At 39.9% G+C, this 72,089-nt stretch overlaps 1 long non-coding RNA gene across 1 annotated transcript; it reads left to right on the top strand.

Moving 5' to 3' along the window:
* The first annotated feature begins 43,663 nt into the window (after nt 1–43,663).
* Nucleotides 43,664–69,848, top strand: LOC131710727 (uncharacterized). The gene is made up of 3 exons (XR_009312613.1): nt 43,664–43,723; nt 68,554–68,687; nt 69,336–69,848. It is a non-coding gene; the product is annotated as an uncharacterized LOC131710727 (long non-coding RNA).
* The last annotated feature ends 2,241 nt before the right edge of the window (nt 69,849–72,089 follow it).

The following is a 72,089-nucleotide window of genomic DNA, read 5'->3' as shown; positions in this document are numbered from 1 at the left end:
CTTAAAACTCTGTGTCGCTTTTTAATGATTTTTATTACACAAGAGTAGCTGCCACATACTTTATGCTAATATTGGACTCGGATTTGCCAAGATAAAATGATATAGTAGTGGTGGGGATCAACCAAGATGTTGCTTCACCACGTAACCCTTGGTTTGCCCCCATTAACCACTTCAACACCATGACGTGCGCATGCACATCAATTGAAAACCCACTTACAGTACCATGCCATACCTGCGTACGTCAAGTTTCTCATTATATTCTATGATCGGTTTCTCAGTCTAGCGTTTCAGGTCTAATTCTCTAAAGCAGTGCTAGTACTGTGGAATGTGCAATAAAAGTTGGGGTAGGGTCAGGTGACATTTTTATCCAATTGCGTGTCATGTAGCGATTCCAATCTAACTATAGGCGTTTAGAAGGCTGAGATATATTGCAGGAAGCCATTCAGCTTTTACAAGTATATATATAGTGTTTTAAATTATTATTTTTTTATTTATTATTAGTTTTACTTCTTTAGTTATAGTTTATATAGTTTTTAGCGAAAGCTAAACATGGCAACGTACGTGGTCTTTCTATAATTAGCAACGGGAGTGAAGTTGGTTCGGAGGATTTCGATATCAGCAACAGTGATGCTGACCTATCACTCAGCGATTGTGATGAAGAGGATGTGGAGCCAAGAACAATACAAACTGTACAAACAGAAAAGCATGCAGCTACTTTACAGGTAAGCCGGCTGCAAACGGGAAGCTGTTTGGTTTGAAATGGCAGTGCTGTGACGAAATACTATCAAAACACAGCACTGGGTACAGGCAATGTGGCAGCCAGATCCATCACAATTCCTGTGCAAAGTAGCTGTGTACACGCATTTGTGGCTATCCCTTCAACGCAAGCGAAGCAGACACTGTAAAAAACGTACAGGGTCTGCTACGAAAATGAAAACAAAAGAAAACATGCAAGAAAAATGTGCAGTGGTTGCGAAGGCAACCCTGGATTCTGTTGTATTGAACATTTCAATAAATGGCACAGAGCAAGTCGATACTGGCACATGTTTTGATGTTGTTTGATTTTTATTTGATAATTACTGTTTATTGATTATTATTGGTATTATCGTCATTAGCAGTGTTTTTGTTTTCATTGTTAAAAAAAACAAAAACATTTTTATCTCTATATTGAATATGGGTATGTAGTACACAGCAGCATAAAGGGTTAATGAAAAACACAGTCATTTATTTGTGTTTTATTCATCATATGTTAACATTTTATAGCAATTACAGGTTTGAAAACATTATTATTATTATTATTTTCAAAATCTGGTACCTGGGAAGGGGATTCATTTTTACATCTGGAGTTGAAGTGGTTAAGGTTCCTTTCTCTCCTGAGCTGATTCAAAGGACTTGGCCCATCAGGATCATTGGTTTCATCACTATCTGTGCTCCTGTTGGAACTACTCATTTATAACAGGGTGTGGCGGAGTGTCCCACACCTATTTATTATTATTTGTATTATTGTTTGCGGCACGGATAACAGCGCAGCGTATTTCTTATTATTTATAATTTAAAACCCATGAGTATGCGTGACTGATCAGCTACTAATTATTTAACTAGCTGACAGTCACGCATCCTTACCAAACGTGTGCAGACTGTGGCCGAGGGGTAATAAGATAATTAACAGCTAGTTAACCCCTCGGCCAGAGTATAAGAACCTGCAGCTGTCCGTGCTGCAGGGTTGGGTGTACAGAGAGGAGGTACAGGAAGATAGAGAGGAGACAGAAATTAACAATTGTTAAAACGTGCTGGATTAGCCAGCACGACACTTACTTGTTTGTCTGTCTGATTCATTTGGACCTTGTGCCCTTTGGTTTCTGTTTTGTTGTTTGTTTAAATCTTTTATTTTTGTTTTGTTTATTAATAAATCAGCTGAATGCCGTTGCATTCAGTTTCACCCGCCCATCCATTGTTTTGGTTCAGTTACTTCCTGGTCCATGACGTCACCACACCTCACCACTGCGAGCCATTCTGCCGCACAGGGGTTCTGATATCCTGATATCACTTTTAAGTGCCACAGTTACAGGTGATAGATCCAACTCTAATAGACTGACATTTACAGCACAGGTTACAGCAGACGGACACCAAGAGGTTTACAATCTTGCCACAGACATACATAATCAATTCAGTGCCTCCAATGAATAATTGTACCGCCGAGACTTGTTTTGCAGCAGAAACCTCCCCACAAACTCTAACAGCTCCCCCGGGGAACCCAATGGCATTGTGTTGAAGGCATTTTTATTTATTTATTCACTTCCCCAACACTAACAGCCTACAGTACTTGATGGTTCACAGAGAGGACTGCCCTGAACTGGTGGCTGTGTGGAAATGTAATGTCTTTTTCTCCAGTGTAATACAACAGAAGCAGCGGGTGTTTAAGAGTGCAGCACTAAATTGACAATTCTTCTAATTCTTCTGTGCTTTCAGTCACGCTCTGACAATTGTTGAAACCGTTTACTGTATTTTTTCATAATTTAGTCAAGGGACATACCGACACAATGCTTTCTAATGCTGATGTTGTGCAAATTGTCTTATTGAGCGCTGCCAGTAATATTGGATGTTATCTTTTTTTATGAATAGCACTAAAGTGTGTATTACAGCAGGCGCCATGCAAGCCCACTGTGCATTTATTGATCTGCTTATTTATAGTTTGGCAGTAAAAATCACAGTGCAATAAACATCTAATTTTCAAGCTAGTCTTGCTGGCAAATGAGTACAAATTCTTAATCATTTTTGTATCTCAATGTAAAGATACCTGTTTTCTTAAACATATCAATGCTGGTGGAGTAAATCAGAGAGCAACGATGAAGCTGTATTTAAAGATCAAATTGTACACAACCCAGTTAAAATGTGCACATTTCATTTCATCAGAATATGTAGTTAATCTAGATGAGAAAATACATGTTCCCATAATCCACTTTTGGAAGAAATATATAATGGAGAAACATACATACTGTACAGTTTGTAACACTTTACAATGCTGGATACCTTATACAGTACATTAGGGTTGCCACCTTTTCCACAGACCAAACCCGGACATATTTCTCAGTCAGCCTAGGCTTATCAAAACTGTGCTGGATACTGTAATAAAGTTCAACACAATACCACCAGATCTTGGTACAAATCAATAATCATGCAGTGTACACAGTATTGTGCTGTTGCTATTTCTAGCAATCGAACTTGCAAGCCGCACAGTTGATACAGTAAAGTAATACATGACCATGAAATTGAATAGTCCATTATCATGTACATTTACCATGTACGTTAGAGTCTAATCTTACCTGAGACAAGATGCTGTGGTGATGAGTAACGTGTGGTAAATCAATGCAATTTCTAAAACAATGATGTCCTCTACCTCTGTTTTTCTCACAAACAAATTTTCCAGACGGTCACTGGATTTACATTTATCAATGTCGAGCAACTCATCCCTGAAAGAACAAACATTTTTAACTTTCTTCAATGTAGAGTATGTTTTTTTCGTCCAGCGCCGGTGTCATGGCAAATTCCCACCCCCCCACTGCAGTCGTAAACAAATAATGTGATAATTCCGTTTTGCAATTAAGGGTCAACAGGGTAAAAACAAAAACATATTTTTATGTTTTTATATTGGTATTTAATCGTAATGTTTATACTTGTATTGCTCTTGTTTTTTATCATCTCTGGATGCGTTGCATTACATTGATCTGTGATTAAATACATAACCTTTACAGTGAATAAAAAATGCATTACATATGGTTTAATTGTGATATATAAATGGTAATTAAACCATATATATCATACTCTCCAACTGTACCGATTTAGCCTGTACAATACCTAATTTATAACCCCCCAAATTGATTGTGTGTACCAAATCTTGAGCTTCATCTGAAGCCTTTTGTTTCTGGCCCACCAGGCCACTAGAAGAATGCGGGCGCTAGCATCACATCCCCATGGTACTGTCTGAGAGACAGATAGGTAGACAGCAAAGATATTGATAGAGACAGTCCATTCAAAGATATTCTGTTATTATAGAATTTGTTTGGTTCATTTCTGAGCAGGAGCAGTAACACTCAGAATCACTTCATGGCTTGTTCCATTACTGCTAGGAAGAATGTGTAAGGTAAGAATTCTTAACATTATTACACGCGGGGTTGGGTGCTAGAGATTAAAATCTGAAGAGATTTTAAAAAGAAAAATATTTGTAGGTTGTTTTTGTGAGGCTGAAACTCTTGCTGGTGACTGGAAACTTCTAGATTTCTTAACCTTAACCCATCTCATTTACCCCTTATCCCTAAGGGAACTGTGACAGGATAGCGTCACAGCCCAAGCTGTTACCGGCAGGAAAGACCCAGAGACAGAAAGCTGCAGTTTAAACACTGGTGCGCACGTTTATTAACAAAATAAACACAAGGAAAAAATAAATCACTTGTAGGCTGGGCATTAGCCTTCACTGCAGACCCCAGACCCCAGACCCCAGACCCCAGACCCCAGACCCCCAGACCCCAGACCCCAGACCCCAGACCCCCAGACCCCAGACTCCAAACCCCAAACCCCAAACCCCAAACCCCAAACCTCAAACCTCAAACCTCAAACCTCAACCCCCCCCCCCCCCCCAACAAAGGCTTTCTAGCTCCTTTTATACATGTAGCACTAATTACCTAATTGGGGAATGGTCACACCTGTGATTGCTGGCATGGACAGATTTACCCCATCGCTGCCAACCTTACATTCCCCCACACACACTATTTACAGCAGCAGGGCTTCTATCCTGCCACAGGAACACGATTGTAATAATACTAATGCTATATTTCTACTTTCGACATTCATGGGAATGTGGTGCTTATTTAGCACCTTATGTTAATTGGTTTGTATTTAATAAAAATGGCCTGATTTACTAAGCTGCTGTAATTTGGCCAGAATTGTGGCAGGAAAATTGAGATGACGGCGCATGGTATTTCCCAAAGTGTCATGCCCGATTTATAACTAATTAGAAGCAAAAATACTGGTCTGAAAAATTCTAATTAGTATACAAATTGTGGGTGGCAACAGGGAAGGCTCGTCAGCACAATGGGATTTCAGGACAGGGCACTGAGCTCAGGGTTAAGAAGACAGGGAAGGCTCTTCAGCACGATGAGATTTCAGGACAGGGCACTGAGCTCAGGGTTAAGATGACAGGGAAGGCTCTTCAGCACGATGGGAATTCAGGACAGGGCACTGAGCACAGGGTTAAAAAGACAGGGCAGGCTCTTCAGCATAATGGGATTTGTTAGTGTGATTTTGTGATATAATAGTTAAATATATGTGTGTCTATGTATAATATGCTTTACATATTTACCTGTAGCTCAGTTATTATTTGTAACATTAAAAAACCTGAACAACATTTGAGTCCATTTTGGCTAATTTTGTTTCTTTTTACTGACACACAACCAACAGTGCCATTGTTTTGTAGTGTAACATGTGTTAATAACATCTGTTATTGTCATATTCACTTGGATTTTCAAGTTCAAGATGAAGGTCTCAAACCTAAAATCCCGCGAGTCCTGAATCACACATCAGCTCAGTACTATTTGATCATTTACTAATTCACGTGGATATGTTTGTTGTTCCCAGCATTATTCAAAACTTAAGAAATTATAAAAAAATAACACAAAGTAGAATGTACATATCAGTATTAAAACATACGTTTCTAAACCGTGGTAAAGTTGGTTTGAAATTCGATATTCATTTGATATTTACAACCATATCACCTATACTTTCCAAACCAACTTTATTATGAAGCGGACCAGTTGTGAATATGTTCACAACCTTTCCTTTGACTATGAATCCTATAAATAATATAAAGCTTAATCATTCACACATGTTTACTATACATGCATATGGGATATTGATTTTCACAAATAGGTCTGCTTCACAGTTGGTTTGGAAAGTATATGAATATAAAATTAATATTGAACATCAAACCAACCAATAATTTCTAATAAGGTAGTAAAAATCACTTAATCAACTAATGTATGTCAAAGAAAATATTAAAGGAAGGTTGGTGTTTCTTATGCGTTTCACTTAAACCCAGACATTAGGGCCTCTGGGCTTGTTATTTCCTGCCACCTGGATGCAGATGCCAATTCCCAGACTGTCCGGGTCAAACCTGGACAGCTGGCAACCCTACTGTACATAGAGAACCGTTTGACCTATTGTAATGAAACTTGCAAAGAATCTTCTTAAGATCTGTCTATCTGATCAACTTTCTATATGTCAAACTTACTTATTTTCATAAACCTAAAGAATTGCTTACCAAATGTGACAGCACTTGGTAAGGACATTCTTTAGCACAAGTTATTGATAGTATCTGAATATGGGGGTAAAAAGAGACAGCCTTTCTGTCAGTATGTCACACAAACATTTTAACATATATCTAGGCCCGGACCAAATCAAAGTTAGCACTTAGCGAACGAGGACGCGAAAGCATTCGCGGTAACAAAGCACAAGAAAAATTCCAAACGAAATCTCGCGAAACCAAAACAAGCCCTTTTCGCCCTTCAAAAAGCAGCCGTCGCTTGTTGACTACAAGTGGGTTGAGAAGGGGGAGTGGTTTGCTGTCGCCTGACCAAATCTACTCAATTCCAGCTATACTCAATTCTTGTTGAAAGCTATTGTGTATTAAGCAAATAGTAAAAAAATAACACTAAACATAATGATATTTAAAAAAAACACAAAAAAACAGTACATGCCTCAAGACGCTCCACTGACCTTATATATCGAACACTTGCACACAACATTGAATAATTTAAAATGAATAATTTACAGTATCAAATATTAGTGTATGTATTATTCCTATTATGATCATAATATATGTTGTGTTTGTTGCACCCTTAAATGAAACACGCACAAGACTTCTTTAGCCTACTTTTTTTCTTTTATTTCTTATCTTTGTACGGACAGTACACTTTTTTAAGTCCATGGACATATTCACACGTCATCTGTGACGTCACCTACCTCTGTTCAAATTATTCATTTCTTAAAGGCACAGTGCTCCATTACATTGAACTTCAATCAAACTCAAGGCTAGCAAATGTAAACAAACTAGAATACTACTAAAGAATGTATGAATGTTTTAACCACTTTAAAGATATTAACTTTTAGTTTTAAACATTTGGTTACTCTCGTAAAGTACTAAAGTACAATATGTTGGCCTACACAGAAACGTTATGAAGCCCAAATTCTCAGCATGTAAGAACAAGCCCACCATTCCTCTACAAGGGAGCACATTTTGGCAATACCGTGTCAGCATGCCAAGCGGTCCCCTTGAAACGTATAAATCCATGTAGTGAACAAAATTACGTAATACCTATAAAGGTCATCTCAGAAGCATATAATAATAATAATAATAATAATAATAATAATAACAACAACTACCCGACTCTGCCCGTTTAAAAAAAAAAAGAAATCTGCTATCAACTTTTTTTTTTTTTTTTACGGCACTGGATAGCTTTTCATTCGACTTCTTATTGTATATAATATGTACCGGTACTGATCCTGGCGACAGTGTTACGTTTGTTTTTTGGATGTTCTATTCACCCCAAGTTTTTTTTTTTTTTTAATCTTCGTTCTTGTGCAGTGACAGAACAATGCAGCACGATGCTACAGACGTCGTGGAAACCAGGTAATTGCCAAGTGTGTGTGTGCGTGCGTGCGTGTTTTCTTTCAAACTCACGTCCGTATTTTTCAATATTTTACACAATAAAAATAAAAGCAGATAATTGTTATTATTATTTTTCTACATATTTTTATTATTATTACTATTATTAGTTGTACGTAATAGCATTCACTCACTGATATTCAAACGAAACAGTAGTACAACACAGACTTTTTTATTTTATTTTGTTTCTGCCCTGGCTGTCTTCGCCTGCCTTTTTGCATGTTACTGCCTTGTTTCCGCCCCTTCAAAATGTCACATACCGGCTGGGGATTGGTCAACAGCTGTTTTCATGTTGCTTTAGGCAGTCCGTCCTACTCCTGCGAAACTTCTCTCTGCCCATTTCGCGGATTAAAAATGGCTAGTTTTGGTTTCGGGATAAAGAAAATGCGATATGGAAACTAACAATATTATCGCATAAACACTCTTTCGCAAGAGCGATCGGGGTTTGATCTGGTCCGGCCCCTAGAGGACATAAAGTAAATATAGATTATGGTATCTACTTTTTCATGTTATTGATAGCTGTAATGTCACTGACCTTGTTGTTATTTAATCTTGTGGATTAAGATAACTAATCAAGAGATTTATAGTGTATTTTATAAAAGGTATAAATTGTCCTATCCCCTCCCCCCCCCCCACAGACATTCCCCCCCCCCGCAGTACCAACACATAAGCAACATATTCTTGTTTTTTTTAAGGGCTCTGACTTCATTGTCAATGAGGCAATTAAGATAAAGTGAGCGTGTAAATTGGCAAGGTAAAGCAGTATAGAGTGTGTCAGGGAGAATGCAAAAGAACCGGGATACAGAGGTTTGTTTACTTCTGTTTAACATCATTAATGTTTCATTTGCGATGGTGAACTTGGTCAGTCTCGCTGAAATCACTTGCGCGCCTCCTTGATTGTGGTGTTCGTGACAGTGCCAAGGGGCATCTGCATTATTTATCCCAGCCTGTGCCACCTTTGCTGTTTTCTGAGAATATTTTCAGACAGAATTGCTAATTAGCGTGTATGTGGAATCTTTTCAAAGCAGCTGGGAACTATGCTCATTACTTGTTTCTTCTTCCAGTGTGTCTACCTTGAGCATTTCTCTGATAGAAAAATTCTAAATAATTGGTTGAGAAACAAAACAACAATACCTCTTCTAGCAAAATTATGCATCTCAGTTGCATCACCATTCCATTCACAATAGGTGTAAACAAGGTCTGTATTGTTTTTTTAAGTAAATCTTTGAAACAAAGTAAGTCCTGACTGCCATCAAAAAAGGCCCATCATTTCTTTTCAATCATTAATCTGTTCTGCCTGTTCCCAATGTGATATGAGAAAAAACATTCTCATTTAGATACAATGTAGTACAATTACATAGTGTACCGCAGATACTTTGATGATGTTGTCAGTGTAAGTTAATGACTGCAGTGACAAGAATATGTGATTCTAGCTGAATAAGTGTACCTTACATATGATGTTTTAGTGGAGAGAAAATGTCGGGTGTTTGTTTTCTGTGCAGCAAAAACATGAACATGAGAAAAAGTATGCAAAGGAAATCTACATCAGTCATTAATACTTACATAATAAGTGTTAGTAATTTAAATCTACTACATTTGATATTCAGGCATCTTAAGTTTTGTTTAAAAGCCCAGGCTGAGATTCAGGAAGGGATCATGGGGATCTACCTCTCCTACCAACCCCTCTGACTAACTTATTTAAATCTCAGAGCTGTTGCTGATGCGATCAAGTTGCAACTTCATCCTACCCATCCTCCAGTTTATTTGCAGGCAGTCTCCTTGATGGGGTGAAGAGTATGGCTTTGTCGTGGCCCACCCTGCTGAGCTGGCCTCGTCAGATCCGTTCCTCTTGCTTCCTTCTGCTCTTGAGATGTGGCATCGCCTTAACAAGCAACATTTCCTTTGAAGTCATGTGCATCAATGTATAACACATTTACCATGCAATATCAAGTCCTAACCTTGACATTGATTCACCATGAACAAAACCATTGCTTAAAAAGATGACCAGAAAATATTGGTCTATCAGAAAGATTTTAAATAGAAACATCATTTTTCATTCCTCCTTGTTTAAAACCTAAAATAATAAGTCCTAGAAGAAGTCATTAAAACCACCCTCCTCCCATCCAAAATGTACTTGCAAATGTTAATAGTAAGAAAAAATCTAGAGCGCTGCAGATCCCCATAAACTACTGACAGTGTTTAATTTATCCTGTTGGTCATCATAAGATGCTCTAGATACAGAACGTGCCATTTTACTGATCATTGTAACTACGTTTGATCCCTTTTAGCATTTCAAAGTAAAATGTTAAAGGATTTACAGCACAGTGACCCATGTTGCCATTACATCAAATATTAAGATACTAAACAAATTGAAGCTACATACTGCATTGCTGAGTGACTTGGGTTTTAATTAAACAATGCCACAATACCAACATGTATGGTATCTGAAGGGAAAGGGAGCTGTGTGGAAGGAACTCGGTTTGGCAGATAAAGCTGCAAGCCAAGTATTACTTTTGGAAAGGTAGTTTGAGGTGAATTAGTAAGTTTTCTTTGGCTGGAACTTTATTTAGAGCAATGGCAGCGAGGGAATTCGATGCGTGGTGAATTCCAATGAAATAAGATTTAAGTATCGCTGAATAACTGTTGTCTAAACATTTTTAAGGTTATCTTTTAGAAGTGCTCTTGCAGGAATCAAAGTGGCTAATTGCGTCCCCCTCATTCCCAAACCTAGAAGTGTTAGCAGGTTCACAGATTTTTATTTTCTTTCCACAGTTGAACTGTAATGCCTAATTCCGGAACTGAAAATTCTCATTTTCTGCAGATTTTTCACCCACGGGTATGAACAGATGTTTACATGTACCAATGTTGTACTTGCATCGTACAGTTTCTGAGCTCATTCACCTTGTTAATATACTTGACAGCATCAAGCTTTTGTACTCAGCTTGACACAGAGAGACAGGTCAATGCTATGAAACTTTGGTCACAAAGGGATTTTCTTTAATTGGCTTGGCTCTTCTAATGAAAGTACTTGGAGACCAATCTGACTTCAAAGTGATGCAAGAACAACTTCCAAATCAATAACACCCTGACAACCAGCCTTAACTCTTGTTCTTAAGTAAAATAAAGCAATTAGCCTTTGAAACCACACAGTCTATAATCTATATCATGCATGACTGTGACAGAGATCCAATGATTCTTGGTGTTAGATCTCCCTCCCGACCTGTGAGGTTGCTGTGTAAAGGGAACAGAGTACCCTGGACTGGATGGCCTGACAGTTCATTCCCAGGGTTAGGTGGAAGTCGGCCATGTTACAGTAAATCATTAACCCGGACGGGAAGCAATGTGGCATCCTTGGATAGGAGGAGCGGGTGCACTAGTTAACCAAGGGGTCATGGTTGAAGGTATTTAAGGGGACGTAGCGATGTGATCTGTTCCTTGGTGAATGGCTGAAAACTGGTAACTAAAAGGAGAACTGTGCTGTGATGATCGTGAGTGTTTGTTTATTAAATACTGTTTGTTATTGTTTAGACGGCTAACACGATCCAGAGCTGTCGCCAAAGGCCAGCACCAACCCAGACAACATCACTGCAGTTTGTTTCATTAAGGACTGTACATTCACTCACAGCACTCACCGTGGACTTGTGTTTGTGTTTGTGTTACGTGTGGGTGAATAAGAAAGGGACTCTTTATTATTTGGGAACCAACCATGGATTTAAACAGAGCAATACATGCCGCTGTATTGCCTGTTAGCATTGTTTATTATTTACTGCTGTTACGCCATCAGGCAATTGGATTACAAACCATGAAACACCATTACACCTGGATTATCGTTGTCTGTCTCATTATTGATCACCTGCACCTGCTCACTGTTAACCACTTTGCGACAATAACAAATAAAGATATTACATTGGGAAAAGATTTAAATATGTACCCGTTGTTTATCTAAATTTTGACATTATCTTTTTTATTAAAGAACTACATTTTTCCTACATATTTAAAAATGATTCTCAAGAAATGATTTTGTTAGTATTTGCAAATGTATTATTCTTTTTTAATTTAGTGTGTCCAATTACATTTACAATTATTACTATCTATCCATCAGTATAGCTATGTGTATTATTTACTGTGCATTTCAACAAATACATCTGGTACATTAAACATGCTGTTGCTATTGACTTGAAGAGAATCTTATTGTCTACCAACTATTATACAGTCGTGCAAATTAACAGCTGTAGCCCTGAGTGCCTTTTGGAATGAGTCTCTTTTTTTTCCTGCAAAGCACATCAACTGGATTTTCAATTAGATAAATATTAGAGATGTGTGATGTTGTGGATAAAATCACATTCCATATTTTTTTTATAATTTTCAAATAGCACACATGCTTCAAAGCAGACCACATTTTTTTGCACATCTCAAACAAAATGATGGGACACCTGGTGATGCCTCAGCACTAAAGGCAAAGTATTAGTGATACCATGTTTGAATAAATGCAGCTCTCAGTCACAGTAATCATCAGCAAATATGTAATATTGGACTGTGACAAAAGAGAGCTGTGATAATGTGTGCAGCGGTATGCAAAGAAAGCTTGAAAGATCAGTGACTGTGAAATCATTCATACAGAACTGAGAAGGGGAAAGGGAGAGGAGGGTTGGAGGGCGTCAATGAATTTGCATCAGTCTACATCAGCATTTACTGCAACAAGCATAATGAAGCAATTGGTTTCGCTCCTAGGTAATGGCTTGTCATGAATGCTGAGTGAGCCGATAGGGGTGGGGGACCATTAGAACCACAACAGGGTGACAAGGCCTAAACACTCCCAAGAGTTCAGAATGCCTTCATTTCAGCCCTCTGGCAAGGGCCTGGCCTAGCTGGTGACCAGCTGTGGGTTGGCAGTGTTGTTTACACTTTGTACAGGCGGACATTAGGCAACCCACCAAGATGAACACAAGGCTACTGGGCTACTACAAAAGCAGCACCTGCTAGGAATTAACCACTTACCAAAACCAGGTCCTTATTCAGCTGGCTTGAATAGGCAGTTACAAGTTAATTGAAAAGCCACATTCGATTGACGATGGTGATGATTTGTAATGCATGAATAGAAACAGCCCTAGTCCTCTTTGAATAGAAACAGTTAGAGGGTGACATAAAGGAGTGACTATTGATTTATTGATTGGATGATGAAGTTCTCAAGCACAGGAAGCTTTCATGGTAATCAACCAGATAATGTTTATACAAGTGTCCCGACTGAGGCCCAAATTTATGAAGGGGAAAAACCGACTGCAAAAAGCCAAGTAATGTGCGTGTTCAGTACGGCCGCACTCAGCGTCAAAATAATGACCTATTTTATAAGACTAATTAGGTAAAGCAGGCGATTCCGCAATCAAACAATTTAAATACCCCTCATCGCAATTAGCGGTGGAGAATTACACACTCTCACAATAAATAGCAGGTTTGGGTCAACCCTGCTTGTGTAGGATACACATTCCAAAAGAAAATGGATGGCACACAAAGACCTCAGCCTGGTACTAGCCATGGTGATGAGGATGCTCAGAAGCCAAAACTGAAATTTACCAATATGGAAGTGGAGATTTTGGTACAAGCAGTACTTGCAACACATGAAGATGTGTTACAAGCTCGAAATACATCACCAGGACAAAGGAATAAAATATGGAATGTGTGATGGCTTCTTAATAAACAAATGTACCACTTCAGAGTTTGCAGTGTAGGTTGCTTATACATTACGACGCATCATCCAGTTACTGTGCTTCGCATATTAGTTCAACTTCTTATTTCGTATAGAATAATTCCTGGCATATAGACTTTTCAAACTTCACAAACAGTAAGTTTTATTTACTTACATCCATGGCAGTCAAATGGGTGGATAATCCTTCCATTGTTGTACAGCAATATGTTCAGCAGCAATACAGCTGCATACGAACAGTCTTCAGTTTAACTACAACTTATATCTTCTTAAATTCTTATGCAGTTACAACTCTCCTATTTCTTATGTATGTCTGTATTTCTGACTCTATGTATGATTTTTAAAGCATATCTGTATGGTCTATAATATAGCTACATTAATCAGATGTGCCTAGAACCAGCTGTACTGTATTTCCTCTAGCTACAAACTAACTGCGTTATCTGTCCCTCAGTCCTTTTTTTTTTTTTTTTTTTTTTTTACTGTTTTCTGCCAAACTTGAATTTAACAATACTGCCTGAATCAGTATTGTTAAATATCAGAATGCCATATTACAAAACATAAATTCTGTAGGCATTACTAAAATAATTCCATCTTTTCTTAATCTCCTCCACCGTTCTTATAATAATGCCTACACTCTAGAAGTAAAGGCTCTCGTTAGAACCTTGCTTTGTCACTGTGGGGAAACCTTTTTAGGTTCTTCTAAGAACCTTTTTTTACATGGATTCTATATTCTCTATTTGCAGACTTTCTTTTTTGTCATGTAAGCTATGAAACATATATTGAAAATTAGAGTCTGCAAAACAATACAGTATTATAAACCACAATTTACAAACTGACTTGATCAGAAGGGTTAAAAAATGTGCTCTTTGCAAAATGTTATTAAATGTTTCTTTGTCTCTTTTTTGCTGCAGACAAGTCTCCTACATCACCTTGTCTTTTATATAGCCTACTGTCTGACTGCGGCAAATTAACACCTGCTTTTCTGAATTCTTAAAATAATCACGCAAATACGAGGCCCGCAATTACCGGCAGCTTTAATATTTTAGACGGAATATTAAATAGACCTCATTTGCAAATTCCCCTCCCTATTTCAATGGATTTGTTCGGAAACCCCCAGAATTACATATGCATATACAGAATTACATATGCATCAAGGGCAAAAGTACACAGAGACATTGCCCCTGCATTTTCACGTATTAATTGCGTGTTTATGCCATTGTGTGTGCTTTATAAATCCCATCCAAGAATTCAGAACCCTCAGTGCCCGTTTTACGATCATAAAACATGCGCAATCCTTTATAAATATGGGCCTGAGTTTTCAAATTACAAAGTAAACGGTAAAAGCTTTTTTTTGGTTGCAGAGAGTAATTTTTTTTACTTTAAAATTGTTGTTCTGAGCTTCGGTACATTAACTCATCGACCCAGAAGGGAAATGATGTGGCAGCCGCAGATTGGAGGAGCGGCTGCAATCGTTTACCAAGAGTGACGGTATAAGTAGGGAACGAAGCGACGTAATCTGTTCCTTCGTTTTGGTTAGAGAAAAGAACCTGCAAGGACCTGTGTTTTGTGTATCCGTATCATGAGTGTTTGTTTGTTTGTCTTTAATTGTGTCTTGTTATCAATTAGACAGCTAACACATTCCGGAGCTGTCGCCAAGGGCCAGCACAAACCCGGAACAGCACTGCACTTGTATCACAAATAACTGTATTTGCACCACGAGCAGTAATTCACTCACTAATGGACTTGTGTATTTTGTGTGGGTGTATAAAGAACGGGACTATTATTTCGGGACAAACCCGGGGATTACAATATAAGTAATACACGCTGTTGTATTACTTAGCATCATTTATTGTTTACTGTTTGTTTTGCTGTCAGGCACTGGACATACAAACACTGGACATATGATCACCTGCATCTGCACACATCAATTTTGTTGGTTCCTCAAAAAGGCACTTGTCGTTAACAAGTTCTACCAGCCTACCAAAGGAGGTAGTTATTTGAGCGCATACAATTCTCTGAATAATTTGTAAAAACTAATTTTTACTCCATTCTGTAACTTTAAAACTACAGATTTTCACATTTTATACCAAAAAAAATTATCCGTAACACTGACACCAAGCGTGCCAAATGGTGTCCCGATCAGTTTTGAAACGGCCAAGAAAACATACCCCTCAAAATCAGGTTTAAGCAATAAACTGTCAGCCACTCTTACTATCGCTGCTCTATAATATATATATATATATATAAATAATAGGAATGCACTGAATCCAAGTTTTGGGGATTTGGCCGAATATCGAATCCATCTCAAAAGATTCGGCCGAATACAAAACCGAATACCGAATCTACAAAAACTGTCAAGAAAACTGAAGGAAACTGTTGAATGAAAATCAGACTTGCAGCTATTTGCAAGGGATGCTCACAAGCTATAGTTTTGAGCCTTTTAGTTAATAGTGTTTTTATTACCGAATGGAAATATATCCCTGAATAAGATTTCAGTTTGAAATTTACACAATTTACCGCTAGCCCCCTCCCCCCACAACTGAAACATCAAAATACAGAACCATTTACTTTACCTTTACAAGAAAGCAGAGCTGCATCTTTGCCATAACCCACTATTTTCTTTAATGAAGTTTCAACCTGTGTTACCTGATCTGAGAGTAGGGTTGCCAACAGGCTCCAGAATCTCGGGACACTTTAAGGCAGGTCAGGTTTTGTAACTCACCTCTCTAAACTGCAATGTATTCAACATGTAAAGTGAGTGTGAATTGTGCAAACTGTCGCTAAATTAATTGAATTGTTTTACCAAAAGCACACACCTCCCTGCGAGGATCGTTTCCATCAGTCAGACCTGTACAGCAGCTGATTGGCTTTCTGAGTCTCTGCCTGGGCGGGACTGTGTGTAGCAAGAAATATTAAACAAATAGAAACTTTACCTGCTGTCACAAGGCTACATCAAAGAGTGCAGGTGAGTGCAAAGTTATCTATAATAATGGTGTTGCACTATTTTGATAGATATTGTTTACTGTATAAAAAAATTCAAGCAATACGAATAATCTCTGTTACGAGGCTCTCCGGATAGAATTCCCACCACAATTAAACAATTAAATACATTTACTAAACTGATGAAGCAATTCACACTCACTTTACATGTTGAATACATTGCAGTTTAGAGAGGTGAGTTAAAAAAAACCTGACCTGCCTTAAAGTGCCTTAAAGATTCTGGAGCCTGTTGACAACCCTATCTGAGAGCTATGAGGAAAACATTACCGTGATGAGTGACCTGAATCTCTCTACGAAATAAAACCCACGTTGATTTAAATGCACCGTGTGTGTAACACATATCAAATAGGCTACGAAATAATCCTGGATTCGATGCGATGACTATAATATAATATCTGTATATTAGGTAATCATGCAGTGTGACCATAAAATGTCTCTTAAGGTGTATTGAAGCTCAAGAGCACTGCATCCTAGCTCAGCAGGAAATATTTTATTGGGGGGGGGGGTTAATGACTTTCTTTTCTCTTTTATAGTGACTTAATGATGCTGTTGGCTAGCATTTAATAGGTAAGGTGTTTTCTGTTCTGAAATGCATTGTGTATGACAGCAACGTGCTTGTAATAATTCCTCATTACAAACACATAGAGCATTTAACTGGTGCTGTTCTCGTTGTTATTAAAATAGCCTGCAGACAAGGTGTAATTGTTATAGGTTCACAGCATGAACTTGTTAAGCTTGTACTTCAGTGAAGAGTTCTGCCAACCAAAACACATCAAACCACTGCATATGCACTGCTAGATTAACAATTCTCATCTTTATATCATCTTTATATCACAACCTCTGAGGTAGAATATATCATCCGCCAGGGCTGTACAGTACAGACATTTGCTATGGGCCCTTATCACCCTAGGCTAGGGGGTAGATTCAATCAAACAATAAGAAGTTATTATAGAAACATGTATCTATAATAAACAATCAGTAATGGACACCCAGTCTTAATTAATACAATATGCATGGCTTTACACATCTTCTGTTTATTGGGAATAAGGGAAATGTAGTCCATCACAAGGAAGAAAAAGACCTTTGCATACAGCAGCCCAAGATATAACCCAGTTCACTGAAAAATGTGATTGTCAGCTTTTTTTACAAAGCAGACAGTACTCCAAATAGAAACTCGTTCACAAAACTATTGGAGAAAATGTGATAAAGGGATTTACCATCCTAGTACTCATGCAATTTAAGTTGGCATTACAATACTCAAAGTTTTGCTAATTGACAATGAGAATTAAATTAAGCTGCCTTTATAAATCTCTTGGATGAAAGCCTTTAAGATCATCTGTCTAATGCTTTTATTCATCTCTGCACTATAGCAACTTGTCAGGAGGAACGCATTTCCATTCTCAGATTTCTTTAGGAAAAACTGTGGATTTCCATTACATGAGAGTAGATGTTAAAACTTCGTGCTGATTTGAACTCGGCTCTCACCAAGATAAGCACCAACTAAGATGTAGCTTTATAGTAAACTAATGTGATCCATCTACGTCTCCATCCATTTGCATTTCCTTCCTTCTGAATATGTAGATATCATTCTGCCTGGTGATGATGGCTGAAGTGTAATGCTGGCTCCAGAGATCAGCTTATTTTGCCTACTGAGCGCATCAGCACACACAACGGCTGTGATGTTGGCTCCGGAGATCAACCACAGTGCGGTTGCCCCAGCGCATCAGCATGACAACCGTCTGGATTGAGCTAAGTAGGGTACATCTCTGGGGTCTTCAAGTGGGCACGTTCCATCCTCTGTGTTTCGTTGACTAGCCCACTACACTCAGCCCAGCTTACTTACCCGTACATCAGTGTTTCTTTCTATTGTGCTCGAGATCCCCAACCAGAATCTTTCCGTCTCAACCACAGCCAGTTGTTGCTCCTCTCTGCTGCTACAGATAACTCCTTCACTGTGCGACACCACTGAATCGACATCGCTGAGAAACCAGATTGTAGAGTGTGCTTCAAATCCTCGACAACCCACCTCCACAGAGTAAACCCAGACTCTCCATCCTCGCTGTTCCACTTCAGCAACTAGTTGAGCATACCACAGTTTCTTCCTCTCATACGCCTCATTTACAGCATCCTCCCATGGCACTGTTAACTCTACCAGGTGAACAAGCATTGCTGATCCAGACCACAAGGCAATATCTGGTTGAAGATTAGTGGTGGCAATCTCAGGTGGAAAAATAAGCTGTTAACCAACCATTTTCCAATCTCTAGCAGCTTCCAGTTGTCCTGGGTGAGGCTTGGTTTTAACACCTTTTCTTGGTGGTTGCTCTCCTGGGCGGAGGAATATTGTCTTTTATGTGCAATGTTTTGATGGAACTAATTGGTCATGTTACGCTTGTCTTCCAATGCTAAGGCCAAACATCGCAGCACCTGGTCATAATGCTAAGTAAACCGTCCTTGGCCAAGACCCACCTTACATCCTGTCAAAATGTGCCTTAATGTTGCAGGTGATGAACACAAAGGACAAGAGGGATCCTCTCCTACCCAGAGGTTTAGGTTCTGTGGTGATGGGAGAACATCATATGTTGACCTGACGAGGAAACGGATCCTGCTCTGTTCCATTTTCCATAGGTCTTGCCAGCCGATCTTGCATTGTTCCACACTCTCCCATCTCATTCATTCTCCCTGCTTGGCCTGGGAAATGGCCTTTACGCACCTCATCCTCTCCTCCTGCTTTTGCATCTCGTTGACTACCAGCTTCCTTCATTGAGCATCGGCTGCCTTGTGCCATGTAGGAGGAGCTGAACTGAGACCAAGACCCCCTCTTCCATTCTGAACTTGTCCCTTGATATCACCGATTCGAAAGGCAGCCTTGGCATCTTCCATGGCTTTCTTTGCCCCCCACTTTCTTCCAGTTATCAACACAGGTGCTGCCTCCCTTATGTATTTTGTAATTTCCAGTCGGACCTTGGCGCACTTAAACTCCTCGGTTAGAGTGGAGACTGGTAGCTGCAGTATTCATTTACCATAAAGTCCCACTCTGCTGAGGCAGCATGGAACTCCCAACCATTTCCTGACGTATGAACTGATTAAAGCTTCCAGCTTCTCTACTGTTGTCAAAGAAACCTCGTACACAGTCATTGGCCACAGCAACCTCGGCAGTAGACCAAACAGAAAGCACCAGAGTTTTAGTTTGCTTGGTAAAGCACTGTTGCCTATGCTCTTCAACCCTTCCACTGCTTGTTGTCTAACTTCTCCCATATGAACTGTGTCCTTTAGATCCCTGTCGTACCATCTCAGACACTGATGGTATTGCCTCACCATTAATGTAGAACCTTTTATCTACTACTTTACCTTTAATTATAGAGATGCTCCTTGATTTAGTGGGCTTGAATTGCATTTCTGTCCATTCAGTGTTATTGGTTAATTTGCCCAATAACCGATTAGTGCAGGCTTCTTATTGATTGTCATGTCATCCATGTATGCTTGAATTGGTGGTAGTCGCATTCCAGTGCTCTCTTTGAATGGGTCTTTATAAAAGTTAGTTGTCACACACTCCTTCTTTTTGTAGCGTTTCTGTAGGTGTTCAGCTCTGCGCAGTGTTGCAAGCTTATCTTTTATGATCCTTTGTAACAGACTGAGTCCCTCCATCTGACTTTGTTCTGCTCTTCTCCATTGCTTCCTTAGTTGTCTCCTTTCTCTAACTAAGCGTTCAATCTCCTGCTGCCGTCTAGACTTTCCAGGAATAGTTTGTACTTTTTCCTTCCTTTTTTCAACTCCAAACCTCTCGCTTCCATATGCGTAGATGATGTCCCCAAATTTATCCAGCTTCTTTTCAACTGTTCCACTTAACCTTTCCAACACAAAACAGAGATCCGTGTTTACTGTGTCTCACGCAGTTTTCTCATAAGCTCTTGGCCATGTAACTCCAGGCTTGTGCCCGTTGAGGTTCTTTTCTCTCTTATGCTGGTTTGTCTGACCGGGTTCACTAACTGTGTCCATGCAAGTCCTCCTCATGTCTATGACAGGGGTGCTGATATCCTGCGAACGGTGGTTTGCTTCCTGTCGCTGGATTTCATTCAACTGACTTGACTGACTTCGTAAGAAGTACTGATCAATGCGAGGCCCTTGTCCCTTCTCCCTCAAGCATTTCATTCTCCCTTGATGAATCTTCAAACCCCTGACCGTTGTCGCCTTGCTCCAGCCGCAGACACAAACCTGGAGTTCCATGTCTTTGCTAACTGCAGATCCTGAACTAGTCTTTTGTGAAGTACTCGCCATACTCATATCCGTTTCCGTTCCTAAGTCGTTAACCGTGTTGTCCAACGTTGTCATCTTCCGCCCCCGCTCTCGCAGACTCTAAGGGTATTTTTCTCTTTAATTTCATAGAAGCCTTGGGCGGGTGTTTCCAGCATCCCGTAAACACAGTACAATAACACATTAAACCCTTTAGAACATTGTTTTAGTGAAAAACTAAAAAGAGGGTCTTCAAACCCTTTCTAAATCATTATCAAAGCTTTCTTTAATTTTTTTTATTTACTTAGATTTTCATGCTTAATGGTTCAAAGTAATTGCACTCCAAGTTGTAAGAACGGTGTGGCAGGGAACACCCGTCCCCAGTGCGTATTTTGTGTTTTGTGTCATGTGTTATTATTGTTTAAAATGTATGTTTGTTGTTCTCGGGTGTTTTAAGTCGGCAGGGAAGGATTAATTACCTTCCCTGCCAAATCACTTCATATGCAGAATGTGCCTGAGCCTGATTGAATGATTAACAAGCAATCGAGCCCAGGCACATAAAAGAGGCAGAAATCTCTTACTCTGGATTGAGTTTTGTTCAGATGAGGAACGTAAATTAAAGGTACAAACATATAAAAAATTGCTACTCGTGCTGGGGTTAGACCAGCACGATACTTGTTTTTTCAGTGTTCGTTGTTCACTTATTTTCTGTTTTAACCGATAAAACCCAATAAAACACCCCCATTACAAAAAAAAAATTTAATCGGTGGATAGCCAATAAACACCGGAAAACACCGGAAAAAACTGTGGAAATGGTTAATCTATTCACATTGCCCTTTTCACATTTAAAAAGATAAAACCTACTACAAAAATAATAATAAATACATTTCCCTGTGCTGCTGGGCAATGTCCCGCCTTCCTGACTTGTATCTATCATTGATTAGTTCTGAATACTTTAAACCCGCCCCAACTACTGAGTGACAGCACATTCCTACATTTCTATTGGAGACTCCGCTTGCAAAATTTAAAAAACGAGATTACGATCAGGATGGAGGCTTGTTAGTGGGATTTAAAGCTGTATTACAGAATTTAAAACAGAATTGTGGCGAAATGTACAAAAATGCCTCCACACAAAAACCCCAGAAGAATGTGCCCGTGACCATAGAGAGTTTGTTGTGGAAAGAAGGTACAACTTAAGTGTGCAAGTACTGTCGAGTTACTATACATATTTTGACACGCACACACAAAAAAAATGCTCAAGCATTTTGGAAAGTAACCGAAAACACTAATTTCATACAGTATATAAAAAATGAAAGTCCAGGAAAAAACTATTTACATAAAACTCGAAAATAGCTAAAAAATAAGCACCGAAAAATACAATTAATAAAACCCAAAAAACAGAAGCACTAACTATAATATATACTGCTTTTTAGATGACATGTTGAACCAAGGCCCAGTCTAACTATAATATATACTGCTTTTTAGATGAAATGTTGAACCAAAGCCCAGTCTAACTATAATATATACTGCTTTTTAGATTAAATGTTGAACCAAGGCCCTGTCTAATGTAGTTATTAAAGATCCAACAACACTGTTTTGAGAAAGAACAAGGATGTGTTGGCAAAGTGTCAGAACAAAATAATACAATGGATCTGAAGCAAATATTATTCATGGTCCTGATTCATATTGGTACTGATATGAAAGACAATGAAAAGATAATGCCATTAGTATTGAAGCATCACATTGCCATTGTAAAGCCACTTGTGCACTGCTGAAGATCATTTAATAAAGGAGCTTACCCCCCTCCTCCCACTCTACACAGTAGCCTATAAAAATACTATATATCATCCTCTTTAAATTCAATTATAAAATCTGAATAAGACACTTGGGTGTCTTATTCAGAATAGATGGGTGTCACATATGGTTGTGCCCCAAGCTGAAATTGCTATGTGGTTTACAATAGTGTTCGATTTTACAAATAAAAAGAAAAAATGAACCCAAACAATTTTGGAAAAGTAAGAGATTAAATTTTTCTTTTCTGAAGTTGTGTTTTTTTGTATTATTGTATTCAAAACCTGCCAAGGCTAATTTGTTTCTAGTTTGCATCAAAACAAAAAGAAAGGAACCAAACAGGCAGCAGATGCAATTACATCTCCAGTCAGATGCAGGGGGTGTAAAGAGCTTTGATAACTATCAAAGGAGGGGAAAACAAAAAAAGTAAAAAGAAAACCAATTTATTATAAAGTACACTGCTCTGTTATTCTGTGACAGATTCCAGAGTCAGCGTCTGCAGCAGAAGAACTGACGGCAGATGTTTCATCACCAGCATGGAAGGCAAAGTAATAACGCAGGAAAGAAAAGGGAGGAAAATAGAAATTGCTTTGAACTGCACCCGTGCTTTAAATACCTCAAATCGATAAGGTCACAAAGCCCTTTAATAGTAGGATGAGGTCCTGCCCCGGCACATCTTCAGACTGACATGTTGATGAGTTTCGAAAGAGCAGGTCATAAAATTTCAGTCCCCTTCATCAAAGGGGCCCTTTGTGTCTGAGGGAGAGGTTTTGAGTTATTCCCCGGTCAGACCAAGTCTCAAAAGATGGGTCCTTGATAGTTCTCGTCTGAATGGGACTGACCTTAAGAAACGCATGAATTACCTCCAGAAACTTAATCTATAAACTATTCTCTTCATGGGCAGTCCAGAAAAGTCTTGTTTATACTAAAACGGCTGTCACAAGACCTATTCATCAAATTCTTAAAAGGGGGCGGGGGATGGGGGCTTGCATAAAGCTGTGTCAAGTGGCGCACCATTAAATAATCATTAGACTTCATCAGAGATCTTCAGACCTACTCAAGATCCACAAAGATAGCTATTGCCATTCACCAGAATTGCATTTAGATGAGATGTTGTTGTGCTATAAATAAAGGAACATTTTGTGCCAGTCTTTTTCAAATTAACAGCTGTATTCTTTTCCCTGTTTATTTTTGACTCAAATAAAAGGAAAAAGAGAAAGGCAGATGGTCAATTCCTTTCAATAGCCACTCTCTTTATTTGAGCAGTCTAATGTAGTGAAACAGAGCAAAATGGAGCTGCTTGTTGCAAGTAAACAATAGCATTACCCAGAATTATTATTATTATTTTTTTTTAATAAACTGTGGACTGCACGCCTGATAATTAGGGACCTACCTAATTCGCGATTTCGCGGATTTCGATGAAATCGTGAAATTGAGGGGTCACCGCGAAATTCACCTCTTAGGGGCCAATGCATACAAAAGTACGGGGAAGAAAAAAAAAAGAAAACTTGTTTAAATGAACTACTGCACAAGGCAAGTGACGCAAACTACGTATCTTCCTTCTGTAGATAGCCCATTTTTATTCCTTTGCCGTCCCGTGTGCACTGCACTTAAGCAAAAAACAAACAAAAAATGTCCACAAGTAGCATTTACAAAATAAATTCTCCAAAGCAGTTAACGTTCTTGTTTACTATTCAAATGACAAAGTTTTAATCAGCCTATCAGTGCGTCTTTACTGCTTTTATGTGATCTGTAGTACTGTGCAGGAGGGGGCGGGACAAAGTTGGTTCTGCATTGTTTTGATTTAGGTTGCTAAAATCTAGTTTTCAGCATTGGTGGTAAAATAGTAGAAATGGACGACAAAGAAAGCAAACTATATTTTGACTGATGATCGTTTCAAGATATTTCCCAAATAAACTACATGCAGACTGAGGTAATTGTTTTCCATATCTTATGTGTATTTGGAGAAAATACGATCGATCGCTATTTAGCTTCAGAATCACACATTAAACAAAAGGCTACTACAGAGGCTGCTGAACAGAATGTAAAATAAACAGCTTTCAGAAACCAAACTGGAAAGTCAGCCGAGACAAAAAGTATTCCTGTCTGCATGTTAAATCAGTACTAAAACAATCCAGCACAGCCACCTCGCTTCAACCTGCTGTTACAGTTGGAATTTTAGACCCAAATAGCCACGTCTTCTTTGTTTTGACTCGGTACTAATAAAATAAATTATTGGATGGGACAAATAACATGACAACGAACGTGCTGCATACATTGCCTTTATTAAAGTATGCCAGATGCCCTTGTGTAACCGAGTTTTTGGGCTGTTTCTAATCGATTTCCACATCTGTATAACTTGGCAAAGCTTTGCCTGAACTTCCAACGAATTCAGTGGATGCAGAACGTGCAGTCTCAATGTATGGGCAAGTCAACTACAGGGGGATGCTGCATGCCTGCCTTTAACAAATGACAGCACTCTGTTTTAGTAAGGAAGCAAGTACCAATATTTTTAGGCTTTATAGTGTTCTGAAATACTGTCTACTTAGGTATATTTAACGTTTAAACATGTCCGCGAAATGTCAGCGAAATCCTAATTTTATTCCGCAACATACCCGTGAAAAATACGTAAATTTACCGCGATTTAAGTAGACCCCTACTGATAATGGATGACATGCTGTGACTTTGAAAAGTTGCAAATTAATAAATAACATCTTCTCTTCATGGTATAAAACAGTTGTGGTTTAGTTCTGCTGTTGAGACTCCTTTAAAAAAATTCTTAAATGAAACGTCCATTAGTGTGACAGCAGGACATCTTAATCTTACTTCTCCCATGTTTTCCACTTGTTAGAGTCCATGTAAAGGTGTAATTCTTACACTGGCCCATTAGTCACTTCCCTGTCATCTGCAGCTGTACCAAGATTCAATTTATAATGCTGATTGAAAAAATCAATTGCAAGTGATATGATAAACTCCCGATTACAAAAGACTACAGTAGTGGTAATCCCTGATTATAGGGGATATACTTGAATGCAAGGAAGCTCAGACTTTCATAGCAAGAGATAAGAAAGACCTGTATTATCCATGCTGGGGCACGACAGGAGCTTCAGAAGGGAATGGGTTCAGCTCTCAGTAAGCTTTTAGCCATTAAAATGAAAGGGACGCTCCCACACCACTTATCAAGGGTGATACACCAAATAAGGCATTATACACTGACAGAGTGCTTACACACAGGCAGCAAATGCTGTTAAATGTTAATTTGATTCAGGTTTAGTTGAATTTTTTTTAGACAAGTTGTAACAGGGTGAGGTGCCCTGTACATTCATTTGTTTATTTATTTTCCCCCTCCGCCCCTGTGTTATTTTGTGTTTGTTTATTTTGATGATTTATTGTATATATGACGGCGAGCGCCGTATGTTTTGTTATTGTTTGGGATTTTGACGGCGTAGCCGATTGTTTTGTTTAGCGTGGATGGGTAGCCCCATCCACAACACAAGTAAAAAAACTCGTGCAGAAGGTGGCCATCTCCCGAATTAATTAGGTGATTTAATTTGAGCTCTCCATCTGGTTTTGGGTGTTGTAGGTGCGGAGAGAGCGAGAGCGAGAGCAAATTAAAGCAAATATAGGTACAGTGAAGGCTATAGCCCAGCCTGACCTATTGGTTTTGTGTTTGTGACTTTATTTTGTTTCAACCTTTTATTTTGCTCTGCGAGCACAGTGTTTGTGTTTAAAATATTTATTTTATTTTTGGATTATTTAATTAAAACGGCGCAAGCCTTTTGAACTGCAGTACTTCCCTGGTGTCAGTTTATTTTGTTCCTGCTTCTGCCGTGACGTCAGACCATCGTCCACCCTGTCACACAAGTATATGGGGTTTTCTCCACACAAAGTTACAGCATTCTTTATTTGACAGGCTATTTGGTGTAGATCAAAATGAGTCCTATTGAGTTTTTATTTTACCATAGCAATGCCATTAATGGGTATTACCTCAATGGATTTGCTCCAAAATAATGCTTAGAAGTCCTGATATGCACTGGTACTGATAGTGTGCTGGAATGGATTGTCTATTGGTTCATTCTATTGTGAAACAATTCATTCACTTCCATTTAAGAACATACAAATAGAAAAATTATGAAGAAAAGGAGGCTATTTGATCCATCATTGCTTGTCTGATTCTGTTCTAGCTGCTTGATCCCAAACCTTTTCAAAGGATCCACATGATTCAGCATCAGCAACAGGGCTTGGAAACATTTAATACACTCAACATTCTTTGTCTCCTACCCTCTGTCGTTCTTTATTATATGTCCAACTGTGTGATATAGCATGGGCAAACAGCCTGGTAACATTAATCCCTTCTATGGACTTTCTTCACTGCCTCCTAAATCTTATCCATGTGTTGACTTGCCCAACCCACCACCACGAAGCGTCCCGCTGCTTGGAGACAGGGTCCTGTGTCCAAAGAGAGGGGAACTTGGGGTGCTGGGTTGGGCAAGTCTGCTCTTAATTTAAGTATTAATATTGTAAGAGGTATATCCTATTGCATAGTGCAATATGCTGAACTCCTAACAAATAAAAATGTAACTGCATAGCATATTCAGATAAAAGCTCCTATTGACAACCATATTGAGAATGAGTTGACAAAAGAAGCAACAGTAGCATGTTAGGGGGAGCGATATGTATAATATAAGTAGGGTTTCTGATTTTTGCTTTTTTCCGCTGACTTTTCTAGTCTCCTTTAAAAATTCAATTGATAGCTATTAAGTCTTTTGTGTATCTCAATCACAACTGAGGAACGTGTTCATAGTAAAATTGATTTAATTTACGGGGGTTTTCTATGAAACAACTAAATGGGCTTTTAAATCGTACGTCTTACTTTCTCATTTCAAAATAGAAGCGACTCCTCTTTATTAATGTAAATACAGTCACGCAGAAATGCTTTATTTTTCATTATAGCTTTAATAAAGATTAGTCGCGTATTAACAAGGTGCAGTCTCATTTGTACGTTCTGCTTGTTAATGAAAAATGAAGGCTTGGCCAATTTAAAAGCCAATTTAGCTGTTTCACAGAAAAAAACAAACGTAAATTAAATCAATTTTACTATTAACATGTTTCTCAGTTGTGATTGAGATACATAAATGGCTTTACAGGTATCAGTTGAATTCTTAAAGGAGAGTAGAAAAGTCGGGGTAAAGCACTGAAAATCAAAAGCCCTAAATATAAGTAAGGTATAAAAGGGCAATTACAAATTCTGCTCCATGTTTAAAAAAACAAAAAAACAAAAAAGTAAATCAAAATGCAAAAGGCTGCCTCTGCATCATGCATAGGAAATGTCAAACACAGACATTATAATAACTCTTCTTCTGCATTAACAATGAGTAAATTGAATTCCATTATCTAACCCCTACAGGCTTGCTTTCTGTGTGTGTCCTACTATTATCACAATGTCTCTGTTCTGTCAGGGAAGCAAGTACTGTATTGCATTAGCAGCAAGAATGGCTCGAGAGAATGAGATTTTAACGAACATAGGAAGTGGTCCTTTGTGTGTGTGTGTGTGTGGTCAGGATGTTAATTGTTTCATGTGCTGTGAGGTTTTTTCCCAGACTAGAACATTGTCAACTGTAAAAGAGTAAAATATAAATCTGAGGCTAATGTTGGTTGTTTCTATTTACAACGAACCCTCTTATACCCCTGTAACAGGGGAGATCTGTGCTGACTGTCTGACGCATGCATAGTGCTACAGGAAGAGGGCAACAGCCTCGGAAGATCTGCCTGTCAGTCATGGCAGTGACAGGGAGAGGAGGGGAAGAGGGTGTGTGGGCTTTCCCTCTCTCCGAGTGGCTGAGAGGCGGGCCTTGGGGGATTGCTGGCCCTATAAAATAACACTCTGTTGTTCCCTCAGATCTGCCCCTATAGGAAGTAAAGGATCCAGCAGAAGCTTTGCAACCAGACGGTGAAACAAACGGAGACCACCCACAAACAAAACAAAACAAAATAAGAAAAGAAATATAGCAGTAGCAGGGAAACCTTGGGCAGACCCCGAAAGTATATTTTTAAACTATGCAGTTGAGGGAACTGTGGAGTGTAGGTCGGAGTCTCGGGGAGTGCGGGTAGTGACGGTCGGAGAAACACTACAGAGTGCAGCACCTTTATTTTGTAGTTTTGTTAATAGTGTTTTATTTTCTCTTTGTGCCTTCTGTTTTGATTATTGTTTCGTGCACCTGTGAGTGTACCCAAGGTGCTCTGTGAAGCCTTATACCATTGCTGGTAATAACAGGATAGCAGTGCCACCTTGTGGACAATAATAAATCATACACCCAAGTGGTGCTTCGCACTACAGTTTTCTGTCTCCTGTGTCAGTGAATTAACCACCCTTCCACAACCCCTTTAAAACTCACTTGCCTGCAGGGATGCCTATTGTACAGTATATTACTGTTGCCCCTATGCATGGAAATAACCTGGGATCTCAAAGTCTTATTGCAGCTCCACAGTAGATACTATTAGCATGTTTATGTATTTTGTTTAATAAACTGATCTATTTGAGAATGCACTTTGTGTGTCAGTGGTGTTACTTCAGCTTCTTGTCCAAGTAAGGGTGCTGAGTCGACCAGAAAAAAACATGAGGGATAATAAGCTACTACTGTAGCATTGTTACAGTCAGGTATTGTGCTGGCACAGGTACATGTATGAAACTACACATACACCTACATCTACACCAACACCTACACCTTTCATATAAACATTGACAATCATTCCAGATGCTGCTAACGAGTTTCAGAGACAACCACACTCTTTTCATTTGTAATGATCTTAGTCAGGTGAGGGAAATGGATTAGAATTATGAATCCATTAACCAACTGGTATACACATTACTTTACATCATGGCCAATAAATACATTTTCATACAACTTAGAACTGCTGTTCCTCTAAATAAATACAATAAATATCGCCTCTATCACTCCCCTCCTCAAAAAACCTACCCTCGACCCCACCTCCCTCCAGAGCTACCGTCCTGTCTCCCTTCTACCCTTCCTCTCCAAAACCCTCGAGCGGACTGTACACCGCCAGCTCTCTGCTTTCCTGTCCAACCACTCTCTGCTTGACCCTCTCCAATCTGGCTTCCACTCTGCTCACTCCACTGAAACCGCCCTCCTGTCTGTCACCAACTCACTTAAGTGTGCCCGAGCTGCCTCTCTCTCCTCTGTCCTAATTCTCCTCGACCTCTCTGCTGCCTTTGACACTGTTGATCACTCTATTCTACTATCATCTCTTGCTGACCTGGGGATCTCTGGCACTGCTCTGGCCTGGTTCTCCTCCTACCTCTCCAACCGCACTTACCAGGTAACCTGGCGTGGAGCAACCTCCACACCTCACCCTCTCTTAACTGGAGTCCCCCAAGGGTCAGTCTTGGGTCCTCTCCTGTTCTCTCTCTACACCCGCTCCCTGGGCCCCCTCATCGCATCCTATGGTTTCTCATACCATTTCTATGCTGATGATGCTCAGATTTTCCTCTCCTTCCCCACCTCTGACTCCACCATCTCCTCCCGTATCTCTACCTGTCTGTCTGCTATTTCCTCCTGGATGCACTTGCATCACCTCAAACTCAACCTCTCTAAATCTGACCTCCTTTTCTTTCCCTCCTCCTCCCCCTCCTCTGATCTCTCTATCTCTGTTCCTCTGGAATCTACCACACTCTCTCCCTCTTCCTCCGCTAAGAACCTTGGAGTCACCCTGGACCCCTGCCTCTCTTATTCCCAGCACATCTCCACTGTGGCACGCACTTGCCGATTCTTCCTGAGCAACATCCGAAGAATCCGACCCTTCCTCACCAACTATGCTACCCAGCTCCTGGTCCAGGCCCTGGTACTCTCCCGCCTAGACTACTGCAACTCCCTCCTGGCTGGCCTCCCTGCGTCCGCCACCCGTCCGCTCCAGCTCATCCAGAACTCTGCTGCCCGCCTGGTGTTCTCTCTGCCTCGCTTCGCCCACGCTACTCCACTACTCTGCTCGCTCCACTGGCTCCCGATCACCGCTCACATCCAGTTCAAGACTCTTGTACTAGCCTACAGATGCCTTGACCAGACTGCACCCAGCTACCTCCAGACCCTCATCTCTCCCTACACCCCCACTCGACCTCTCCGCTCCGCCTGCACTAGAAGACTAGCTCTACCTCCGCTACGCTCCCCTGCCTCCAGAGCCCGCTCCTTCTCCACTCTTGCTCCGCAGTGGTGGAATGACCTTCCTACAGATGTCAGGACTGCCCAGTCCCTGACCACATTCCGGCGCCTCCTCAAGACTCACCTCTTCAAAGAGCACCTGTAGAACTCCTCTGTTTGTATCCTGGGACACTATCACCCTTCATGTAAATGTGCTTTATTTTGCTCTTATCTGCCCCCTAGTTTACTGCATTTAATCCTGTACTTCAGAATACTGTAATCTGCCAAGTGTTTAACCTGTAGTACTTTGTATTTAATCACATCCTGATGTAACTATCACTATTTAATCATATCCTGATGTAACTATCACTATTATCTGCTGTATTATTGAATTGTGGTTTGTCACACTTGTACTTTGCTTGAACAAAAGTTATTGTATTTCTTGCTCTTATTGTATTACTTGTATTGTAACACTTGAAATGTATTTGCTTACGATTGTAAGTCGCCCTGGATAAGGGCGTCTGCTAAGAAATAAATAATAATAATAATAATAATAATAATAATAATAATAATAATAATATATTTGTGTCATCTATTTGGGAAACAGAATGTCTATTTAACAAGAACTTTCAATGTCTGGGTGACAGCATAGGAAACATATTCTGAAGAGAGGGGTTAGTCAAAAGAGGGAGTAATGTGTTCATCATCAGAACTATAGGGCCACCCAAAACAGCATCACCACCCAGGGCATCACACAACAAACAAACCAGCATACAGCATTATGCACCTTGCTGAATTCAATTTCTTGTAAAATATAAATGGCTTGTAGCATCTATTCAACATTTCTGGTTGGTCATATTTTGTGAAGATGGTATTCTACCTTGATGCATTTGTAACACCCACAAAAGTGGGTGTAACGGGAGATCTGGACTGACTGTCTGGCACATCTGTATTACTGCAGGTAGAGGGCAGCAGTCTCGTGGGATCCACCTGTCGAGTGTGTGTGTGCTTTCCCTCTCTCTGAGTGGCTGAGGGGCGGGCCTTGGGAGACTGCTCGGCCCATAAGAACTGGCTTGGTTGTGCACTCGGGTGGCTGTGTTGGGGGAAATACAGTGTCGCTGGCAGAAGAGGCCAGCGTGAAACAAGGAGCAGGCGAGCCTGGCTGAGGGGGCAACCTTTCATAAAAAAAACAAACACATTTTTACAGAGCAATATAAATAAATACGTACCCGAGGGGACGTGTGTAGAGGTACGGGGAACCCTGGCCAACCCCAGTGTATAGGCACAACTGCGTGTAGGACGGAGACCCGTGCTGACCGGCTTAGCGGCAGTGGGGACACTGCATAAGCAGCACTTTTGTTTGCAGTTTTATTACTGTGTTTTATTTTCCCTTTTTCTTTCGCCTTCTGTTTTCATTATTATTTTTGAGCACTTGAAGGTGCACAGATTGGGATACCTGTGTTGGTAACCCTGTGGTCCTGGTTTACTGTCGGCAGTATCCAGACCACGGACAACAGCGCCCTCTGCGGGCTAAACTAAATAAAAAATAAATAAGTAAAATAAATAAATCTGGGCACCTGTGCGGTGTTTGCAAATAAAATCTTCTGTCTCAGTGTGTCAGTGAATACCCCCACCCTTCCACACGTGGTGTCAGAGTGGGATTCACTGGCACTGCCCAACCCAAGCAGTGCAATAGCCAAGGGAGTCAGAATGGACCCGCAGCAATTCGCCACAATAATGGACCTCCTGTGCCAAACCCTGACTGAAATAGGGCAGGGGAGTATAAAAGCTGCTGCGCCCGACCCAATGCTACAGCGGCCAACAAAAATGACGGCAGAGGATCGGCCGGACGCTTACCTGGAGGTGTTCGAGGGGATGGCGATTTCTGCTGGATGGGCCTGAGAGCATTGGGCTAGCTACCTCCTGCCCCAGCTGACGGGGGAGGCGCAGGCGGCGGCGATCACCCTGGATCCGGTGGCAAGGATGGAGTACCCCACGTTAAAAACTGCCATCCTCAACCGCGTGGGTGCTACTCCAGAGGGCTACCGCCGCAGATTCCGGGAGGAGAGCTTTTCTGCGGGGGAACACCCCAGGGCCATCACGCACCGGTTGCAGGATTACGCACGGGGATGGTTGAACCAGGGAGCCACCACCACTGCCAGGCTGGTGGAGGTAGTGGTGGTCGAGCGGTTCCTGCAGTGCTTGCCTCCGGAACAGTGGGTGTGGGTGCAACGGCAGGCACCTGCCACCCTAGAGTTGGCGATCCAACTGGCAGAGCAGTACCAGGCAGCAGAACCAACGCCCGCTAAGCTGCCTGGAAACCGTGCTACACCAGCATCACCCCCTCTACTGGCCCCAGGGAGGGCAAAGGGACTGGGGGGGAGGGGTAGCAAGGTCTTTGGACGGAGTGTGGCGGTGGGAGCTCCCGGCCCGAGAACTGGGGCAGAGTGGGGTCACCCACGGGCTGCTGCGGTGTTGGACCGGGGTCTCACGTGGCCCTAAAATAACACCTGTGCGGTGTTTGCAAATAAAATCTTCTGTCTCCCGTGTCAGTGAATACCCCCACCCTTCCACAGTGGGGTTTAAAATAAAAGGTTATTTTGAATATGGATGAGCTGATGAGTGCAACCACAGTACAGGCACGCAACGACAGTACTGACTTAAAACAATTTTTATTAGTTGCTTTTCTCCAGCTTTCTTGATGCCCAACAATGAAAGTGCAATATGCATTATTTATAAATAACACAAGTGAAACAATTTTGGCAAACCAAGAAAATCTAAAGTTATAGTGCACCAAACCACACAAAAAGAAACAAATTATATAACAGTGCAATAACAATTCCAAACACACAGTACTTCAATAAGGGCACCAGGTTGTCCAGAATCAAACTAGGAACCAGCCTAAGTTGTTAAGTTAAAAAAAAAAAAAATACTGTTAAAAGTTACATAAAGATAATACAGGTATACATATATATATATATATATATATATATATATATATATATATATATATATATATATATATATATATATTGTAAAAGAGTCGCCCTCACCGCGGTTCGTTGCCCCTTTAAAAACACCGACCCAACACACAGAAATGGATTTTTGAAAGCGCAGTTGCGCTATTTTTAATGAAAATACAAAAACAAACAATAAACAAAACAAACAAACACCTAGCTCTTCTTTGAGCAATAACTAAAACAAAACAGGAACCTAAACTAAAAACAGGACAGCTAAGCTGTTTACCTGTAACAAAAACAAAACAAACAGAACAGCACACACAGAAAAGGATTCACTCTACCTTTCCCCTTTGAAATTACGGCTGTACCCACACACCAGCACAGTCGGACTTCTACCCTCTTCAGCAGCCGCCCTGAGCAGACTAACTGCTCCCCTTATAAACCCTGCACCTGGCTCTAATTTTCAATCATAGCCAGGTGCAGGTGATAATTAACAATGAAACAATTAACAAAACAAACCAAAATGTGCCTTACGCACATGTTTTTCTACAGGGAGGTTTTAACCCCCTCCCTGCTGTCTTACACATCCCCCCCATGTCTTTTCAAGACACCGGCCATACAATGGCCACCTCCCTCCACCCTTAAAAGACCACCCACCCTCAAGTCCACAAATGTCAATTTTTGCCCTCTTCCACGGGCGGGCTTGAGGGTGGGTTGGTCCCTCCGGCGTTTCCAGGGAGGGACCCAGGACCGGCGAGGAGGGACCCAGACGGCTTGTCCAGGGCGACCATAGCACTGACCGGTGACCGGGAGCCAGGACTGACAGGCAGAGCGTGTGCCTGTGGACCTGCGCAGCGACTTCTGGAATCCCAGGTGGAGCGTAACACTAGGCAAGGGGAGCGGAGCAATCAGCAGGGACGTCTTAACACCTTCCCTGCTGTCTTACAATATATATATATATATATATATATATATATATATATATATATATATATATATATATATATATATATATATATGTGTGTGTGTATATATATATATATATATATATATATATATATATATATATATATATATATATATATATATATATATATAAGTATTCACCCCCCTTGGATGTTTTCACAGTTTGTTGTGTTACAACCTGAAATCTTGATGCATTTAAATGGTTTTTTTTTTCCTTTGATTTACACAACCTACTCAACACTTTGAAGAGGCAAGAGATTTTTTATTGTGAAACAACAGTTAATGAAAAATAAAAAACGGAAATGTCTTGGTTAGATAAGTATTCACCCCCGAGTCAATACTTGGTAGAACCACCTTTGGCAGCAATTACAGCTGTGAGTCTTTTGGGGTAAGTCTCAACCAGGTTTGCACATCTGGATTGTGCAATATTCGCCCATTCTTCTTGGCAAAATTGTTCAAGCTCTGTCAAGTTGGATGGGGATCGTTGATGGACAGCAATCTTCAAGTCTTGCCACAGATTCTCCATTGGATTCAAGTCCGGGCTTTGGCTGGGCCACTCAGACATTCACTTTCTTGTTTTTAAGCCACTCCAGTGTCGCTTTGGCTGTGTGCTTGAGGTCATTGTCCTGCTGAAAGGTGAATCTCTGTCCCAGTATTAGGTCTTTTGCAGACTGAAGCAGGTTTTCCTCAAGGATTTGCATGTATTTAGCTCCATCCATTTTGCCCTCTACCATGACAAGCTTCCCAGTCCCTGCCGATGAAAAGCATCCCCATAACATGATGCTGCCACCACCATGCTTCACAGTAGGGATGGTGTTACCTGGGTGATGTGCTTTGTTGGGTTTGCACCAGACATAACGCTTTGCATTTAGGCCAAATTGTTCAATTTTTGTTTCATCGCACCACAGACCACCATCTTTTGCCACATCTTTTCAGAGTCTTCCACATGCCTTTTTGCAAATTCCAAGCGGGATTTTACATGGGCTTTTTTTCAGAAATGGCTTCCTTCTTGCTACTCTTCCATACAGGCCAGATTTGTGGAGTACTTGAGCTATTGTTAACACATGGACAGTTTCTTCCATCTCAGCCATGGAACGCTGTAGGTCCTTTAGAGTTGTCATTGGCCTCTTGCTGGCTTCTCTGACCAATGCCCTTCTTACCTGGCTGCTCAGTTTGGGAGGACGGCCTGCTCTAAGCAGATTCTGGGTGGTGCTGTATACCTTCCACTTCTTAATGATCGACTTGACTGTGCTCCAAGGGATATTCAATACCTTTGAAATCTTTTTATACCCCTCCCCTGATCTGTGCCTTTCCACAACTTTATCCCAGAGTTGTTTTGAAAGCTCCTTGGTCTTCATGGTAGTATATTTGCTTTGAATGCACTACCCAACTGTGGGACCTTACAGAGACAGGTGTATTTAATCTGAAATCATGTGAACCACTTTTATTGCACACAGATGGACTCCATTTAACTTATTGTGTGAATTCTGAAGGTAATTGGGGTGAATACTTATCTAATGAAGACTTTCAAGTTTTTATTTTTAATTGATTTGTTTTTCACCCCCCTTTTTTTTACACATTGAAAGTGCTAAGTAGGTTGTGTAAATCAAAGGACAAAAAAATTCCATTTAAATGCATCAAGATTTCAGGTTGTAACATCGTCCAAGGGGGTGAACACTTGCTATTGCCACTGTATATATATATATATATATATATATATATATATATATATATATATATAGAGAGAGAGAGAGAGAGAGAGAGAGAGAGAGAGAGAGAGAGAGAGAGAGAGAGAGAGAGAGAGAGATAACAAATTATATTTAATAATGCTAAAATCGGTTAAATAAAAATAAAAGAAAAGATATAACAGAAAAATAAATTAATCACGGGTCCCCCTTGATACAGAGGGATAATCACCACCGGAATCGAGCCAGCCCCCGGTTAGAAACCTTTAGGAGGAGAAAGGGTCCCTCTTAACCCCAGGTTTGCCTCTTGCTTACCAATTATTACCACCCACGCAAACAAGGCCAATCACCCCCTCCCCGTGTGCTGACAATCACCCTTTGTACCCGGGGGAGCTCACAAACTTAATACAAAAAAAAACACGATGCCAACAATAGCTGCCAGTAAAGGAAATGCTACACCTCGGGACCATGCAGAGCAGGTAGCAGCAGTTTTATAATTTTTTTTTTTTTTTTTTTTTATAATTTAGTCGTTGCCAATTAGTTTTTATTATTTTCTCCCCAATTTGAAATGCCCAATTATTTCATTATTATGCTCAGCTCACCGCTACCACCCCTGCGCTGACTCGGGAGGGGTGAAGATGAACACACGCTGTCCTCCGAAGCGTGTGCCGTCAGCCGTCCGCTTCTTTACACACTGCGAACTCACCGTGCAGCCGCCTCAGAGCTACAGCGTCGGAGGACAACGCAGCTCTGGGCAGCTTACAGGCAAGCCCGCAGGTGCCCGGCCAGACTACAGGGGTCGCTGGTGCGCGGTGAGCCGAGGACACCCTGGCCGACCTAACCCTCCCTCCCCTCTGGTGACGCTCAGCCAATTGAGCGCCGCCCCCTGGAAGCTCCCGTCCACGGTCGGCTATGGAATAGCCTGGACTCGAACTCGCGACGTCCAGGCTATAGAGTGCATCCTGCACTCTAGCGAGTGCGTTTACTGGATACGCCACTCGGGAGCCCCCTGTAGCAGCAGTTTTAACAGGAACGTAACACAGTGTGCAGTTCACTGAAGGCAGAAGATCTTTGACAAGAAAGTAATGCGGTGTGTAATTCACTGTCATCTACAGAGAAACAACAAAGTGTTACAAACCCCATAAAATGAGGTAAAATACCGTAGAATAATACTAACAAAATATTTGCAAGTAGTAATAGTAAAAAGAAAGTTGCAATTCAGTCTGCAGTGCCAAACCCAATGCACCACTTATCTTTTATTTTCTTGTTCCGTTGTTCTTCGTGCTCAGCACTCTCCCACATGCACCGCTACAGGTATAGGCTGCAAACCCCGACTCCAATACAGCTCCAACTCCGCTGCTTCAATCCAGTCTCCGGTCTCGTCCAGTCTGCCCACATGCTCCGTTCTCCAGCCGCTCTGTTCTCCAGCCACTCCTTCAGCTCGACTAACAGCTCGTTTCCAGGCTCTGCAATCCAGGTAAACAGCAGGCCTAACATACGTCAGCACCCAGACCGACACAGAGGTGCCCTATCACACAGCCCCTTCCGCTTGCAGCAGACCAACCAGAGTGGAAAACGGGTGAAGGCAGACCAACAAGGAAAAGGGTAATTAATTTAATTAACCTGCTTGCCGCAGCAAAACAAGCTCGCAACTAAAATAAATCGACAGCGAATATATATCCTGAACTCTGGATGTGATACATTGATGGAATAGGGACCTGTGTGAGCAGTGGTTTTATTGCTCACTGCATACTTGGCTATTGTCATAAAGGAAAAACTAGTCTTCAAACGAAGTCTTTAAAAGATTTAAAAGGCAGCTCAGCCTGTAGAAGTAAGACATATTTCCTCCCTGTCTCTGTGAGTTGTATATGGACTAACCCTGCACTTCGTCAGCACCCCAAAACAATGAATAACCTGCATTCGTATTTAGTCTGGTTTCAGTTCAGACGGTAAATCTATGTGACAGGCAGGGTCTGTTCATTTTGCTTCTTATCTGTTCGAGGACATGTAGTCTCAGGACTGCTGTGTTCAGACCGACACATTTTAACCAGCCAACATTTACCAGACACAAGCACACTTATAATCCTGATGATTTATGCAAACTTTGTAGTGCTGTACTTTTATTAAAAGGCCTATAGTATGCAAATGTACACTGCCCCTTGAGATCTGAAGCAGGATGGCCAAACAGATGTCAGTAATACTACTGTAAACCTATTTGTCCTAAATATTATTATTATTATTATTATTATTATTATTATTATTATTATTATTATTATCCAAGAATAAAGAGGTATGTATGTCTGTACATCTTCCAACTATATGTCACACTTACATTTGTGCTTATATCTGGAGAACCGCAAATTGTGATTTAACGTGTAATTGCCATTTCCAAAGTTTGGTGAAGATTGATGCAAAAAGTACGGCAGCTATTGTGTTCCCCTGGTATACTGTGACAGATGAACGGACGGACGGGCAGACAGACAGACATGATCAGCTTATGAGGGTCTCCGTTTTTAAATGAGCACCTTAAAAAAGATAATTTTCAGTCATAATATCAGGTGGTTGGCAAGTAGGAAGTAGCACACAGTTTAGCCAGAACTTAAATCAACCTTGCAGACAGTTTATTACTTGTGTTGTAATATTTCTCATATTAATTTCCTTTCACACACACAAAAAAACTGCAAATGTAAGACCTTAAATAAATATGAACCATAGGTGCCATCCTCTCCCCCATGGTCTAATGTCTAGTTTCAGTGCTTTGTGGCACATGCTTTTTCCTTGCAATATATGGTCAAGTGACTCAAATATAGATATATGTATGTAAGAACATAAGAACATAAGAAAGTTTACAAACGAGAGGAGGCCATTCAGCCCATCTTGCTCGTTTGGTTGTTAGTAGCTTATTGATCCCAGAATCTCATCAAGCAGCTTCTTGAAGGATCCCAGGGTGTCAGCTTCAACAACATTACTGGGGAGTTGGTTCCAGACCCTCACAATTCTCTGTGTAAAAAAGTGCCTCCTATTTTCTGTTCTGAATGCCCATTTATCTAATCTCCATTTATGGTCCTTTTTTCTTTTTCTGTATGTATGTATGTATGTATGTATGTATGAAACTGAAACGCAATGGCTGCGCTCAGTAGGTTTATTAAACAAACAAAAAATTAAAAGTTGAGAACCTTCACCTTCACATTCACCTTCACGTTCACCTCCACCTTCACCTGCACCACCACCTCCTCCTCCACCACCACCTCCTCCTCCACCTTCACCTTCACCTCCTCCTCCACCTCCACCTTCACCTTCACCACCACCTCCTCCACCTTCACCTCCTTCTCCACCTCCACCACCTCCACCTTCACCTTCACCACCACCTCCTCCACCTTCACCTCCTTCTCCACCTCCACCACCTCCACCTTCACCTTCACCTCCACCACCACCTCCACCTTCACCTTCACCTCCACCTTCACATTCACCTCCACCTTCACCTCCTCCTCCATCTCCACCACCTCCACCTTCACCTTCACCTCCACCTTCACCTTCACCTCCTCCTCCACCTTCACTTTCACCACCACCTCCTCCACCTTCACCTCCTTCTCCACCTCCACCACCTCCACCTTCACCTTCACCTCCACCACCACCTCCACCTTCACCTTCACCTCCACCTTCACATTCACCTCCACCTTCACCTCCTCCTCCATCTCCACCACCTCCACCTTCACCTTCACCTCCACCACCACCTCCACCTTCACCTTCACCTCCACCTTCACCTCCTCCTCCACCTTCACCTTCACCTCCTCCTCCACCTTCACCTTCACCTCCTCCTCCACCTTCACTTTCACCACCACCACCTCCACCTTCACCTTCACCTCCACCTTCACATTCACCTCCACCTTCACCTCCTCCTCCATCTCCACCACCTCCACCTTCACCTTCACCTCCACCACCACCTCCACCTTCACCTCCACCTTCACATTCACCTCCACCTTCACCTACAACACCACCTCCTCCTCCACCTTCACCTCCACCTCCTCCTCCACCTTCACCTTCACCTCCACCACCACCTCCACCGTCACCTCCACCTCCACCCCCACCTTCACCTCCACCCCCACCTCCACCTCCACTTCCACCTTCACCTCCATCTCCACCAACATTAGTTCTCACCACTAATTCCAAACTAACATCCATGATCATCCTTTTCATACACCTGTGGCTGGAGCCTTATTAATCATTTCATCATTTATTCAATTTTCTGCTCCAGTGTTTTTGCAGGGAGGAATTTACCCCCTCTCTCCACCCAATATTCCCCACACCTGTGCACCGGCAGTGTTTTCACCCTGCCACACTGCCACAGTATGTGTGTATTATTACATTATATCACTGAAGCTTAAATATAAAAAAAAAGTTTATTTTTGCTTTAAGCGCGAAAGAAAAATCATACCATATAAACGTACTGTCCACCATGTTAATGTATAAACCATACCAAAAACGCTGCGTTTTGCTTCAAAATCTCTCAGACATATTATTTCCTGTTCTTATTCAAGAGCATCATTTAGCAGTGCAGTGCCTGATTAGCTTAAGTATTTAGTAAGCTAATGTTCACTGTCCACAGCAGGAGACTCTTGCAGTCTTGCTGATGAGAAATGAACCGCCTGAAGCCAGTTTTTAATGGCAACTAATTTAGCAAATGTGATACTTAGCTCATCCAACTAATATCTAACTCAACCATGAAGAGACAATAAAGATTAGCTCAGAAAAACGAAGTTCTTTAATCTTGGATGCAAAAGCAGCAGCATGATTAAAGCTACAAAAACACAGGTATGTTTACCATTCTCACAGGCAATATTAAAATATACTTAAAATTAGAATACTGCTGAGAGTTTGTTATTATTCTGTGAAATAAAACTAACTTGAAATACTAAATCTTAAAACTATATATACTGTAATGTAACATTTCTAGAAGTTCTAGAATTTACATTTTTGAATACTTTTAATAGAATGTGAATGAATTTGTGTAGTTTCCAATATGTGAATTCATAGCTTACAGAATAAATAATACTTCCGCTCTGAATATTTAGCTGTTCCCAAAAATAGTGATGCATTGCTGGCCTGCCACTATGTATGTTACAGAGGTTGTATATTGTGATGGCAATTTGAACCTGTCATACACAAAATCGAAATTTCCTGGGGCGTGGTATATATGCATTTTAAAAGAAGCTTATGGAATTCTAACACATGTTTCTGCCATGTTTGTTTATGCAGTTGCATGTTTTGAATGACTGAACAGCAGCATACAAAAGGGATGTTTTTCTCTATACTTTAATTGAATCAACCCTTTAGTTTTATATATCATTTTATTTTATTTTTAATACCCAGTTTAATAGATCGATTTGTGATAAATCCTGCATTTCTAACACTATATCCCTACATTTAATCCAACTGTTTTCAGCTCCATTATCTATTAGTATTCTATCCCAGTCTGTGTTTAGAAGCGCCTGTTGCATTCCTTTGTAATCTGCCCCGACATGAATTGTATCTAGTCGGGGCATTCAGCAGTTGTGATAAGAAACAATCTTGCAGTACCCATGTCTGAACGGTTGTCTGAGGTCATGTGGTCCCAGTTTATTTTTGGGAAGTTGAAGTCTCCCATAATTAAGGTGTCCCTTTCCTTACTTATGTTTTTGATGCTTTTCGTTTAATGATTCATCAAAACTTGGGTGTCTATAACAGACTCCCACTATTAAACCTTTAGCTTTATTTCAATTCCATTGGCCTTTATATAAGTGTGTTTGTTTGGGACTACTGTTTTGTGTTGTTTACATTCGCTCGGTAGACTGTATTTTTATTTTTTAGTTATTTATTTATTTTTACAGACAAAAGCTTTTATTTAACATAAAGTGTTGCAATTACAAGTGATACAATAGATGGACTATGCACACAAGCCAATTGCTGGGAAATCAAATAAATATACTTGGTAATTAAATGAAAATAGACTTAGGTTTTTTGCTTTTTAGCTTTTAGCTTTTGGTGGCAGTAGCTCTCACCCTTTCTCTGTCTCCTGCTCACTCTGACCACCTTTGTACAGGGAAAGACATGCAGCAACTCCCAGTGTGTTCAATGATTCAGACAATATATTCCTCTCAGTGACTTTGCATTTGCTTCAATATTTTACACTGTGCTGCAATGATAAGGCGCGACTTTGCTTTCAGTAATTTTATCAGTTTCATATTTTCCTTTTACTTTTAAATGATACGTATTTTCATATGTCTTGCCCTTCAAGCTGGGATATTTAAAATAAAGGAAGGGACATTTTCAATACAACTTAATAAGTGTACAATCCATCCCATTTATGTTCAATAGCAAAGGAGAGATTTACAGTATTTTTGTCAAAAGCTTTTTATTATGTTGCAGGCAAACCAAAGCAAATGCTTCCTTCTGCAGTACAACACTCTTCACTGAGTCTGTTTTACTATTTCTAATTCCCTTTTCCACTGCCTATGAAATGCAAGTCCATCACAGTTGAATTAATTTAATTGAGTGTCTTCTCATCACACTCATTATTTAGTGTAGAGTACATAGTGTCCACATCACAATAATAAAAACGAATAATAATCTTATAAAAAGTATTAATTATAATAGGATAGTATTTATGACAGTGTCAGCCCTTTGAGTTTATACCAGTGTAATCTAAGGCTACAGTTATAATCGTTCAGTTTTAGCCATTATCGTCAATTCATTAACACTGCTATCAATGATGTGGAGGTCAGGGTGGATTGGGTGATGCTGCCCTGGTGAATAATTCATCATGGATCTCTGTAACATCAGTAAATTGGTCAAAGTCTACACTAAATGGCTGTGCTAGGAAGACGAGGAATAAAACATATATTTTTTCTGATTATAAAAGTATATATGCAGCTCTTATAAGTGCAGTTTTGAAGGAAGCACATGTTAAATTGGAGTACTTGACAGCACGGTAACTATTTTTGCTTATTTGAATTTCAATTCTTGTTTATAATTGGGGTTTGAAGTTTTCAGGTTTTATTTTTGATCACATGATATCCCTTTAAACTTATTTTGAGACAATTCTGTTTCCCAATTAAACTCAGAGAAAGCTGTTAATTACAAAACAATGTCACTTGCTAAATTTTTATTTCAAACAGACGTGACAAATTACGTTAATTACTCATCATGGATCCTAATTGCATTTCATTCTTGTAGTCGACTAGTTTATCGTTGTGCTTTTGTTATTTTCAGTCGTTTAACAGAGTTGTCCTGACAGATTTTCTTTTCAGCATAAAATGCCCAGTACACTGATAGCCATCATTTAAAATCTCCTTGTGTAGCAGGTGGGACTATGAAAGCCTAGGGAAGCTAAATGAGTTAATTGGGTAATCTAGTGTGGTAATTATCAACCTAAATTGACAGGTGTATAAAGAGGCACAGCCTCAGTGTGATAGCAGGAACCTGGCTGGTAGCAGAGGGATGGTAGGTTTTTTCCAGTGTGAAATGGAGAAGACAGATCCTGGGTGAGTTGTGTGGATTCTAACTTGGGTTGACAAAAAAAAGATGTGACTTTTCTGGAGATTGTGGCTGTAATCAATGTCTTTTTATCCTTCTCTTTTCTTTTCTTTTTTTTTTTTTTTAGTTCTGTCTTTGCTAGATGAATCTGTTTTGTAGTGGTTGGTTTTAGACTTGGTTTTCTTTTGTTTTTAAAGTGTATGTGATTTACTGAATGTTCAGTGATTACTGAACATTCCCTCTTGTGTGCTTTGATTCTCTTATACATTGTATTTTAAGCATTGATCTGTTATTATATAGTGGTAATTATATGCATACTGACTTGAGTGTCTACCAACAAATGTCTGTCCTGGAGGTGCTGGGGTATGTGTCCCCCTTTTGGTTTTGGTCACAGGGTCAGGGTGTTGATGTGGGATTAATTTTAGATTATTTTGGTTCACATTGCTTTAGTGTCCCTGTGGCTTGTTCTATTTGTATTCACTTCATATTTTCTTGGTTTTGGCTAATTGTATCCATAGTTGGTACATTATTTACCTGTTCACTGCTTGAGCCTGAGGGGGGAGGGGGGAGGGGGGGGGGGGTCACTGTGCTCTAATCTGGCTCTCTGCCCTCCTGTAGCTCATTGGCATTTGCCCTGTTGTATCAAATGTGTTTTATTGAAATTATTATTATTATTTATTTCTTAGCAGATGCCCTTATCCAGGGTGACATACAATCACAAGCAAATACATTCAAGTGTTACAATACAAGTAATACAATAAGAGCAAGAAATACAATAATTTTTGTTCAAGTGTGACAAACCACAATTCAATAATACAGTAGATAATAGTGATAGTTACATCAGGATATGATTAAATAGTGAAAGTTACATCAGGATATGATTAAGTACAAAAATACTACAGGTTAAACACTTGGCAGATTACAATATTCTGAAGTACAGGATTAAATGCAGTAAAATAGGGGCAGATAAAAGCAAAATAAAGCACATTTAAATGAAGGGTGATAGTGTCCCAGGATACAACAGAGGAGTTCTACAGGTGCTGTTTGAAGAGGTGAGTCTTAAGGAGGCGCCGGAATGTGGTCAGGGACTGGGCAGTCCTGACATCTGTAGGAAGGTCGTTCCACCACTGCGGAGCGAGGGTGGAGAAGGAGCGGGCTCGGGAGGCAGGGGAGCGTAGCGGAGGTAGAGCCAGTCTTCTAGTGCAGGCGGAGAGATTGAGTGGGGGTGTAGGGAGAGATGAGGGTCTGGAGGTAGCTAGGTGCAGTCTGGTCAAGGCATCTGTAGGCTAGTACAAGAGTCTTGAACTGGATGCGAGCGGTGATCGGGAGCCAGTGGAGTGAGCGGAGTAGTGGAGTAGCGTGGGCAAGGCAGAGAGAACACCAGGTGGGCAGCAGAGTTCTGGATGAGCTGGAGCGGACGGGTGGCGAACGCAGGGAGGCCAGCCAGGAGGGAGTTGCAGTAGTCTAGGCGGGAGAGTACCAGGGCCTGGACCAGGAGCTGGGTAGCATAGTTGGTGAGGAAGGGTCGGATTCTCTGGATGTTGCTCAGGAAGAATCGGCAAGTGCGTGCCACAGTGGAGATGTGCTGGGAATAAGAGAGGCAGGGGTCCAGGGTGACTCCAAGGTTCTTAGCGGAGGAAGAGGGAGAGAGTGTGGTAGATTCCAGAGGAACAGAGATAGAGAGATCAGAGGAGGGGGAGGAGGAGGGAAAGAAAAGGAGGTCAGATTTAGAGAGGTTGAGTATGAGGTGATGCAAGTGCATCCAGGAGGAAATAGCAGACAGACAGGTAGAGATACGGGAGGAGATGGTGGAGTCAGAGGTGGGGAAGGAGAGGAAAATCTGAGCATCATCAGCATAGAAATGGTATGAGAAACCATAGGATGCGATGAGGGGGCCCAGGGAGCGGGTGTAGAGAGAGAACAGGAGAGGACCCAAGACTGACCCTTGTGGGACTCCAGTTAAGAGTGGGTGAGGTGTGGAGGTTGCTCCACGCCAGGTTACCTGGTAAGTGCGGTTGGAGAGGTAGGAGGAGAACCAGGCCAGAGCAGTGCCAGAGATCCCCAGGTCAGCAAGAGATGATAGTAGAATAGAGTGATCAACAGTGTCAAAGGCAGCAGAGAGGTCGAGGAGAATTAGGACAGAGGAGAGAGAGGCAGCTCGGGCACACTTAAGTGAGTTGGTGACAGACAGGAGGGTGGTTTCAGTGGAGTGAGCAGAGCGGAAGCCAGATTGGAGAGGGTCAAGCAGAGAGTGGTTGGACAGGAAAGCAGAGAGCTGGCGGTGTACAGTCCGCTCGAGGGTTTTGGAGAGGAAGGGTAGGAGGGAGACAGGATGGTAGCTCTGGAGGGAGGTGGGGTCGAGGGTAGGTTTTTTAAGGAGGGGAGTGATAGAGGCTTTTTTGAAGGCAGAGGGAAAGATGCCAGAAAGTAGAGAGGTGTTGAGGAGTTAAGAGATGAAGGGGAGTGGAGCAGCAGCTTGAAAGAGGTGAGTGGGGAGGGGGTCCAAGGCACACGTGGTGGGTTTGTGACCCTGGAGCAGGGAGGAGAGGTCAGAGTCTGAGAGGGGCAAGAAGGTGGAGAAGGAGGGCGAGTTAGTAGGGGTTGGAGCAGGAGGGGGTGCGGGGGAGGGAGAGGTGTTAAAGAGTTTGTGGATATCTGAGATTTTAGAAGAGAAGGAGGCAAAGTCGTCAGGGGAGATAGAGGAGGGGGGAGGGTTTAGGAGGGAGGAGAAGGTAGAGAATAGTTTACGTGGGTTGTTAGTGGAGGCTTCGATTACAGATTGGAAATAAGCACATTTAGCAGAGGAGAGAGTAGAGGAGAAGGAGGAGAGGAGAGTGCGGTAAAGGTCTAGGGCAGCAGGGAGTTTGGTTCTCTTCCATTTCTTTTCAGCAGATAGCAGTGTGATTCTTGCGGAGTGCAGAGGAGAGCCAGGGATGGGGAGGGGACAGAGGGAGTCGAGGGAGGAGGTGAGGGAGAAGAGGGTGGAGGTAGCAGAGTCTACGGAGAGTTGTGAAAAGGAGTCGATAGGAGGGAGGTGAGAGAGAGAGAGCAGTGGAGGCAAGGAGAGAGCGGAGGTTACGGCGAGCGGTGACAGTGGGGGTAGGAGGAGAGGGGGGAGAGACAGAGAAAGAGATGAAATAGTGATCAGAGAGGTCCAGCTTCTTAATAGCCCAATTTGTAGTAAAATCTGAATGTGTTTGGAAACTCGCATATGTTGCTGGAACCATTCAGGGAGATACTAACTGGACAAGGTGCACTATCTTTAGCTTCCTTTACTCTAGTATAAACAGAGGGTGATGTAGTAGAGTCTGGAGGGTAAGGGGGGGGGTCTGACACTTGTAGCAAAGAAAAAAATAATGTTAAACCTAGTCTTTAATTTAGTAACTTTCTCTATTAGGATGCAGACAGCTTAACAATGAATAACATTTAAAGGGAGGTAGAGATTTTTAAAATAAAACTCCAAAAGTTCAAGACCCATTTATAATGGTTTAGTTCTACAGATCATTATTTCATACTGTAATATTTGAACCTTGTACTGCTTTTTGAAATGTTTAAACCGGCCACCAAACTTTGGGTCTTCCTACAAAGAATGTTGTTGTTTATTTAATCCCTTTGGCTGCTGTGTTAAGTTTATTTATCAATATTTTACATTATCCAGTGTGTTAACATATGTCCTAAATACATGTAACACATGACACTGTTAAACAATACCCTCTGCTCCAGATGGAGACTTCTAAATGGATGGAGACTAGATAACGAGTAAGATTTGCACTTCTGTTGCCAAGAAACCAAAATTAATGGTATTCTAAATTAATTACTTATTTGCATGTTTGAGGGTTGCACTTTAGCAAGGGCAGCACTTCATATGACACTGACAAAGAGCTCAACCACTTATCGAAACCATTTTATCTGACTCCCAGAACAGCACTTTAGAACAAACTATATACCCACATGTTTTCCATTAATGCAGGGCAGGGCACACTTGAAACTGAGATTATTCATCTCTAAGAAATTAGAGCTGGTAAAAAAATAATACAGGATGTTTTACATAATCAAACTTATTTTCATTATCTTGTGTAAGAAAGAAAAGCTGCAGTGCCCCATGTTTGAATTTATACTAATATGATTCCTGGATGAATGTTTACTCTTCTATAACTGAGCTTCCGTTGCACTCTACAGTACTTGCATAGAAAAAATATTTTGTACACTTCCTATTATCAAGTCGGTCTATGTTCCTTAACAGGGTTACTTTTCAAGCAGTTTGCTACTTTCACCTCAGCAGTGTCTTTAGGGTCAAAGCTTATCACTGGCTCAAAAGTATGCGAGTCCTACATTAAAGGCAAGCAGGTTATAACAAAATTGCCGGGGACATCTAGGAAGTGCAAAAAGGGCTTTCTTTAACTAATTTTTAATGTACTTGGACTGATGTTAGACGGATGCATTAATAAACTGAGCTTCAAAAGATCTATTGAATTTCTGATACTGACATGTTTAAAGAAGCTGCTCCATAAGCTGTAATTGGTGGTACACCAGAAACAACAGGGGGCCAAATTGTTCTTTTGCAATATTCATGCAGCTTTTTTGGCTTTGTAATTGTCTTGTGTAACCTAGCCTGCTGCCATTGTTGAAACTGTCCATTCCCATTCCCCAGCCCCAGCCAGACCTCTTCAGTGAGCTTCTTTCACACTGCTTAGTGAACCATACACCATTACATCTCTACTTTAATGGGGGATAAAACTCGTACCACGGATCATAAATCACCATAAAAAACTTACCTGCCACATACAGTGCTGTAGGCCTTATATAACACTAAAACTGGGTATTGTCAGGTTCTCGGATGATGTGGCTGTATCTATGGCCCTGACAAGTGAAGCATGAATCTGTCAAACCGCATAAGATGACTGCAGGCATTCATTTCAAGGTCAGGGCATTATAAGATCTGTGAAATTGCAGGCAGTGCACATAAGAAAACGTCTGTCACCAGTCGGATAAGGCAAACCGATTGCCTTCTGACAAAAAAATGAAAAAGGAACATAACATGGAATAATGTACACAGGCATAACAAAAGAATGACTGTGCTTAATAAATTCACAGTGCATAGTGTTTATGGACTTCTAGGGTCACTCCCTGTTATAATCGCTGTGTAAATCAGGGACCATTTCTAATAGACAATCAGAAATATTAAGATTTTATATATATATATATATATATATATATATATATATATATATATATATATATATGTATATGTATGTATGTATGCGTAACAAAACGGATCATGTAATTTGCAAGTGTTTTATATGTAGTATTGGCTGCTCCAGAAATATTCTCGAGACACTGAATTTCCAACAAACATTTAATAAATGCACAACAATGCATCAGTTACACACTACTTACATTGGGGGAGCCGCCTTGTAAAAGTATGTAAAATGCCACAGAAATCGTTCTCTATTTTCTATGTTTGTAGCTTATTGCATGTGATAAGAACGTCTATAAGGTGCTACCTCCCATAACCTTCACATACTGTATAGCCACAATAGATTAGGATCCCTCTCTCCTCTTAATTGCTGTATACTTTGGTTGGAGTCTGTTTCTTGACTCACAATAAACTGTACGACATGCATAGCAGCTACTGAATAGAAAAATAGGATGTTCAGAAAGAAATTTTTAAAACAGGATTCTTAGTCCTTGAGTTTAACTCTCTGGAATGTCTGTTTCTTTTTCAAAGCACTGTATTCTCATAAAATACATTTACCTGGGATGTGTTCTCACAAACAGGTCTGTATGAGCTGTAGATTTTATGCAAGTCTGGGATATTGCACATTAGCCTTAGAACTAAATTCCCTATTGTACAATAAAAAAGCAATAGAGCCCTCAAGACTGGTTTTTATAATGCCATGTTAATTTTGCAGGGCAATCTGTGTAAGAATTATAATATCTTACTACCCAACACTGCTGAAAACATTTCCATTAAAGTAAACAAGCTGCTTATTTTTGCCCCTTCTGAGTAGTCCTAAATGGATTAAGGGATCATTTACATAATTCAGATGGATGAGATTGGGAATGAGACTCTGCACCTCATAACCCGAAGTGCATTGCTGGGATTAACTGGAAAGAAACTTAAACAAGCTGTCTTATTTCATTACAAAAGCCATGGTTCTTATTTTTTAATTAGATATTGCAGTTATAGTGGTAAATAATTTTTATTAAACTGTGTGTCTCTGGGTGCTCTATGCTGCAATGTATTTTTTAAACCAGTATGGCGGTTCTTAATTTTCAAAAAAAAAAAGCAGACATTTAAAAAAAATCCCCCAAACTAAACAAAACAGGTAATACGCAAGAGCCTACTTCTCCTGCTGCCTTCAAGCCAAAGCTAAATAGCCTGGGTTACATGGACATACTGGGAACTTTGAGATATGAATAACCAGATTTTTTTTTTTTTGACAAATACGTAACTACGGTAATGCATTTATTAAAAAACAAAGTAATCTAAATGTCCTCTTAAATCTAGTATTTCACACTCGCTCCAGTGTGTACTGAAGCTGGATTTACTGGCAGTTGAAACAAGAGCGGGTCAGCTCAACAAACTAGACCAGCGATAGGCTAGACAGTAGAATGTGGAGGCTGTGTGGTCCAGTGCTTAAAGAAAGGGCTTGTAACCAGGAGGTCCCCGGTTCAAATCCCACCTCAGCTAGTGACTCATTGTGTGACCCTGAACAAGTCACTTAACCTCCTTGTGCTCCGTCTTTCGGGTGAGACGTAATTGTAAGTGACTCTGCAGCTGATGTATAGTTCACACACCCTAGTCTCTAAGTCGCCTTGGATAAAGGCGTCTGCTAAATAAACAAATAATAGAATGCCAGTGATTTATACAAAGGAACTGAGTGGTAGGAATTTCTGTCAATCAACCCATGGTAACTTTTTTTTCTTTTTTAAACGGAGGTTGGCTCGTCAACTAAACTCAAAACTTGATTGGTTACTATGAATGTCAGTGATGAATCAAGAAAGCGGTTGGATGTAATTTAATGATCGAAACATGGATATTTCTCTAGCGCATTTACATTAGACCAATGCGAGAAATTAATAGTAAGTTTATTAAGGGACGAGCTTCGTGAACCGGGGTCCATTCCTGGAACATTACACAGTGTAACAATTTTTTTTTTTTTGGTTCCTGGGTAGTAAGTGTTTCCTAATTGCTTATGCCTCAAAAGTATAGAAAATGGCTATTATTCCCCACAAACTTTGCTTTTGTGACCAGGACAGTGATATTTTGAAATTTACCTATTTTCCAGTACATTCCAGATAGATTCAGTGCTGAGTAAACTTGGAGTAACTTCTAGAACTTTCCAGTAATATAAATAGTAGTATAAATACAGGGGCCTTAAGCCCACCAGTTCAGTTTAGTTCCAGCTGCCTAAGTGGATACATATCTGCATTTTTCTGAGATGGCATCAAGAGGCTGCAATGGTGGCATTCCTGATGGGTCTCCAAGGCGGTTTTACCAAGTTTCCCTGCTATCTTTGCCTTTGGGACAACAGGGACACCAAGGCGCACTACCACAGGCGGGACTGGCCACAGCGGACCGAGTTCTCTGTGGGGTGGAACAACGTCAAGTGGGAGCCACTGGTGGACCCTCGGAAGGTGCTGATACCACCACTGCACATCAAATTGGGCCTTATGGATATACTGGACTTTGAACGCCGCTACCAAGGACAGTATAACGAGAACATGATGGGAGACTACATTTGGGGGCTGATTCGTGAAAGTGATTTACAGTATAATCATAAATCTCGAAAAACTACTCGCTTCTAAATCTTTTTTGTATTAGTTTAGTATAAATACATGTTAATTTGGATTCATATGTTTTTTTCTGACTTTGTGAATGAAAAGACACAAATTCGCCCGTTTTCTCATTGGAAATAGGTAAATTTCAAAATATCACTGTCTGGTCACAAAAGCAAAGTTTGTGGGGAATAATAGCCATTTTCTATACTTTTGAGGCATAAGCAATTAGGAAATAACACTTACTGCCCAGGAACAAAAATTGTGTTCCATAGTGTTATTTACCCGGGGACACAGTACCTCATCCGGGGGACTGTCCCCGGAAAACTGGGACGTATGGTCGCCCTATTTTTCGCGGTTCGGAAGTGGGACAAAAAAATGTCATTTTCGGGTCTGAATTTTGAATTGCCAAAAAAAACTCTGTCCTTTTTCAGTGTACTTGGCTGTAACCCTTTTCAAAAAGAAATATTAAAAGGTAAATGTACCGGTATTTCCTGCACTAAAGCAGGAGGTGTAGGGAGGAGTCAGCTGACTAAGCAGTGTTCTCGGTTTGTATTGCCGCTTGTTTGATGCGTCACAAGATCCTTTCATCTTGTATGCTTGGTGACTATTAAATTCCTGTGGACGAGGTGAAACAAGAGAGCGTGGTGTTTATCATGTAGTGGATAATAGTTTGAGAGGTAAATCAAGTGTGGAATGCTTTTGGCGTCGTAGCGAATGTCAATAATGAACATGTGACTGGATTCTTTGCTTGTACACAAAAACAATAAGTTTTACAACAGCCACAAAACTGGTACATCTGTGAAAGCACAGGTGTAGCTCCCTTTCAAGTGGTGGCATGAAAGGAATAGACAGGTATTTTATAGTAAAATAAGTAGAGATAGTTAATATGTTGAAATATATCCAGACCACTAGAGAAAGCTACCATTGATTGCATGGTACTCAATCTGTGGAAAGTGGTAGAGATATCTGTGTGTAAATGTGAGAGCATGAGAGTCAGTCGACGTAGGTAAAGGACAAACACTTGCGGGTTCGGGTCAGGTTGCAGGTCTTAATTAAAGCGGGTCGGGTCGCGGGTAAGAAGACGGTGCTGCAGCGGGTTTCGGGTTCAGGTTGGGTCCTGTAGTAGCTTGTCAGAGTTGGAAGCGGGTCGTAAAAATCGGACCTTAAAGCACCTTGAATCAAGTTTCATGCTTCCCCAGTTTCCCTTTAAGGAAAAAAGGACCTGGTATTTAAATGACACAGAACTGGAAAGATGTACAGGATATATTCAGATTCAGAAAATGACATTTATCTGGTATAGATCATAATAGGTTAAATGTTTAAAAGCTAGTTAATCTATAGAATGCATTGCTTGTATGAAACTTGGTGCTATAAGCATAGTAGCACTTAAGTCGGGTTCCTGTTTTGTCACACGTAATATACTGTAGAACCTTTTTAAGGTACTACAATTACTAACCATTGTGCCAGTAGTTCATTCATAAAGCACTGTTAAAACATACATTTTTGGCAGTGCGATCCAAACTTGTGTAGCCTATTCTACAGCATTTACATGTTCTAGAACCTGAAACCTTAACATGCATTCTGGTAAATGTGATTTCAGCAACAAAGAGTGAGAATAATACATAACATAAAAGAAGCAGGAATTGTTGGAGTGTAAAAGATGCAGAGTGATGAATACATATTAATGTGACACGCTCGGTGCCGATGACAGGAAGGAACATTAACCCTATACAGGAATAGCAGGGTCCTTTCCATAAATGTCTTTCGACTGCCCCCCAGATATCCCACTGCATCCTCTTCTGCCTCGGAGGTCCTCATTCACTGCTTCCTGCATGCTGTCAGGGGTCTAGCTTTCCATAATTTCTATAATGACATTAGACATGTGGCACTGCAGGGCATTTTTCACACACACACCCCCACAAATTGCATTGTTATTTTAAATATTTTAGCTCATTTTCAGGGCAGTTTTGTTTCACAAGTAAAGCAAGCTGCTTCAGGCTTCATATTTCATTCCATTGTCAAACTGGCCTCTTAACCCTTTGTCTGAGGTATATTCTTAGCCTCCCAACATTTTAGACTCGACTTACGGAGACAAAATCATGTCAACGTGTTACATTTTCATATTTTTGTTTATTTCTTTAAATAAACATGGAACCTGTTTTCTGTAATTCATTGGCAATATGTTTTTATTGTCTCAGAAGTTCAAACTCCAAGATGCTAAGAAAATAAAGGCAATGAGGGGTTCATACCAAAAACGTTTTCAAAACAGTTTGAACAATTTCTGTAAATATCAAAGCCTTGAATTCTTCAATTTTCATGTGTTTGAGTGGAAGAAATACAAATAATAAAAGCAAACATGAATTTGCACATATCCCATAAACAATAATAGAATTTAAGATGTAACCCCATTTTATTCCATTTTGTAATGCAAAAACTGTAGCAAGACATATTAAATTGACATGTAGAGAAAATATGTAGTTGGGGCAAAAGTCCAATGAAAAAGTATACATCGGTGACAAAATAGACTGGGGTAGCAGAGTCGTCGCAACCCCTCCCCCCCCCCCCCCCCATCCTTTTAAGTGGCAGCTACCTGTAAACCAGAGACCTTTCATAATTTGAATTCTGAAAGTGCCGAAAATATCCTTTACTTTCCCGTCTGTGGTGTATATCTCCCTTTTTTAACAATGTCCAATTTTTCAGAGAAAGTTCTCCTTGAAAGGATTCGGAACCAAATCCGTTTCACTTTATTTTAGTGTAAAAATTCAAAATAATTAGATGTTGTAAAGGTATTTGTATTTATCAATGTATATTTATAAGCATTATCGTGCAAAATCCAGTTATCCGCCTAACTGCAGTGCTAACCAAGGAATATTCATGTTTTGGGGTTGCTCACTAATGATTGGTAAGCTATCAGAGCTTTGACTTTCCCATTGGTTGCTAAAGCAGGGCCTTCAAGTGAGGCAGAATACCCACCTCTGCTCATTTCTGATTGGTCGCCTGTCTTTTTTTTTTTTTTTTTTTTTTTTTAAATAAAGTTCGACTCGCCTATTGGTTAAACTCATTCAAGACCTTCAACTGAAACGGAGAATACCCAACTTTTTTTTTTTTTTTTTCTAGCGTCTGGTTGTTGTTTTAGACTTCAGCCAATAAAAGATATGCATTTCTCCCGCAGATCACATCCCCTTCAGGAAAACCCCTAGACTCTTAAACCTCTAGTAAACCCTGCAAGTCATCTTGGATAAAGGCATCAGACAAATGAACAAATAATAGAGTAGCTTGCTTCATAGTATAAGCAAGCACACTGTATGCAAGTGAGTGAGGCAACGTGATGTCCGGTTTACTTGGCACTGTCTGGTCAGCAGAGAATACCTTGAAGGTTCTGACGGCATGCCACTGATATACATCCTATATGAAAGGCATTATAAACATAATTATCAGGAATAACGCAACTTGGAGTTAAAGTAACTAAAGGCAAGTGCTGATGGGTAAATAAAATAACTCCTACAGTTAACATTAAATGGTCATCTCAGAACAACAAACTTGCCCCTTTTATGTATTGCAGAGCGTGAAGATAACTTGTTTACTGAACAGCAATAGTGTAGCTCCTGCAGGCTAAGGGATATGTTATGCAGTGAAACAGTTTTAAAAAAATAATGCTCTTGGCTGCACAGAAGAAACTTCACACTGCATTCATCTGGGGCACTTTTAAAAGTCTTCACATCAATATTCTAATAGCATACATTAAATGTAATTTTATATGGCAACATTTTTTTTTTTTTTTGGGGGGGGGGGGGGTGGGGGGAAGTTTAGCTTTCTTTGGTATTCCCGATCAACAAAGTTGTTTTAACCCTAGTCCCCATAGTTGAATTAAACTGTTTGCAGCCACCTTTTTAGTTACACAGAGGAGAAAGGGAAATTATATTATTTAATAAACCAATCTAATTAGATTGCCAGTCCCCTCAAATTAAAAATCATGTCCCAGTTCTTTTAATTGCAGTCTGAACTGATTCCTTGGAGAAGTTGGTTCTGATGAGTCAGAGGTAAATATGGATCATCGATGCAAATGAGATGTTGACAATGTGTCTTAAAGCCAGTGCGTCTGTTTCCATAAGCACAGCAAACAACTGTACGGCTGCAGTCACATGGAATAATTGAGAGAGCACCACTGAAAACCTGCTCTGTTTCTGGAGAGTCTCCCTTTCAAGCAGCTTATTGAAAATGCAGACAAGCTAGGCTGACAGACAGTAGTGGTAGGAGATGGGCTTTTCAGGAGCAGATGTGTCCTGGAGGTATTCTCTAGAACTTTGTTGAGAAGAGAAACTGACACACGTGACACGTGTGACTATTTCTCTTGACTCATTATAACAAGTATTGATAGGGGGGCTCCTGAGTGGCGCATCCGGTAAAGGAGCTCCGTGTGGAGTGCAGGATGTGCTCTATAGCCTGGATGTTGCCGGTTCGAGTCCAGGCTAGTCCACAGCTGACCATGGACGGGAGCTCCCAGGGGGCGGCGCACAATTGGCTGAGTCGCACTGGGGAGGAGGGTTTAGGTCAGCCAGGGTGTCCTTGACTCACCGCGCACCAACAACCCCTGTAGTCTGGCCGGGCACCTGCGGGCTTGCCTGTAAGCTGTCTGAGAGCTGGTTGTCCTCCGACGCTGTAGCTCTTGGGTGGCTGCATGGTGAGTCAGCAGTGTGAAAAAAAGCGGTCGGCTGACGGCGCACACTTCGGAGGACAGTGTGTTTGTCTTTGCAGCTCCCGAGTAAGCGCAGGGGTGGTAGCAGTGAGCTGAGCCTAAAAATAATTGGCATTTCCAGATTGGGAGAAAATAATAAAAGTAATTGGCAACGACTAAATGAAAAAAAATATATATTGATAGATAGTAGTACAATACATGCTTTTAAGTGTTCTCATTCATTAGTTTAAAATATTTGCACCATAATGATGGGAAGGTCAAACACAAGATAATGTGTTTCTTTATTAGCCTATAATGAAGCCAAATACAGACACAATACCATATAGGAGCTGCTGTATTGGAATGCCTTGTGGTGGTGCTGTATGACCTTGCTGTGCATCCCCTGCACCATGGATCAGTGCACAGGTATTCGCGTTCAGCCAGGCATGAGGGAGGTAGTGTGGCGACAGCGAGGAGACGCCGACGTCTGAAAGAGTTGGCAGAGAGGCTGAGTATTGTTTTAAAGCTTCCTGAGAGGAGCTCTCTGACCTCGCAGTTTGATAAAGAGTAAAGTGTGAGTAAAGGCAGACACATGGCAAATAACCAGGCTATTTGATTCCTTCCAGAGGATTAAAATTGAAGTTTGGCCGAAAGCGAGGTTAACTTAAGAGCAGCAGCATAAGTCCTTTTTCTCGGAGACAAATACTGTACTGACAAGCTGGCGACAAATGTAGTTGCAGATAATTGTTTTATCACTGTAACTCTTCAATGGTAACTGAGAAGAAAATAGCTATACCGAAATGAAACCTGTTCTTTCAGTGAGCTAACAGCAGCAAGAGCACATAATATCAGACTATTTAAGTTTGTCAGGGGTGAGATTAATTCCATCCCTGTGGAATGCGGCTGGGTCTTGATTGCATAATTGCTCATCAATCAAGTCCCAGCCACATGGTATAAAAGCAAGGAGACATCCTTTGTTTGGCAAGGAGTGGAAAGAATTCAGGGGAAGCCATTGCCTAGCCTGAATAGCAAAGGTGCGTGTATTTGAAGTGTATGTATTGTCTTGTTTGAACCTTTTATTTTGGCCCCCGTGCCTTTGTTTCTTTTGTTTTTGTTATTTGTATTCTGCTTAATAAACGTGTGCAACAGCGCTTTAAAACTGCAGCTTCTGACTGGGTTTGCTTTCCTGCTGCTCACCAGCCTTGACCACAACGCTACTCTGCTTCAATCAATCAATCAATCAATATTTATTTTATATAGCGCCTTTCATAGTGGAACACCATCACAAAGTGCTTTACAAGATGGTGAGGAACAATGCATAATACATGAAATACAGGGCATAGTACATTTAAATACAAACAGTAAAAAACAATGCAAATACATTAAATACAGGCATAATACATTCAATACAAGGCTAGGATGTGAATTTTAAACATTGTGGATGTGTGTGTCCTACAGAAACATACAAATCAGATGGAGTGAAAAACCTGAAATGGCAATTTAGACAACAGCTAATAATATACCAGGCTTAAAAAGCCTTGCCAGAACTGAAACCTGAACAACAGAACATGATTTTAAACTTGCCTCTAAACTGAATTAAATTAGTGTAAATTAACATTTGCTAAAATGAATATTGGCGCTTACATGGGCTACCATGCACAGCAACCACTTGTATAATAACAATGAATACAATGTACATTTATTTGTATTGTTATTTTATCTATTAGTCACTAAGTTAACATTACTTTCCTCATCAAATCAGTAATGTTGCAGCTGATCAGTTTGTTTGCTGCTCATACAAATATATATGAGCCAGTTACAGTCACTTAATTCATGAGACGGGCAATTTTAAAAGCCCATCTCAGTGTCGCGGGATTGTGGAGCCTGTTGGCAACCCTAGTCACAAGTCGACACAGGCAGTAACGCAGACTGGCTGAAAGTATGACCGACAGCTACGACCACTTTGCTGCGTCAAAGTCTGTGAACTTGGGGGTGCTTCAGTCCTTCTGGCGCACCCGTAGAAGTGTCTGCAGCTGATGTACGGCTTTTGTCTGCGAGAAGTGTAAACCAACCTTAAAGCTGGGAGAGAGTTCCAGAAAGTCTGGGCCATGAAGCTAAAAGAGCCCTCGCAGAGTTTTTGCTTGGGTATAACAAGCAAGCCAGAGTCAGCATGGGTGTCAAGTCTCAAGGTTTACCATTGAAACTCACATTTTTTTACAATTGAGTCACTGCCGTGCAATGGATTCTCATGTTTGTGCATAAGTTTGTTATTGTTGCCAGGCTGCAAAACCCTTTATACATGATACAGCAGCAAATCCAATACAACTATCCAAGCGTATTTCATTTGAGGAGTCGGGGTCACCATGAAGAGGTGTACGTTACCATTCTATATTCCTGTAGCTGCTACGCAAACTCCTCCCCCTTCCCCGCCTCCACAAGAATGGGGTGCCATGTGTAAAAAAGAAAAGTTATAAACATGTGTGTGTGTGTGTGTGTTTTTTTTTTTTTTCCAGGTTTAACTTAAATCTTGTATTTATTTATTTTTTTCCCAGATTTATAAATGTTGTGAATACTTTTTTTTTTTTTTTTTTTTTTTTTTATAAATTATATCCGAATGTGCACATTTATAAATCTTTGAAATATTTAGCAAGTTTTGAATATTTAAATGTTAAATCTTTAAAAATAGATTCTTAAATATTTATTGAGAATCAAGTTTTAGCTGTTCGCAAATCTGGATTTTGTGAATTTAACTAAATCTTAAATCTCTAAAGATTTAAGATTTCGCTGAATACAGTTGACCCTCTTTATACCGCCAGGTAAGGGCCATGGGCAAAAACGGGCAATAAGTGAGGGTGGTGTTATAGTGTGGGTCAAAAAAAAAAAACAACAACAAAACGCACAACCTTCTATGTTTGCAATAAATTCAAATGTTTTTTTTTTTTTAGTTCTACAATTACTTGCTGTATCTCCAGGCCATTTCAATAAGGCATCTTTTAAAACTACACTAACACAACAGCAGGTCTACTAGTGATGTTTTATCATCTTTTCCGATCTGTATACATGGTTACTTTTGAGGAACAGTTTATACTTAAAAAAAAAATTAAATAAATAAACACTAATTTATTGTCAAATCAACCAAACAACAATTCCCTGAAAACAAAGCGTACGATTTTTCACCATACTGGTCATTTGAACTTTACTGTTTTTGTGGCACGACTGTAAGCCTGCTGAATACTATCCGCATTGAATGATGCCATCTATTTCACAAAGCAATTTAAGCTCTGGCATTTTTTTTTTTTTTTTTTTTTTAAATTGAATACGTATAGGCAAACACTACTTTGTTTAAAAAAAAAAAAAAAAAAAGTAAAAAGTTTCTGCTGTTTACAAATCTGATGCTTTAGTTTGTCAGCCTTCATTTGTGCAAAATTTGCACGTAAACAAACCACTTGCCATATTTTTTTTTTTTTTTTTTTTTGTGGTTTAATAAAAGTCACTTATTTTAGACTGCGTCAAGCCTTTCAGATTAAACAAATCAACCCGTTCCATCAAGGTAAGCCACTCTGTTTAAACAGAGTGCTGCACAGCATCAAGCTCAGTCCTCAGAAGCCGAATTTCCAATTTCCGGGGAAGTGGCCGACTTCCAGCAATAAATTGCAGGGGAACTAACTGAAACTAGAAGCGAGAGCTATTTTACAAAGATTCATACCCGATTGTGAGAAGCAAAAGAGGAAGCGAGCTCCACAGAGTGGTCGATCGGCAGCTCTGCCATAAAATGCTCAGTAAATACCTGACCTGTGGCAGGCATATCCCAAAAGTGTTGGTTGTTGGTTGCCTTCGAATTGAAAGGGAACATACATTTCTGTCAAATTTGATAACTATAATTGACACGTTCAAACTTGCAAAAAAAAAAAAAGTCTGCAATGTATTTATTACAGCATTAACTTTTTTTTTTTTTTAAATTTATTTCTCTGGAGGATAATTCAGTCTCACTTTTATATGAAGGGATGAAAACTCAGATGGTTAATTCAAAACTAGCCTCACTTTGACATGAAAGGATGATCTGCTCTTGTTTAGATTGGCTTAAAGTGAATTTTCTGCACCTTGATGGGATCAACCCCACGCCGAACACAACGAGATTGTTTATCTAAAAATGTAATTAACCCCAAGCCGATGGGGTTGTATTTCCGCTTGGGATCCCAACACATACACGCACACATGCACATACCATGTGGCTATTTAAAAAAAAAAATATATATATATAAAAAATTGTAAGCTTTGTGGAATTTCCAATTAACAAAATTCATATACAAACACACAGGCTTTCACTGCTGTAATAACTGTTACTGTGCAAATCGTAGATTTGATTATTTTGTTTAACATTAATTATACAGGGCGATTTTCATAGATTGCACAATATTGTCGGAACATTGCAAAAGCCGCGTTTATGCATCGTATCTTATATGTACAGTCTCGGTCAAATACTTTACATAAAATCTTTACTTTCCTCCAGTTTTTGTAGTCTGTGTACCCTGCCCCCTTCCGCTCAGACACTGACAAACTGACATGTTTTGTAAATAGTTTTGAAATCGAAATACACCCCAAGATTGATTTATTGAACCACATATTAACATTACACACTAATACAGTGAAATGTGGTTTATAAATGTTAAGGCGGTAGTATTGAGATCATTAAAATAGAATTGAGGCTCTGGATAGGTGAACCTTTAAAGATTGAATTATGCCATCCACCTGGAAATGTCTCCATAAACTGTGAATTGTCTTGTGAAACCATACCCTGTTTCTATATTTCATTCCTGCAGATACTTTCTGTGTCATGAATTTTAATGCAATAATTGATGAAGTCCCTCCAGTCTACAAGCATTTTTTTTTTCACAAGCTTTATTTATAAAATATTCCTACTGCGCTCTGGCAAGTATTTTTCCTTAAACTATAAATTAAATGATACAATGGGCAACCTGCTGGCACATAACCACTGGTCGAATCTGACTGGTTTTATTCTTGGCACAAAATGTGAAATAATTGCCAATCAAAATGCTGAACTTCGAGAGCAGTCGGGAACCAATTAAATATTTAATTTGTTTGGATTTAAATTGTAAGGCAACTAAATTGATTGACAACCCCGTCACTAATCATTTATTTGATTTAATAGTGTGTGTTTGTGTGGGACTGGGTAAACCAAGGACGGCAGAATAAAACTTCTGTTTGCATTTTCTTATAACAAAAATCATGTCATATTTTTTTTTATGTATTATGAATTCTTTAAAAAAAAAAAAAAAAAAAAGGGGGGGGGGGTTTACACATCAAAATGTAACAGAATACAATCTAAAATACACATATAAACCTGGTCTCTTGCATTATTTAACTGTTCCAAAGATTGTCTTGTTCAAAGGCTTTTGCCCCAGCACATACAATCGAGACCCCAAAACAATTCCCCCTTACTTTGATAGAATGAAGTGTCCCCTATTAAACTGCAGTAGTTTTGTCCTGGGGAATAATTCCTGAAAGTGGGATTTTTCAAACACTCCATGTACGCTGTATACGTATATTACATTAGCTACTATTGTTCCAAAGCATTTGCCCCAGCTAATGTAATCAAGTCCCCAGAATAACTGCAGCCCATTTTGGTAGAATGAAATCTACCCTATTGCACTGCAGTTGGCTTGCCCTGGGGAGTAATTCAGTCTATTGCATTTGCTGGTAGTTGGTTGTTTTTGCAGCATTTGCCTCCAGTTTTCAAACAGTTCTAATGTATTCTTGTGGTTTTGGGCAGTTTAAAAAAAAAAACTGGTAGTACAAGTTTATACTGCTTGTATTCCCCTTATTGATAAGAAGTGGCCTTGTCCCTATTGGATAGGGATGTTACTCCTCCTGTTCTGTAGAAAAGCATTAGAAACTAGACATTTGTGTCTCTGAAGAGAAAGAAAGCACCCCCATGTACCCCATAGTGCATGAATCTACTACTCTGCTATCTTTGGATTGTCAGTGAAATCTAATCCACACACCTTCATTTGTAAGGTTACAATTTCAATAAACTCCATTCGGGCCTTTTGGCGCCATTGCAGTAACCAGACCAGATCCGAATTTAATTAAGTGTTGAAAATGAAGCTTTACAAGCAGTTTAGTTAAGTGAAAGTTTTTAAACAAAAAGGTAAACCTATTGCAAACATTTAAATAAAACTAACACTCATTGAATACCAACCTAGTAACAAGTGTGCAGCAAATGTACCTATTAAAACTTCATGTTTTAAGAAATGACATGTCTGCAAACTTTTTTTTACACTGGAATCCCCCCTCCACCCCAGAAATATTTAACAGTGGTTTCTTTTGGAGATTTCTCTAATACATTTTAAAACAAAATAATAAAATTATTTCTTGGCAGACGCCCTATCCAGGGCGACTTACAATTGTTACAAGATATCACATTAGACATTATTTCACATTATACAGATATCACATTATTTTTACATACAATTACCCATTTATACAGTTGGGTTTTTATTAGAGCAATCTAGGTAAAGTACCTTGCTCAAGGGTACAACAGCAGTGTCCCCCACCGGGGATTAAACCCACAACCCTCCGGTCAAGAGTCCAGAGCCCTAACCACTACTCCACACTGCTGCCCAAGTTTATCTATTTGTTCCTGTATCCAAACGCGCTGTTTTATTTCTTAGATTGTGTTGCCTGGCAACCTCAAATGTGTTTGGAAAATGTGCCAATGCATCTCATTCTTCTATGGGTTGCCTTGACAGATCGCGCAGGGTGTTTGCTACCAGCAGGTGATCGTCTTGAGATTTGAACTTTTGGCACTGAAAGATCTTTGTCGTTACTTTCTATACAGACTTTAGCAATTTCACATGTGTTTCTTTGTTTTGCCATCATAATTAAATGTTATATGGCAGATCCATGCTCTTATTTGAGACATAGACTCTCTGAGTATTCGGGACATGTTCCTGAAGCAATAAAATAGGCATATGGACCCCACAGTCATGGCCATTTCCTTGAAGTAAGAGAGATGTTGGCACATAAATTGCCCAGTCATTCCAACAGATTGTATGTCCATTTTCTCTTGTGCATGTCACCAATAAGGCTCTGTAGTAAGCCTTTGGAGAGAGTGTACACCATGTGGGGTCCAATTACAGAATGTGCTTCCATTTAAAAACAGCCATGATCGGCACCCAATGATTCCAATGGACATTTGCTGGGAATTGGCCAAAGATCATAAGAGGAGAGCTTCTGTTTTGCTATATAATTGCACATGCTTTGTTATTCCCTGAGTTTGTAGTGAGAGTTGGATCCACATTGGTAAATATATTGTATGCTTTTTCCTCTGTTAATAAATCCTCCTGAAACGGGTATATTGGGCACTTATCACCTTTAGGTTATTTGTTGTCTACAATTACATGTTTAAATTTGCATTCCTTATATATCTGATCATGCTGTTCAACATCCTTTTGTACAAGATGAATCTCTTAGACTGCTCTCCATCACTGCAGTTTGTGTTGAATGTTGCCAGCGGTCAGAAAATGCTTTTTCTGTGTGTGACAGTCCATATTTTTGCACTACTTGACCCCACAAACCTCCAGCATATCTATAGCTCTCTCTGGTCCGTTTACCTTCTCCAATGCCCTATTCAGTTATTACTTTATATCTCCTGGGTATAAGAACATAGTTCACAAACAAGAGGAGGCCATTCAGCCCATCTTGCTCGTTTGGTTGTTAGTAGCTTATCAAGCAGCTTCTTGAAGGATCCCATGGTGTCCGCTTAAACAACATTACTGGGGAGTTGGTTCCAGACCCTCAATTCTCTGTTTTAAAAAAAAAAAAAAAAAAAAAGTGCCTCCTATTCTGTTTTGAATGACCTGAAAAAAGAAACAAGGACCAGGGGTCACAAATGGAGATTAGATAAAAAGGCAAAGTCCCCTGGGTCGACATTGTCAATACCTTTGAGGATTTTGAATGCTTGAATCAGATCACCGCGTAGTCGTCTTTGTTCAAGACTGAATAGATTCAATTCTTTTAGCCTGTCTGCATATGACATGCCTTTTAAACCCAGGATAATTCTGGTTGCTCTTTGCACTCTTTCTAGCAGCGATATCCTTTTTGTAACGAGGTGACCAGAACTGAACACAATATTCTAGGTGAGGTATTACTAATGCATTGTAAAGTTTTAACATGACTTCCCTTGATTTAAATTCAACACTTCAATATATCCGGGCATCTTGTTGGCCTTTTTATAGCTTCCCCACATTGTCTAGATGAAGACATTTCTGATTCAACAAACTAGTGGCTTTGACAGCATTTAGAAGTGGGGGTGTTTTTTTTTTTGTTTTTTTTTAAACAGACTGGGATATTTAGTTGAAACAAAATGTATACATACATCTAAAATCAGGATTTCACTCCTATTTTAAACACACACTAAAACAAATAGTTGCAATACCACCACTAAGTCTTAGTATTTTTAGGAGGGCATATATGACCACTTCCTGTTCTATTCACCTAAGACTCTCTGAGCAGCCTGCTCTACTGGTTATGGTTGATAACTGAAAAGCTTGACAAACCCTGCTTTCAGGAATTATTCTCCAGGACAAAACTACTGCAGTTAATGGGGGACACTTCATCCTATCAAAGTAAGGGAACATTGTTTTCGCGTAATAAAATTAAATGCATCGAAACTGTTTAAAAAGTGTGAAGATTTTCCCTTACAATTTTGAAATCCAAACAATTCAAATGAAATTGCACATCGTAACTTTTTAAAAGTGTTTTTTAAAACGCTTACAGTATACATATTAAATGCTAAAGAGAGGTAAAAACGCATGCACCAATCTGCTACACTGACATCCGTGTCATCCAATTTAAGCACCGAATGTGTTTGGTTTGTTTTTTTTGGTTTTTTTTTGCTCTTGATTCTGCGAGTCAGATGACCCCATCCGAGGACCGATGCCTGACAACTGACTCGAGGAGCATGATGCCTAACAATTGACTCAAGGTGGGGCGATTCCTGACACGGGAAGGAGTGATGTCTGAGGATGTCCTAAAATGGACACTGTAAACCAGAAAGAGAATAAGAAGTTATCTATCGGCATAAAAGCTAAACTTTTCGTTGCCGCTAATACAGATTTAAGGTCTCCATATAGTAATTAAACCATATGTTTATTTGTTTTACTGTAAAAGTTATAATAATCGCATGCAGATCAATGTAATGTAAAGCATCCAGAGATGATAAATAAGAAAAGTATCAACATAATTAAATACTAAAACACAAATTTTCGTTTTTACTGTTTGGCGCGCACAATGTGATGGGCAACTCGCCTCTGATTTGTATCAGCAGCTGGAAAAAAATCACACGTATGTTAGTCCTGTTATACAGCGAATAAAAATGTAGAACACAATTAGCTTTTCAAATATTTATTTTAGTAAAAGTAAACTAATCTTGCACACTAGCTATATCCAGTTCCCTGGAAATGGACTGCCAGATGTTCTACCTCATTGCTGTGTCTTTTATAATTATGTCCTTTATTGTACAGCTCTGGGCATTTTTGGTACTGCAAGAATTATTTTTTTCCGCCATTGTTTATGGAAGCCACACAAGGACAGCTGTTCCTCATTGGTCAGTTCCCTAGCTGCCGGGCGACAATTGTAAATTGCAATTTTTTTCACATCGCTTCTGTGTCATTGTGTCGCTTCCGTGTCTCCCATTGCATCACAGGCAGTGTGAATGTCTCTTATCAAAAATACTTTTTTTTATTTTTGTTTGTCGTGGTGCGGTGTGTTACATGACACATTCACCTGTTGCATTGCATCTGGTATGTAGAGGCCTCTCAAACGTTTGATGGTGGAGTCAAAATGTTTTACCCGCGGCTGTTGAGAAATTGCTAAAAAGATCACCAATAGAAAACAAAATTCTTCCGGCTTTAGGATTGCGTCATCCACCTAAAAAGCTGGAATATGATGAAGATACCATTCTTAACCTACTGAGAAGGTTTCCATCTGTGACAAACTGAAAAACAAGCAATTATAAAGGAGCAGAACCAGTACCAAGTTGATGCTGAACTGCCTGATTTCAAGCCGGGAGTAACCAAACTGGGTGACGTATTCTGGACATTAACAAATTGGAGGAAAAGAGGTACCCAGGTCTTTCAAAACTGATCGCTACACTCTTAATTCTTCCTTATGATCAGTCTAGTGTGGAGTGTGTGTTTTTTGTGGAGGAGCAAAACTGCTTTCCGTTCAAGAATGAGCAACAGTCTATCTGCTGTAGTTGTTACGAAGACAAATGGACTGGACTGCTATGAAATAAAACCATCCAAACTACTACTAGAAATACATAAGAAAGCAACACCTATCCTTGTTATGTTGTGTGCCAGCCCGCAGTGGGGCACTGAACGCTAGCAGTTATGTTCCATGATGCTGCTATGTTGCAATTCAGGATTTTCATGTAACGTCACATTTATTCCCGCTGCCATATTGGTGGTCAAAAGCACTGCATATCAATGTATGTCAATGGCGGATTATTCATTTTATTATTATTATTATTATTATTATTATTATTATTATTATTATTAACATACTTCATTGTATAGACCTTTTTTTTTTTTTTTTCCTTAAATCTACATTTGGGGGCTCCCGAGTGGCACATCCAGTAAAAGCACTTGTGTAGAGTGCTGGATGCGCCCTATAGTCTGGACGTCGCGAGTTAGAGTCCAGGCTATTCCACAGCCGACCAAGGACGGGAGTTCCCAGGGGGTGGTGCTCAATTGGCGGAGCGTCGCCCGGGGGGTGGGGGTTAGGTCGGCCAGGGGGTACTCGGCTCACCGCGCACCAGAGACCCCTGTAGTCTGGCCGGGCACCTGCGGGCTTGCCTGTAAACTGCCTGAGAGCTGCATTGTCCTCAGACGCTGTAGCTCTTGGGTGGCTGACGGCACACGCTTCGGAGGACAGTGTGTGTTCGTCTTTGCCCTCCCGAGTCAGTGCAGGGGTGATAGCGTTGAGCTGAGCATAATAAATAGTTGGCCATACCAAATTGGGATAAAATAATAAATTGGCAACGACTAAATAAATTGAAAAAAAAAAAATTCTTCTAGGTACACTTGTACAAAGTCAGTGATTTTGTAGGCATATAGTCAGGTGTATGATTAAACAATTATACCAAGCAGGTGCTAATGATCATCAATTCAATATGTAGGTTGAAACACAATCGTTAATTGAAACTGTGTAGGAGGAATAAAACTGGGTGAGGAACAGCCAAACTCGGCTAACAAGGTGAGGTTGCTGAAGACCATTTACTGTCAAGTCATACACCATGGCAAGACTGAGCACAGCAACAAGACACAAGGTAGTTATACTGCATCAGCAAGGTCTCTCCCAGGCAGAAATTTCAAGGCAGACAGGGAATGTCTGTCTGCAGGCAGCAGTGAAGCATGGTGGAGGTTCCTTGCAAGTTTGGGGCTGCATTTCTGCAAATGGAGTTGGCGATTTGGTCAGAATTAATGGTCCCCTCAATGCTGAGAAGTACCGGCAGATACTTATCCATCATGCAATACCATCAGGGAGGCATCTGATTGGCGCCAAATTTATTCTGCAGCATGACAACGACCCCAAACATACAGCAAAAGTCATAAAGAACTATCTTCAGTGTAAAGAACAAGGAGTCCTGGAAGTGATGGTATGGCCCCCACAGAGCCCTGATCTCAACATCATCGAGTGTCTGGGATTACATTGAGAGAGAAGCAACTGAGGCTGCCTAAATCCACAGAAGAACTGTGGTTAGTTCTCCAAGATGTTTGGGCCAACCTACCTGCCGAGTTCCTTCAAAAACTGTGTGCAAGTGTACCTAGAAGAATTGATGCTGTTTTGAAGGCAAAGGGTGGTCACACCAAATATTGATTTGATGTAGATTTTTCTTCTGTTCACTCACTTTGCATTTTGTTAATTGATAAATATAAACTATTAACATGTCTATTTTTGAAAGCATTCTTACTTTACAACATTTTTTCACACCTGCCTAAAACTTTTGCACAGTACTGTGTGTGTATGTATGTGTATATATATATATATATATATATATATATATATATATATATATATATATATATATATATATATATATATATATATATATATATATATATAAAATTACTTATATACTTAAACAAGATTACACTTAAGTGGGTTGGTGATTCTTGTCCTTTTTTTAAAAAAAAAATAAATAAAAAAAAAATCCTTCATGAACAGAATCCTAAATAAAGGCACTGCATTGTGAATGACAATTTACTGAGCGCGGCGGTACAATGCCAGATGTATGTTGTGCTGTTGGGTGCACCAACAGAAGAGGACAAAGGCTGATTTACCCTTCTACAGGATTCCTGCTGATCCAGACAGAAGGGCAAAGTGGCTTTCAGCAATTAACAGGCAAAATAACAGATCAAAGTACCTCGAAGAAAGACTGGACTCCAAGTAATACACACATTTTTGTGGTGAGCACTTCATAGAAGGTTAGTATCAGAAATATATTGGTAGTTCTGGTCTTACGTTATGAATTTTGTTTAATACGCTGTTGCATAGGTGCTTTATCAGAAATAGTCCTACTTATAGGTCTACACCTAAAGGTTTGTGATTTTATTTATTACATAAAGTATTTCACCATTAACAGCAGTTTATGACATTTAAAAGCATAATTAAACTGCATTCAGCAAGTAATTTTAGGCTATTTAAAAACTAAACAGGAGTATCTATGCATGTACCTTAACTGTAGTACCATATATAATTGATATTGGTTTTGTTTTTAAACAAACTTGAAAATGTTTAATTTCTCCAATTCGTAACATTGAAGTAAAGTTTTCTTAAAAGGGGTGAAAAATAAGCATCAAGTGTGCTTGCTAGATTGAGACATGATGGGAGGGTGGGACTTCTCTAAGGACTGTGTGGCCCTGTTTTGGGGGAGGGTTGAATACCCTGAAAACCCCCTCTGCAGAACGCTGCTGTTTTGGGGTATTTTGTAAGATGTAAACATAAATAGCTTTAGAATGAGAAATGTATCATTTTATTCAGAATAATGCTGAATTCTACATAGAAAGTTAGATTTCTGAGCTAATTGCAATGGTTATATCTACAGACTGTGAATGCTGTCCTACATTTTGCAGGGGAGAAGTCTGATGATCCCCTGTCCCCTGACTGTTCCTTCTATCTTCAAACACATATGGTCGCCAGTGAAGAACAGGAGGACAGGAAACATGGAGAGGTTTGAGGGTAGGCAGGAAATGAAGAGGAAGAGGCAAGAGAAAGAGGAGAGTAGCAGTGGAAGGTCTCCTAGATCTGTCAGCTGGACAGCAGGAGTTGCAGGATCCCGTGCCTCCTGTGCCAGAAGCAGAGGCCCCAGTGTGTGAAAGTGAACTTTCTAAAGACTGGATATAGTCTCTACAAAGTGAGTGTCAGTCCTTGAGGAGAAAATAATTATCTTTTAAAATGCATAATTAAGTCATTTTCATTTGATGAAATGTCCTTTTTAAAGGTAATGATGAGAGGGTGAAGAAAATGACTGGACTACCTTTATTTCAGAAATGAATTGCTGTCTTCTGTTGTATTAGTTGCAATTTCTTTGTTTTAGCAATTCATTTTGACAGTTAAGACTGAAAATGAACATTCCATTTGCATTGTTAGCATATTTATTCATTGCCTCTGTTTCATAATAATAATAATAATAATAATAATAATAAATAATAATAATAATTAATCTGTGAATTTAAATTTGAATCCGCACAGTCATTAATTATTGGCTATACTGATCTATGTTTTTAATTATGTAGTTTTGAATTTCATGATTTGTAATTAAAGACATTACTTGTTACAGTAAGTGTTCCATGGGGGTGGGGGGTGGGGGGGAAGAGACCTAGGATCACAGTCTGTTTATCATTGCAAGAGATTTCACAACTGAATATCTGCATTGTGCAAATATGAATCTATTTCAATACTGAAAGAAAAAACGAGTAAACGGACCAACTGTACGCTATCTGTTCATCTCTCTATAGGTAAAAATCGTGTTTTGTCGTGTGTGAGCTAGCGATAGTCGTGTTCCTAACAAGAACATTCCCTACCTTGGCCTTGATAACATTGAACTTCTTGTCTAAATGCCAGTTTACCCATCCTGAGATGAAGTACTTTTATACGCCTTCATCTGGGAAGCTGTGTAGGGAGACGGGTCCTCAACTTAATAGATCCAGATAGTGTCAAGGTCGGGGAGTTCATGGCTCTCTACAAGTGCTGTAAAAAGCACTGGTGGTGCACAATAGGGATCACAAACACCTAGAATCTAGAATCATTTCAATTCCTGACACTGGAGGTGACAAGTGTGTTCTGTGGCAAATAACTGTAGTGTGGAAGATACCAAATTTTGCATAAGCTGCCATTGCTGTTTTGACCGCCAGGATGGCGCTGGGGTCACTTGGGTGAAAACCCTCAATTGTAATGTGGTGTTTGTATTTTATGTTCATTTATTATATTCAGATTCACTTTAGTTAAGCATTTTGAGATGCACTACTAAGACTTTTGAACTGTTAGACGCAGAACAAGCTGTGAACTATGTTTTTAAACCAACTTGTCGTATTAGCTACTCTTAGCATTGAAATATTGGTTCATATTTAGAAAAATAGCAACTCACGATTTGTACACAATCTCTTATTGTTTAAAGTTTGTTATCATGATTTCTGTAAGGGTGGGGCTGGCAATACTGTGTCAATAAATATAAAATATTATGTTGAAAAAGATATTGCAGGAATATGTACAACAAAGCAGAAAGTTAGGGAATGTAATGCATTGTGTTTTAAAGACTGCAGCCTGTTCAGTAACACTTTAAAACACTTCTGTGGTAGAGTGCAGGCAAAACTTAATAAAGCACAGCCTTGCCTCTTCATTTGAATGGCATATAAGTTTATTACTTTTGCACAAAGTTACCAATATTTCTTCCAGAAGCAAGTCAATTTAAACGCGGGTATTGATTGAAATATTGGATTGTTTAATATTGTTTTATTTATGTATTTATTTGTACCTGGTTGAACAAAGTAAGATTATCATATTTTTAATATTGTATTTAATAAGAGTTTATTAATGAAGAATGTGGAACTGGGTATCGGTTCCTATTGTTTAAAAGAAAAACATAATAACTTCTCACTAAGTATAAATATTGAGTTTCACAGTACAGTATCATTTATGCAGAAAGTAGATTGCTAATTTTGCAAGGTCAACAGATGCTCTGAACCAAAGTAATAACACAATGGCACTTCACGGAATGCAGTGTGCTATGTAGGCTTAGTGAGGGGATAAAAATAGTTTTAAATGCTTTTTGTCAATTGATGTTTTACAACACATTAAAAAAAAAATAAACATTTTTAAATGGCTTTGAGGTCATATGGAGAATATCTTCACATGTCCGTTTTTTCAAAATGAAAACAGAAGGTCTCTTTGGCGTGTATTTTGGTAAATTCATATCTATGCTTTTTGGGAACAGTATTAATGAACACCATCTTATAATGCAAAAAATAGTCTACAAGTGGTTCCTTTTAGAATCTTTGAATCATGTCTTAGTGATTGCATGCATTTTACAATGTAGAATCAAATATGAATATACACTATAATATAAAAAATAGTACATAATGACCTGAATTTTTATAGCATTCAGGCTGACATTGTGAACCATATACTGTATTCTCAAATTGATCCGGTTTATTTCAATATGATTTTCAAGTACAATGTACTCTAACCAAAAAACGTCTGAAAAGCTTATTGGTCAAGTGTGTTTTCTCATCAGTTGTACTATATTTTATACAATGGAGGAAAGGGCCTTGTTCCATATGTCTGTACTGTGTTCCATACAATTTTGTTCAGAAACAGAGAGCTACTTG

The sequence above is a fragment of the Acipenser ruthenus genome, chromosome 3 (assembly GCF_902713425.1).
Source record: "Acipenser ruthenus chromosome 3, fAciRut3.2 maternal haplotype, whole genome shotgun sequence".
Classification (NCBI taxonomy): domain Eukaryota; kingdom Metazoa; phylum Chordata; class Actinopteri; order Acipenseriformes; family Acipenseridae; genus Acipenser; species Acipenser ruthenus.
This window is presented reverse-complemented; position numbering and strand designations above follow the sequence as displayed.